The sequence below is a fragment of the Haliotis asinina genome, chromosome 13 (genome assembly GCF_037392515.1).
Source record: "Haliotis asinina isolate JCU_RB_2024 chromosome 13, JCU_Hal_asi_v2, whole genome shotgun sequence".
NCBI lineage: Eukaryota > Metazoa > Mollusca > Gastropoda > Lepetellida > Haliotidae > Haliotis > Haliotis asinina.
The window spans coordinates 42429327-42490274 of NC_090292.1; the positions used below are offsets into that span (position 1 = coordinate 42429327).

The window sequence follows — 60948 nt, forward strand, 5'->3', positions numbered from 1 at the left end:
CAGTTATTACCTTAAAGTTCGAACACATCGCCACTAACGAGGAATGCTCTAGAACAGAAGTGTTTATGTTTTTCAAAGGGAGGTAAATCTAAAGAACTGCCTTAGAGGTGTGCCGTTTAAATAATTCTCTGTAGGAAATGCGACCCATAATAACTAACACTAAAACCTTAGATATTGTGACCCAAATACAACTACCGCAATCATAATTAGTAACAATTCAAATCACGGAGAACACACTCTCGTAACAATATGTGTCAGTAAAACTTGATAGATATGTGTGGCAGAGCCCAAAGTGGTGCCTTTTGCTACTTACACGCTTTTGTGATTTATCATTTTCGCAGTTTACCCAGAAAGGATTCTGACTTAATCTCAAAATGGAGGGAAGGGCTTCGTTTCTGGAGCACAACTCGAAAACTTTCAGCAAAACTTGGCAGATATGTTAGGCTGACCACAAAGTGGTGCCTTTTGCTATTTACAAAGTTTTGGTATTTCTACTTTTCCCGGTTTCCATGGAAACAATTCGGACTTAGTCTCAAAAGGGAGGGATTGGCTTCGTTTCCGGAGCGCAAAACCATTTGATATCTTTAAACAGATCTTGGCAAATATATGAGACAGATCTTGAAGTCCTGCCTTTTGCTGTTTACAGATATATGGCATTTACATTTTTCATGATTTCCATGGAAACGATTCAAAGTTAGTCTAAAAAAATATCAAGTAACCTTCAGATGATTTCAAATATGTGTGAGTGTGGGAGCCGGGGGGATATGTCATTTTCTGATGACTCCTGTTTTTTGTGGTTTTCTTTTGTTTTGTTTTGTTTTTTTGTTTTGTTCTGTAAAGTCGGTATATGGTTCATGGTAAATAAGTTGGTTAGTTTCAAATTTCTTAGGTTTTGTTAATGTGAGTTGTAGCCATGGCCCTCACCAACTGCAGAAACAAGGCGGAAGGAGATGTATCATTTAGCTCAATGCTGGAAGCAGAAACGAAAAGTTTTATCCTTATTCCTATAGGTGGTACAAGACAGTACGTCTTATTATACAGGTCCCAATAAAGATAATTAAAGATGCTGTTATACCCAGGTTTGGAATGATTATAATAGAATTGAAACTAAACAATGTCACAAAGTACTGTCCTGTGAACCACCCTGACCTCGACTATAATAATCAGACTGTGGAATTGAAATTGCTTGTCATTAAGGATGTTCGCTGGTAATATAAATAATATTTAACTTTTTTTCTAACTGGTATATTTTTATGTATCACATTTGTCTTTGCGAAAACAGCTCAGAAAAGCAGGGTTCACTGTGGATTTTCTTGAGATATGGACTCTCAAAGATTCCTTGGTCAGTCAAGATTTTTAACATGGGAGTCAATAGGAAACAGAAACATTTGCTTTGCGGCAGTCGTAAAATAAGCGTTAGATAAGTGATTATTATATTTCGAGGGGTATTGAGCGTCCATAGTTACATAGAAATACTCAGTCGGGATAACAGTTTCGTGAAAATTATTTATTATAGTTGTCGTTAATATGACCCGAATATGACAGTTTGAGCTGCGCAGAAGTTCAAAACGTGACCAGCGAACATCCTTAAAGAACTTGGATGTTAGTTGAGGCAAACGACCTCTCAGTCCAAAGTCATAAAGATCTCTTAAAATGCCTTATTTTTATGTAGTTATCAATGGTATTTCTTTTTTTTTTTTTGCGGAAAACACACTGACTGTCATTTATTAGGCTTTTGGTTTCTAAGTACCAAACTGGTCGAATATTTATCATTTGTTCCATAGCTATACAAACACTGATAGTGAAATTGGTCAATAATATGACGGATCCGGATCACTTTCAGGTTTAGGTTTTGGGACTATTGTACTGTAACACCACGACCAAGACCAATTTCAAGTATCATGGAAAATGCTTAAAAAGCGTCTCTGTACAGGATTCTGATAAGTGATTATGTGGACGCTAGATTCCATACGTTGGATGTAGGCGTACAATAATTTATTCCGCATTTATAGTTTGCTAAGATTGATAGCTAAAGTACTTCATGGCCAGTCTGTCTTTAAAAATTCCATCTTGATGATCTAGGAAAATCAGATGTTACAGGTGTTACTATTGCAGGAACATGGTCACCTGGACAGAGATCTTTGTGAAATGACCATTCAAATTCATTTAGTAAGTTAGAGTCTTAATTCACAAACAAAGAGCTAAATATATCCTTGTTTGCGCTACTTTCAAGGTAGCTACCCCAAAGTGGGTTGCGGCCATTCAAATCACCCATAAAGACACATGGCTTGTCGACTGAGGTGATTTGCCTAAGATAAAGATACATTCTAAACACGGGTTTGCTCTGGAAATACTTGAAGCAGTGGATAGTGGACAGTTCAGGTGCCACAGTCTGAGGGGGGTCAGTTTTGACCCATGTCAAGCTGGTTTGCCATCTTGCAGTTGTTTCAGATAGTAATCTAGATACACAAGCACAGCCATGATGGCATTCCGACGTTGGGCCAAAGTTAGAAGGCTGCCTGGGATGTTTCCTGCACGTTCACATTTTTTGGATTTTTTCATCTTCAAAACTAATGTTTTGGATAAATTCTATTTTGTTTATTTCCATTAGTTGTTTGAGAAAGACGAGAGCCTTTCTGAACAGTGAGTGAGTGACTTAATATTTATCGTCACATGTGCACTATTGCAGCCATATCGTGACGAGAACAAGTAATAATGACATTGTAAAATGAATGAATGTAAGTAACTAAAAAAAAACTGTTGACGAAGAACAGCAATACCACTAGTATATAACACAGATATCCATTTAAGACTGGTAATTAAATCTAAAACAGTTTAAATATAGAGGACAATACAATATAAAAATGGGCTACAGATTATCAACAACTGAAAGTAGATCATTACACAAGGGATCATGGGGACTTACGTTTCCAACTAGCATGGACCCTAGCTGGAGTTACACCATCCCGGGGCGGTGGGGTAGCCTAGTGGTTAAACCGTTCGCTTGTCACGCCGAGAACCCTGGTTCGATTCCCCACATGGGTACAATGTGTGAGGCCCATTTTCTGGTGTACCCCGCCGTGATATCGCTGGAATATTGCTAAAAGCGGCGTAAAACCAAACTCACTCACTCACTACACCATCCCCTCAGTCGTTAGCAATTTAGGCATATATAGCCATATATTTAAAAGGACACATATACTACGATTAAAATAGCGGAGAATTGGAATTTACTTGAATATTTGTGGACTTACGTACCCTCTCAGGAGGACAATAATTTTACGGTACTTTAACCCCTCTCTAGAATACAGCCACTAACAATCTCAGTTATCAATTTAAACCTCCAATCATAAAATATTTATCTATTTATTTCTGTTATCAAATCTAATTCTTTTTAAAATGCAAAAATTAAACGAGAACTTATGTTACTAAAAGGATCCTACATAGTTCGTGCTTTGAAACATTTATCTCTTGTGATGGAATACGCGACACAGTCAAGCATGACATGTTAAGTCATGACAGTCTGAGGGGGGTCAGTTTTGACCCATGTCAAGCTGGTTTGCCATCTTGCAGTTGTTTCAGATAGTAATCTAGATACACAAGCACAGCCATGATGGCATTCCGACGTTGGGCCAAAGTTAGAAGGCTGCCTGGGATGTTTCCTGCACGTTCACATTTTTTGGATTTTTTCATCTTCAGAACTAATGTTTTGGATAAATTCTATTTTGTTTATTTCCATTAGTTGTTTGAGAAAGACGAGAGCCTTTCTGAACAGTGAGTGAGTGACTTAATATTTATCGTCACATGTGCACTATTGCAGCCATAAAAACATGGTTTTTTTTATAAAAACATGACATGCTTGACTGTGATTCTTTCATCACAAGGGATGCAGAACGGAGGATCCTCACCTTTCAATAAGTATTCATGAGTATATCTGGTATGATGCCGATGATGACCTCTTCAAATCTGGACTGACAACCCACGTAGGTATAACCAATATAAGGTTTTATTGCACGTAAGATCGGCCATAATGTTCCCAGAAATGCCCACATGGCGGCGTAACCAACAAAAGACGATGTCGTATTGGCCAGTAGCAAGATCATTATGCAATTCAATGATTTCAATTAAACGTGGATTTTTGCACGAAATATTTTTAATAGCCTTCAAAAATTATATACTGTTCATGTTTAGGGTGTCTTTGAATATATTTAAGAGCCATTAATATGGCGCTTGCTTCAGCTGTAAAAATAGAACTGATATCCGGTAATCGAGAAGATATTGGTCTGGATCCAATATCAGTTCCACAAGCTACTACGCCACCGTCCTCGGACCCATCTGTAAGTAAGGATTTATAATTGCTATATTTATGTTTTAATTGATTATATTTTTGCTTACATTGTAATTAATTAGTTTCTGATTTTTTAAAATAAAGTTAATGTTAGGTCGACCTGTAGTCTAACCAATTGCCAAGGAGGAGAAGAAAGAAGTCGGGAAGGAGCTATATTATCCAGCTCAATGCCGACAGCCAGCAGAAATAAGTGGTTTTATTCTTAAATCAAGAGGCGGAACAGGAGAAAATTTCTTATTGTATAAAACCTCATTGAAGACGCAGGGTTTGACTCAATCGAAGGTAGTCTTGTTATATGCTGTAAAGCTAATTGTATATGGCGCTGTTCAGGTTCATCAGCCTCGACGTACAGGCTGTCAACAGGTGAGGTTCGAAAGGAGCTAAGACAAAGTCCTAGACCTTGATGATGGACAGAATCTAATAGTTTTAAGTTGCTTTTGCAGGCTCCACCATATACAACTGACCCATAATCAAGCTTCGAACGGACAAGTGATCGATACAAGAGTAGGAGGGTAGTTTGATCACCTCTCACTTTGAATTGGACACGACTTTCAATAAATCAAGTGCCTTCAGGCATTTAGTTTTTAGGGTTTTGATGTGCGGAAGAAATGTTAAATGATAGTCGAAAATCAGACCTAAGAACTTGGCTTCCTTGACAACTGTGATGAGAGTACCATTTATAAACACCCTTTATGGGGTTTATATTTACGGCACAAATGTACGCAGTTAGCCGTTTGCAAGACACAATTTATTTTATTTAAACACAACTGCAGTTGGCGTTCAATAGTGTGCATATTCTTACCGCGACCAGAAAGGTCATCCACAAAAAGTGATCCATCGATTGAATCATTTTAAATGTTTGACAAACTGTTGATTTTGACACTAAATAAGGTGACAGACAAAATACTGCCTTGTGGAACACCCTGATCCTTATTGTAGTGATCAGACAGGGTAGAACTCCCGCGGACTTGAAATTGTCTGTCATTTGAAAAAATGGCAATAAATTGAGGCAAACTGCCTCGCAAACCGAAATCATCTAAATCTCTTAAAATGCCATATTTCCGAAATTGGTCGATAATGTGAAGGCTCGGCATATGCACGTCCAGGTTTAGGTATTGGGACTACTATAGCATTTCGCCTTGACGGAGGAAATGTACCCGATGTCCAGATTTCATCAAAAATATTTAAAAGGGTCTCTAAACAGGATTCTGGTGAGTGCTTTAGGAGTTGATAATGGATGTTATCAGCTCCTGTACCAGTATCCTGAGCTTGATCAGCATCAGTGTGAAGTTCGTGGATAGAGAATGTTTCATTGTAATCTTCCCCATTATCGGAATTGAAATTTATATTTGTCTTCTCTTGCTGTGTTTGATATTTTTGAAATTGTGGTGAATAATTAGATGAGGAGGAATGTTTTGTTAGCGTCTCACCAAGTTTACTTGCAATATCTGATTTAGTAGTCAATAACTGGTCTCCCTCTTTCAGATTGTGAATGCTAGTCTCCTCAAACATTCTATGTAAATTCAGTACGGCGAAACATTTAGTTGTTAAATTAACATTTGTTGTTGAATTTCAGTGTAATGGCTGAAGAGATGGTGTAAATCCATCTAGGGTCCATGCAGGTACTGAAAGTCCCCATGGTCTGTAGTATGGTGATCTTCCTTCAGTTGTTGGTGACATATAGCCCGCATTTGATATTGTACTGTCCAAATAGTGATATTAGTTTTAACTTCCCACACTAGTCCTGATTTTCTGGTTGTTTTACTGTCCTTTGATGACAGGTTCTTATAATGTATACATATTTCATTTCAACATCAAACATGCTAGTGTCACGATATGGCTGAAATATTGCCGATGTGACGTTAAACATTAACTCACTCACACTCACTCACAAAACAATTGTTGTCCTCTATCACAATTCATTTAATCGCGTAAATTTGCTTTCCAGGTTTTCCACTCGAAAACTTTTCACCAGGAACTGACCGTCTGACCATAAACCTATCCAGGTTTGGTGTTGAACTCCAGCATTGCAAGAGTTTGGTGTATCAGGTGAAGGGCTGCATGGATCATGGTCTGGCACTTCAAGACAAAGATGGAAAAGGCCTTACTGGATACCTTATCGGAGGATGGTACAATACTCACTCGACGTTCCTCCAAAATAAAAAGTACACACCGAACATCCTTAGCTGTAGCCAATACAGGTATATATGCAAAAGCATCCGCTCACTTTGATTACACATTCAGTGTGCTTGTGAATGTAGCTGTGTTCAGTTAACATACTCAAGGTAAAAGGTTAAACAATATTTGTAATCGGAATGTGATAAAAGCAGTCTGTAGTCCTTGGAGGCAATAATCATGGGTTGTAAACAAAGGCACAGCATGAACACATGAAGTTTTCTTTTTGAGAAAACACATTTACTAACGATAAGAACGTTACAGTACAGAGCAGAACAAAGTGTATAAGAAATCTGAAAACTAAATCATTGTGATACAGGACAAATTTTATGGATAGCAACTTCTTGGGTGTATTTTCACGACGTTTAGGGGCTTATCCCAGCCCCCTCATGAGGTTGAGCTGAACTGAACAGATCATGTTGTCATAGCATTGTGACGTCATAAGGATTGTGAGGTCATGGGCAGAGTTAACAGTTAGCCTTACTGTTCTGTTCAGCTCAACCTGATGAACTCAAGAAGTTGCTATCCATAAAATTTGTACTGTATTGCTACGCTAACTTCTAAAAGCCTTTGAAGAATTAAATCATTGTGATTAAATTTGAAAAAATACCAAGTGAAAAAAGTTTGCGGTGTCAGCTTTCGTACACTACAAACCAAAGGTTAATAGCGAATTAGTGAGGGTGGTGTTACGTTGCTTTTAGCCCTACTCCAGCAATATCACGGCGGTGGACATCAACAATGGGCTTCACACGTCTTCTGCGTCTTCTGTGTGACGATCGCACGCTTCAACAACTCGGCTGCCCCACCACCAATCACCTCTGTGCTTCACTAGCTCACACCTCTTTGACATTGACATTCCAGAAAATCTAATAGCAATTTTTGCTACAGTTTCCCTTTGACTGTTCACAGGATTGTCACTTCTGTAAACCTCCCAAACATTCTCAGTGGGGATTTAGGACATGAATCTTGCTTGGCCATTCAAGATATTCATAATAATCTCCTGCAAATTACGTGCAAGGCGTGGACGGGTATTATCGTCTTGGTAGATGAAGTGTCTTTCTGTGATCTTCAACCCACCATTAATTAGCCATTTGGTGACTCTTTCCCAAGAAACACTTGCTGCCACTGTCGGTGTAACTGTTTGCCAACAGGTAACGGAGTACCTTGGTGGAGTACACAGTGTTTAATCTATCCTTCAACCTCACAAGCAGACCTTTGCCTGCTAAGCAACTTGCCAGTAAGGCTTTAAGAAAGATTAACGTCAGCGACAACTTGAGTGTTACGCATACCAACACAGAGCTATCGTGTTGCCTTGGGGACACGAGTTTGGTCCACTGAGGCAATACTGACATCAAAGTGGATATGAATGTTACGGTGAGGCTACACGTTGCATATGCACGTGCGAGATCGTGAATCGTGTGCACACTTCGTAGTGCTGGTATATTATCACAGGCTCGTTTTGCAATGCACCAATATTTTACTCAAAATGCATGTGTTGTTCAACTTCTTACCAGCAGGAGCCGTGAAGGTCCGGGGTAGAGCAGGCCTTGAGGAACTCATGCTTGCCATAAAAGGCGACTGTGCTTCTCGTAAGAGGCGGCTAACGGGATCGGGTGGTCAGGCTCGCTGACTTGGTTGACACATGTCATCGGTTTCCAGTAGCGCAGATCGATGCTCATGTTGTTGATCACTGGATTGTCTGGTCCATACTCGATTATTTACAGACCGCCGCCATATGGCTGGAATATTGCTGAGTTTGGTGTAAAAGTAAACTCACTCACTCACTCATTCTTACTAGCAGTATACATGCATTGTTCCCATTATAATAACATGGATACCTAACCCTGATGCCTTCAAGAATATCCAACATTATACACAAACTGAAAACTGCAAAAGTTAGACTTCGTTTATGTTCCCTCTTTGCAACAGGTGGTTTTGGGTACGTTGGGGCTATGGCCGTGTTGCGGTTGGAAAGGGAAACACACTTGGCTGGGATATCCTCTTTGACGAACAAGATGGGACAGGCAATGTCTCAATTCAAAATGTGGGACAAACAAGTTATAACAACAATCCTTACAGAATCAGGCTAGGTAACGTAGAAACCCCACAGCTCCACATACATGTGAAATATTTACCACTATATTTTGTATATTACCTTCATGTCATAGGTCATTGACGCTTTACCAAGTTTCCGTGTCATCCCTCCCAGGAGAATGGCAACTGGAAAATATATTACCCGCTGTCTTGGTAACCGTCAAATTCTCCTGAGAAGCTGTATCGGTAACAATCGTATGTCGTCATAATATGACGTATGCGGTTCCCAGAGGTCGACAACCGTTGGATTAGCTGTTTTTAGTTCTCTAAGTAGGCATTAATTTAACAGACTTTCCTAAATAGTTAAACTATTTTATACACTGAATCGTTTCCACGGCCAACTTGAACATAATTAACCATTTTCATTCAGTTTTAAGCTTGTCAGTATATTTTTAAAAAGCCAGTCAAGAGGCAGACGCCAATGTGTTCACTTGTCCTACAGTCGGAAGCGATCTTCCAAATAAGATAAAATGACATTAATAATATTGTAATCTTAATTTTGTAATTTTCAACATGATAGTGTGCCAAATAGCCACCGGCCAGTTATCCCGAGGCTAGTAAAAATACAGTCGAGTCGGTAAATCTTCTCAATTACGGGGCGACTGGACAGTGAATAGTCATGGAGTCATTTTGTAGATACATCTCTCTCTCACACACACACTCAACTTTATAGTTTGACGTATCACTAAGGTCATTCTTCACTGACATTTTCGTCATTAATTTATACAGATCAGGCGTTTTGAATATACCCATACAATTTCACAGAATAACAGATCCTGACTATTTTATTCTCTGAGGTTTTAAGCTGGTATAGAAAGGAGATACGATAGTCATGACATGTGATACTGGGGACGAGACTTAGGTTGTCTTTCGCTTCTTAAGTTCTGCTTTGGACACAATATTGACCACGCGTTGTTGCTCTCTCCTCTCACTGTGGTCCCACTTCGCCATCAATGGCTTTACCTAAGAATGAATATTTATAAACCTTTTTGTCTCTGTTAATTAAAGGTGAGCAGGAGAGGGGAAGGTTTAAGCCAGAAGTGGGTTTTGTCAAGTGGAAGGATGGTTTAATCATTCAGAAGAAGGTCCACCTCATTCAGTGCGGCGTCGCATGCTTTCAACACGTTGACTGCGGGATGTTCAGCCACCATAAAGGTCAAGTTCTGTGCGAACTTTTCAACAGGACGTCCTCGACATTTACAGTGACGTCACGGAATGGGTGGAAGTCGTGGAGGTTGCTCTATTGTTAAACAGTGGCAAACTTATATTGGCAGGGTTTAAATTTACCCCGCTTTTAGCATTATTCCAGCAATGTGACCCATGTTTTTAGACAGGATAGCAATAATTGTACACAGCTTCAACCCTTGTGAGGATACAGGCACTAACAATTGCCGTCGTTACTTTAACCTATACTGGACAAAATAAGTTGGGGATATTGGTATTTTTATCATTGATATCATATCACAGTGTCAATATGTAAATATATCACTCTAAATGTTAAAAAAACATTACTAACTATTTTGTCCAGTATATCCGTTATGAAACATTTATGTATTATCAAATTATATATCTACAATTATCCAACTATTTGGGTTAAAATATCAGATAATAAAATGTGAATTAAGAGCATTCACCGTTTTCACATTCAATCCCCTTTGATGAGACCCATGACGGTCCGATGTAGAATAGGCCTTAGCAACCCATGCTTTGCCATAAAAAGCGATGATGCTTGTCGTAAGAGGTGACTAACGGAATCAGGTGGTCAGGCTCGCTGACTTGGTTGATACATGTCATCGGTTCCCAGTGTCGCACACAAACGCCACATTAATGTTCAATGTATAGAATATGATTAAAAGAATTAAGCGCAAATGATCAAAATCTGGTGTTTGCATCTCAAAGATGTTTTAATTGATAGCATTGAAATTATGAAAATTTGCAAACCACTGCTCATCATCGAATTATAACACTCAGTTCCAGCTATACCAAACCTATGAAGAAATGAAAGAACTGAGGGTTATTATTTGTTGAGGAGGAGTGGTATGCAAATGTTTGCAAAACATGCTGATCTGGTGATTACTTATGACCTCATCTCACCAATTAACGTTTTCATTGACATCTTTATCATTATTGTGATCTGTATCGTTGTTGTGATCTTTATCATTGTTGTGATCTTTATCATTATTGTGATCTGTATCATTGTTGTGATCTTTATCATTGTTGTGATCTTTATCATTGTTGTGATCTTTATCATTGTTGTGATCTGTATCGTTGTTGTGATCTTTATCATTGTTACGGGATATTTATATAGCGCACATATCCATGCATCTAGTGCTTGCTCAAGACGCTGGTATATGGCTCCCTCGATCATTGGACGTCAGTTTCAACGTCACATCGTATTATCAGTCTCAACTCCCTGGGGGGTATACAACTCTTGCTGTCACAGATGGTCTCGATCCCGGTACCACCAAGCTCAGTGGATTACTAGCCTGGCGCCTTAGACAGATCGCCCACCGCGCCCCTAGATGCCACGTCATACCCTATCCAGCTCGGTCTGTACCCGCAACTAAGCGTATGCACGTGTTCATGTGGTCACCATCTGGTCATCTACCAACGGATTCGTGGGTTCTTTTGAGTGCACATCGCTGTGTACTGTACGCTAGCGGTTATGACAACACTGAAAGAGTCTGCACACAGTGTTGACTCACCGGTCACAAGTGGGCTCGATCCCGTCACCTCAATCCCGCTGGATCACTAGCCTTGCGCTTTAACCAACTCGCCCACCGTGACCCTTATTTTACAATATACAGATAATTAGTACAATTTCTTTTTTTTTTTTTTTTTGTGGCTTGTATATATAGTTAATGTATGGGCTTATTTCATGACGTGCAATGTGGAATAGCTTTGCACATGATTCGTTTCATGAAATATCAGGAAACTTTCTGTCGTGTGGAGGAATCTTTCTTTGAAATACTTTTTTTTCATTCTTTGCTCACGCATGAAAATTCCCATTATAATCCCAATGAAAAAGTTGCTTTAGAATTTGATTGTGTGCAGTGGTCTAGGACATATTTTCTGTGTTTATATATACCTCTTAGCAGTACATGTAGTCCTGTCATAACAATTCTGATACTGAAAGCAGCAATTGCGTAGCCTAGTGGTTAAAATGTTCGCCCGTCACGCCGATGAACCGGGTTTGAATCCCCACATGGGTACAATGTGCGAAACCCATTTCTTGGGTCCCGCTGAATGCAGCGTATAACTAACCTAAACTCACTTATTCACCCAATCAAAGAAGTCATACGTCATTCTTCATCTACCCAACTTCTAGAACGCCAGACAAACAAGTATTACGTCATCCTTCATCTATCCAACTTCTAGAATGCCAACCAAAGAAGTCATACGTCATCCTTCTAGAACGCCATTCAAAGAAGTCATATCTCATCCTTCATCTACCAAACTTCTAGAATGGCAATCAAGGAAGTCATACGTCATCCTTCTAAAACGCCATTCAAAGAAGTCATATCTCATCCTTCATCTACCCAACTTCTAGAATGCCAATCAAAGAAGTCATACGTCATCCTTCATCTACCCAACTTATAGAATGCCAATCAAGGAAGCCATGCGTCATCCTTCTAGAACGCCAATCAAAGAAGTCATATCTCATCCTTCATCTACCCAACTTTTAGAATGCCAATGAAAGAAGTCATACGTCATCCTTCTAGAACGCCAATCAAAGAAGTCATACGTCATCCTTCATCTACCCAACTTCTAGAATGCCAATGAAAGAAGTCATACGTCATCCTTCTAGAACGCCAATCAAAGAAGTCATACGTCATCCTTCATCTACCCAACTTCTAGAATGCCAGTCAAGGAAGTCATACGTAATCCTTCTAGAACGCCAATCAAAGAAGTCATACGTCATCCTTCATCTACCCAACTTCTAGAATGCCCATCATGGAAGCCATACGCCATCCTTCTAGAACGCCAATCAAAGAAGTCATATATCATCCTTCATCTACCCAAGTTTTAGAATACCAATCAAGGAAGTCATACGTCATCCTTCTAGAACGCCAATCAAAGAAGTCATACGTCATCCTTCGTCTACCCAACTTCTAGAATGCCAATCAAGGAAGTTATACGTCATTCTTCTAGAATGCCAATCAAAGAAGTCATACGTTGTCCTTCATCTACCCAAATTATAGAACGCCAATCAAAGAAGTCATACGTCATCCTTCTAGAACGCCAATCAAAGATGTCATATCTCATCCTTCATCTACCCAACTTTTAGAATGCCAATCAAAGAAGTCATACGTCATCCTTCATCTACCCAACCTCTAGAGCGCCAATGAAAGAAGTCATACGTCATCCTTCTAGAACGCCAATCAAAGACGTCGTATGTCATCCTTCATCTACCCAACTTTTAGAACGCCAATCAAAGAAGTCATATGTCATCCTTCATCTACCCAACTTCTAGAATGCCAATGAAAGAAGTCATACGTCATCCTTCTAGAACGCCAATCAAAGAAGTCATATGTCATCCTTCATCTACCCAACTTCTAGAATGCCAATCAAGGAAGTCACACGTCATCCTTCATCTACCCAAATTCTAGAACGCCAAGCAAGGAAGTCATACGTCATCCTTCATCTACCCAACTTCTAGAATGCCAATGAAAGAAGTCATACGTCATCCTTCTAGAACGCCAATCAACGAAGTCATATGTCATCCTTCATCTACCAAACTTTTAGAATGCCAATCAAGGAAGTCATACGTCATCCTTCATCTACCCAACTTCTAGAATGCCAATCAAGGAAGTCATACGTCATCCTTCTAGAACGCCAATCAAAGAAGTCATATGTCATCCTTCATGTACCCAACTTCTAGAATGCCAGTCAAAGAAGAAATATTACTATGTTTGCTGTCTATATGGGTAACCCCGGCATGTGCACAGACACATATTTTATTGAACTGAATTATATTGGTTTTGAAACTAATAAAATCTTGATTTGACTATAGAACTTGTTGCTTTATATTAAACCGTTAGAAGCCGAGTTGCTGTGCCGGAACTATACAAAACTAGGTCGTTAGCGACGGGCTTTACGACCTCCCGCAATATGATTGGTAATAATGCAAACTACAATTTTACGTGGGTGAAAGAACTGGCGTGTGTTTTGTACACAAAAGTGTTAGCCAATCAGATTGCCGGAGGTCGTAAAGCCCGTCGGTGTTGACCTAGTTTTGTATACTTCCGGCACAGCAACTCGGTCTTTGGCAATGTAATAAAAAAAACAATAAGACCATCCGCTCGAAAGGCCTGTGTATATGCCTCCCACACATGGGAAATATGAACAGAAGCTTTTGATACCCGTGAAACTTTTAAAATACGATTTATTCCATGACGAATGCGTAATTGTCCGGTTTTCGATCGCCATGATTTGGTGATACACCTTTACAGGTTTTATAGTAAGGGGGTTGGATAGTAAACTGGGACTTAGTTTACCGATTTTCGGACCCACGGTGGGCGCCTGTGCAACAAACGACTTCTTTCAGATCTGGTACTCGTTGACAAGACTTTTTGTTCTCTCACGTAGATGGGAAAGTCATCTTCATATAAAGATCTCGGTGATAGTAAATGAATCTTGAATCTTATCCGCTCTTGGATAGCTGACCAGTGTAGTTGCTGAAGTACGAGCGTTATGTGGTCTTCCGGTATAGCTCTGGTGATGGTTTTGGCTGCACGGTTCTGGACTATCTGGAGACTTTAAACGTTGCTGGGTCTGTTGATGAAGCGCCGTAGAAGTAACTGTAGAGACAGTTATCGCCGAAACAGAAAAGTAAGCCACACTGCCACTTGGTGTTGTAACAGCCATTCAGGGTGATTGAGAAATGGTCAGGAGAGCCGTAGGTAGTAGCTGAGACGGTGAAGTATGCAGCACCAGGAGAAGAATCAGCATGTCTCCTCACTAAACGTCAGGTCGGAGGAAAGAATATTTGTAGGAGATTTTTATTGAGGCATGAGTCCGACGGGGGGTCCAATAATACCTCTTCCGGTGATGGTGAAAAACGCCGAGCTGACTAGTAAGAACGGTGCCTCTTGGATTGTTTCGATGATGTGTCACTCGTCTACTACCAACTCTCTGATAAGCGGTAAACACATCATCATCAAAGTTAGCGCAGCAAAAGCAGCGACCAGATTATGGGGATCCACAACACGAAACCCCCCCTTCCTAGTGACACGATCATACTTTCCCATAATATGACACGTCGATTAACAGAACCTAACACACGTCCAAAACACGGCCTTCAGCATGTTTACATGCAATGGTCGAAGTAAGAGAGAGAAGAAGCGTAAGATAATATAATGAACCGCAAAAGAAACGTCACCCTACCAAAAATTTTGCCACATGTGTTTTAGCTTGATTTTAATCTCTTTTTTTCACTTGTTATAAGTTAGCTAGACCTGGTTGGTAGCCGATGTTCAAGGAAAATTGGTTTCAGATTCAGTATTTGATTAAAAAAAAGAGAAAAAAAAACAGCAACAAAAAAAAACATGTCAAATCGCAGTTACTGAAGTAATGATGGGGTGAAGTTTTGTGCGTATTTCATGATAATAACAATGAACCTGCATCCCGAGGTATCATCCCTGTAAGAGCCGCCGAACATGCACCGAATCATTCACTGTTCAACAGTTGTTACATGCCATGATTATCAAGGAACAGGGGGTCCTAGCTTTTGGAAAACTGAATGCTCGACAGACTGCAAGACATGTTGCACATTAATTTTCTGTTGATGTTCGAATAATACACCGCCTGCAGCAAGTCCAAGTCACTGGAAGCACAACCGACCATCTCTGCAGTGGAAGACTCTGACAACGTTGAGGCAAAATCTGCAGATTGTCCATCATCACCTGCAAAATCGTTTCAACTACCGCTGAACTCTCTAAGGCATATCGCCAAGGCTGGGCCTCCATGAACCGTCTCATCCATTCCATGTACTGTTTTCAACGCTCAAGGAGGCCATTCACGTTATTGACTTTCTGATCGCACTATTGTGCTGTCATCATTTTGACTTCTTATTGCCTGAAAATTCGTCTTTAAGAATTGATGATCACACATACCAGTTTTGAAATATTTCCTACAATTATGTTATTTTCACGTGTTTGAAACTGATTACCAATTTCAAAAAGGGGTGACGGTTTGGGAGGATATTATTTTATTGTTTTGGGTTTTTGGGGTTTTTTTTGCTGTTCAGTATTTAAGTTCAAGATTTAATAATTTTTATACAAATAATAACAGACTCAGCTATTAAAACAAACCTTCTTTGTCGGTCCTAACTACTGGGTGGATGCAGTGTTTACTAAACTGAACCACAAAAGAAACTGTGCACATTTAAAAATAATATTACGAAGAATGAGCAAGATAGGTTGAAACCCAAATAGTGTTAAACACATAGCCCAAACGCAAACTCTGCTCACGTAAAACGTCGAACCAGGAATAGGCACGCGTCTTGCTGGAATTGAGAAACACTGGAAATCACGTGACCCCACTGCAGGCGGAACAGCACATGCCACATGGGTATAAAAATCCGATCCGATCTAAGCACCGATCTTAGACATTCACAGTGGGAAAAGAACACCTTGGAAATGGCAAGACTAACAGCAGAACAACGCAAGTGATCAATCGGAATGATTCAGATCGGGACAACGCCTGCCCACGTTGCAAGAACCTTTGGTTATTCCCGTGTTGCCATTGGTGACTTGGTGCAAAGATACAGGCAGACTGGAGGGACACTGGACAGGCCCAGAACAGAAAGACCACGGGTCACCACGCCACAGGAGGACCGTCACCTGCGTACGTTGCACCTCCGCAACCGCTTCCTAACGGTGACGTCATCGGCGGCGCATGCTTAAGGTCGGCGTTTCAGCACAACTACGGTGACCAGGAGACTTCGGGCAGCGGGTATCACGGTTTATCGACCTTTCACTGGACAGATGTTGACCCCCGAACATCGCCGCAAGTGACTACGATGGGCGACGTTGGCAACGTCGGGATTGGCAACTCGTGATTTTTTGTGATCAAAGCAGGTTCTGTTTGTTTACTGTTGATGGCAGACAACGTGTTTACCGTCGCAGAGGTGAACGTACAACTGCTTGCTGCGCAGAAGTCGTTCCGTACGGTATAGGGGGGAGTCATGGTGTGGGGTGCAATTTGTGGTGACCAGACAACGCCACTAGTCGTCATTAATGATAATCTCAATGCACAACGTTACCGGGATGACATCCTTCGTCCTGTGGTACTACCCTACATTCAGCAACAGCCCCGGGGTGTTCTGTACCAGCACAACGCCAGGCCTCACACAGCTCGTATTGTTGTGAACGTCGTTGCCGCAAACAACGTTTCTTTTGCCGGTAAGTTACTTGGTGATACATGGATTGTCTAATCCAGACTTGCTAAAGTGACCGCCAAAGTCTTTAGGAGAGATTTATGATTTAGTACTAAGCGAGCAACAGTCCTGTTAACAAGGCAACCTTGTGGCCGGTAAAGTAAGCTTCAAGTTCAGTCATTAAGGATTCAAGACAAACAATCCACAAGGCATCGAACAGGACCATCCCTGTTACCATTGGACTGCAATAGGTAACGCCATCTTGTATGTTCCAGTTGACTGTTCCGCAGCTGTGAATAACATCTTGACATCATCATCCTTGCATAGAAAAATCCTGAGGATTAGGCATTCATCAATAGGAAAAGTCATCTTGTATGTTCCAGCCACACCGTTCCACGGCTGTGAATAACATCACATCTTGAATAGAAACATCCTGAGATTGGTTATTCATCAGTCAACACAACAAAGGGTCAAAATAAAAAGCTATTTATTCTAAAATATTTCACAAACATCGGACATGTACAAATGATTCTATTTCTGTGGTGTGTGAAGTCACTAGGCTAACAATTCTAACAAGTGTATATAGGCAAAAACAAATGTTTGTAGAACTACAATGCACTGCATGCAGGAACGGATCCAGGATTTTGGAGAAGGGGGTTGCACGAAATCATGAAGTCTAAAGGTTAGGGGAAATGCTCCTCTGGGATTTTTTTTTAGGGGGATAAGGGTGTATGCACATCACCCCTCTGGATCTGTCCCTGGCATAGAATAGTTCAGACAGCAACACCAAATATTCTCAACAAAACAATATCCCAATTCCTTGAAATCACGGATCTGAAAAAGAAATGACCAACTCACCACACAATAATTTACTGCCAATCCTCATGACAAGATTTAATAAGAATTTCATTAACAAGACCTTGGAACATCAATTTCTTTAACTGAGCCCCCTTGAGAAAGTTCATGATAATATTTTTAAAATAGTTTATTGAAAAAAATCAGCATTACCACTTAACAAAAGAAAATGAACACCTGTTTGACAAACCTGCCACTGAAACAGGTTAAAGCAATTTGAGCAGTTTTATGAACAGAGAAAGATGGTATTGCAGGAACACTCACAGACCTGATTCTGTCAGCATCCTGTTATGGATGGAGAGACTGAACGGAGTTTCTGTCAACCAGCTGATGATACTTACTTCATGTTATTTCCAGCCAAACATTCTCCAGTCTCTCGATCAGCTTCCAGACAGTACAATGGACAATTTGGTTAATGCTTCTCAATATGACACCAAAATGCAGCTATTTTTTTAAACATATAACATTTTATCTGTGCAGGTTCTCATTTCGATGAGTTTCTCATAGCTTCAAGTTTCTCACTGCTGCAATGAGTAAATACTTGAAATTTCATGGTGTTGACACTAAGCTGACAATGCCAAAATACTCAAAGTAATTAGAAAATGCTTGTTCCGAGTAAATACTTGCAACAATTTGAAGTTTTTCAAGCAACAGAGTACCCAATGCAATGAAAACCTTCACTTAAAAAAATGCTTCAAAAGAGGGAGCATTAGGCTTTCATAACCAAAAGGATAAGAACTGGAGCAAATATTTGGACACATGTCCCTTCACAAATTGAGAGCAATCAAATTGAGTATCAGTCATCAGTTTGGTCCATACAAGGATTGTTTTGAATGTTGGCCTTCTGTAACCAGATCCATTTTAGTACTGAATGTCACTTCTAAGTTTTTGTTTGTGATGCCCTGTCATCAACAATGTCATGTAGAAGCTTGTATCATGAAGAGGAATACTGTTTAAGGATAGACAAGCTCTTTATTGAAATAGGTGCAACATATCCGTGCAGATCATAATACCATTAGCAAAGGTCACATCAATTGCAATAAAGATATCAATCCATAGATAGTGTTTCCCTTTAGAATGGCAGGTTTCTCATACAAGCAGATCCTTTGTGGTTTTGAATAGGCTGTATCTTGGCCCTAACTGTCTGTCATCTGTGCTTCATAAAATAGACTGTAAAAGAAACATTGTTGATTGTCCAGTATGGTTTGTCAACTGCTTCTCAAGCAAGAAATGTTCATATTCATGACAGGTATCTCCTTATCATTAAGTGAAGTAAATTATCACAAAGTGTTGAATTGTGACGAAGCTGAACATGTCCGACTTGGTGTATTGCAGTCTGCCTTGGTATCCGTTGTATCCCATTACAAGTATGCTGTACAGTTTGGTACAGCGTATGGCTTAAGTACGTCCCGACTTCACACACCAGAGACAATATAACAAGTATACTTGAGTAGTAACGACATACATGTACATAGCTCGTGTACATCTTCAACAGAATGCCTTCCCCAAGATGACCTTACTCATCTAACAATCATCATTGTCAGCACTTGCCCAGTGAGACATTCATGCTAAAATCAGCTAATGAACGAATACTCATGGAAGGTCAGGTCAGGTTTCATAGTACAATGAAAATAAAATCTAAATATTTGGGTCAAAAAGAAAAACACTTATTCCAGGATTTGTGGTGTAGGAACTAAGTGATTAGGCAGGGATGCATCCAGCATTTCATAAAACTGGGCCAAATGGCCCCCTGGTTTCAGCAAAACACCTAGCCCCCGTATCCCCTAAAGACCGTGTTCTAGGACCTCACTATGTATGCACTGAAGGGAAAGCCTGTCACATACTGCTCACGAATTCCAGACAGAAAAAAGATCATCTCACTTTGATTGAGTTTAGTTTTTTCACACTTTTACAATATTCTAAAAACATCACACAAGGGGATACCTAGAATGAGCTTCACACATTGTACCCACATGGGATAATCAAACACAGGTCTTCAAAATGACAAAGTGAACATTTTCACCAGTAGGCTACCCTACCTCTCCAGACCATAGATACATGGGGATATCATTGTGATTGAAATAGTAATTTCCTAGAGACTGTTCACACTGTTATTTTTAGCTTAAAGCATATTTTGAAATAAGTTGAACTAAATGCTCTAATTAGATCTTACTTGCAAGAAATTTGACACACAAGTTTTTAACTGTACAAAGATGCATCCCCTTTATGATGAAATCTTTTGAAAAATACATTTCACAACTTGCCAAAGAAGCATTCTTCGGCCAAAAGGCCATATGTTATTGAAGACATGAAGATAAATATCCTTTGTATAAAATACACAGGAAGCAATAAAATTGTAAAACTCTTTATCTTCAGAGATAGATTTACCAGAGTAACCTGCCCATACATTGGCATCGTTATGAAAAAAAAAAACCCAAACCACTATCCCACAAAAACGGTTATCTGTCACTTATTCTAAAACGTTTGCAAAATATTACTTCCAAAATACCTAAAACAGAACTCACAACTGTCCATTGAATGAATAAATGCACATACAATTAGGATGCATATTTCATATGCCACTGAAACTTTCTCTGTGAACATTACAAGATACGATCGTCAGTCCGTTTCCATGACGATGCTGTAAAAAATAGTTTCCAGCTATGTAGAACACTCTGGTGTTGTGCGACTGTACAATATGTGTTATGGTGGATATTCTACAGTCTCTATAATGGGAAAATTACAACATAGGTAAAATAGCAGAAAAAACGAAAATCAGCAACTATACACAAATTCATATGAACATGATATTAAATTCATGTTTCTTTCATGACAGCGACACGGAACTGTAAAATACATAACAATAAAATTGCGTATATGGGTAAGATATTCACACAAACTTACGTTGATCCTCGTCAGTTTTCTCAAAAGGTTAAAGTACTCATGATTTCCTTGCATAGAATCTAAATATGAAAAGGAAATAATAACATGGGGGGTGGGGGGAGAGAGAAAAAACAAACAAAAATAAACACACAGAAAATCTAGACCTATTCTTCTCATCTTTCATCTATAGAAAATTATTATTGCACCAAATATGCTTAACTTCATGTTTAAACTGATGTTTACTGTAACGGTCAAATTCATTGAGCACAACCAAAATCACTTTCAAATATTCACACACACTTCTTTGACTAAAACCTAATAAGCATTTACTCCAATGAAGTCCATGGACAAAAAAATGAAAATAATAAATTTTTCTTCCAATGACATATACAATTACTGGTTCTTATAAATGGCTGATAGAAATTGCACTTGTTCCTAGTGAAAGGAAAGCCGAACGAGGTATATATTTTTTTTAAAAAAATGACATAAATTTACAAACTACATGGCTTTGTATCATAAGACATGGAAACATTTTTGTGTCATCAAGGACTAGAGAATTTGAGTTAACACAAGGAGATCTATTGCTGTGCTGCCTATAGACATGTCACTGAGAATAACCAAGAGCACAAGAGTGAGTTTAGTTTCATGTCGCCTTTAGCAATATTCCAGAAGGGGGACACAAGAAATGGGCTTCACATTTTTGTTTCATTTGGAATTGAACCTGGATATTTTGACAAGTGACTAGGTTACTCCACCACATTTTTGAGTCAGGTAAATCTGGGATGCCAATTTAAATTTACAGGACGTTGCTGGCTTCCTTAGTGTCCTTCTCAACGCTAATCTGGGTTTTGATTCCATTATCTGGGATCTGGTGCAGGTAGGGGAACTCTACTCAAGCATTCACTTCCCAGAAAAAAAAAGAAGTAACGAACGTTTGTGTTAAATCAATCAGGAAGATTAATTATCAGCACACTAGATTCACAAATTTATTACAGGATACTTGAAGATTACTTTTTGCAAGTTGTTAAATAGTTGATTTAAAACTACAAATACTTTTCTTGCAAATTAGCCAAATTTCTCACATGAAGCATCTCAGAAGTGATACTTATTTTAAAAAATAATCTTTTAACCCCAACCAATCAAGCAGGTAAAGGGAAGTAACTCTGATGAGAGTTATCTCCCTTACCTGTGTTGTCACTCTGTGAACTGGGCTATTCCTTGTCAATGAGAAAACCATAAGACAATTGTTTTCCATGTGAGCATGTAGTGAGTTTGGAGAAAACCTCCCCTAGGACTGACCAAGAGAGACAAACAGGACAGTTTATCAACAAGCTGAGCAACAAAACAAAGAGACTACTCTCTCACAACCCTTAGCTCCTGCAACGTTTCATTCTGAACAAAGCAGATACTTAACGATATTGAGGATAGTTTCATGAACCTTAAAGTTAAGCCTTCACAACAATATAAAGACCCCAAAATATTCATGATCCATAATTTGATTAGGATTAACTTAAAATGAAGAACTGATCCCAGAAATCCCAGGGCTCTTCAACTATTGAGTGGCTGGTCCCCTTACAAAAGTCAAAAGGAAACTACTTGAGCATAACAAAAATTATTCCTTTTCTCATGAAATTTCTCTAATTAAAGAAACCTAAACAAACAGTATTAAAAAAGTCACAACTTGATAACCTCTTTGCCCTAATTATACGTCTTTTAAAAATGTCTTAATTTCACTTCTTTTAAGAAATGTCCATCACTGTAAAAACCAGACTCTTTGTTAAAAACAAGGGAAGAAATGGTACTAAACAGAGTTATCTGCCCTTATTCATGAAACAAAACGTTTCGTCAATAAAATGACAGCAACTTTGACTGAAGCAACATTGACATAAAAGCATACTTAACTGTGTCCTTTTAAGTTTTCTATTTCAAAGGCATATTGGAAAAGTTCAGTCTTCAATGGCAGCCAAAATGTACCAATGCATATTTGATTCTGATTTGACAAAGAACTACAAAGGTTTCCAATGCTGGACATTCAGGAGTTCAATTTTTTTTTTTTCAAAAGCCACTTGCCAAATGGCAAGTGACTTTAAGAACATAACTTGCCCTGACTAATTCTCCACAAGCCCTGATTTTTTGACATAATCATGATGATGTAATAGGTATGGAACAAATAAATCAACATAGTTGATGTTGATGTTTACTGGACTGTTTATCAAAAAGTGATAAACAGCAATTTTGCAAAATTTAATGGCTACATGCAGAACAGATATGAATAGAAATTCCAGTTTATTTTGAAGTTTGAAACCATAATTGGAAAAATTTTCTAGTTACCCTTGGACAAGTAGGATACCATTATTTTATTGCCCGAAATGAAAACTGACTTGTCCTGGGCATCGGGTGATGGGATTTTTGAACCCCTGACATTAAGAAGATAGTGTTTCCCTATCAAATCTGGTAGTAAGCACTCAACAAAAGCTGGAATTTAACTAAAGCCAGCAGTCTTCACACACAAATCCATATAATCATCAACAAATAAAGAGCTAAAATATTATAAAACAGAAGAAGCTATAAAATGTTGAAATGCTAAAACTATATACAATTCTGGCAAAACTAACAGGAACATGAAAATTACGCAATGCAAGATGTGGTGTATGCTTCAAATTTGTACAAGTATGAACAAATGTCACTATGTGAAAGGTTTCATGAGAAATATTTCATTTGCTGAGAATAAATAATTTCATCACATCCATGAAAACGATAAGTGGTTTGAAACCAAATTCATACAAAATGCACTGTCCACTCACTGACAAAGCACTAAAGTTGCTTGTTTACATGAAACACACTGAAACACAGCTGTTTGGGTTTTATACGACAAAACCTTTAATGATTGAGTACTAACATTTGCGCTGCCCATAAAAGATTAGAAGGTAAGTTATGAATTCTAAACATATCATATTCTTCACCAAGTAGATGATAACAGGTCAAGATGTGTTGTCTAAAAAAAAAAATTAATTTTAGAAATAGACATTTCAGTGTCAAAATGGGTTAAAAATATATGTCAAAGAAACTTCCTCCAAGACAAGAGTTATACGGAATATTCAAGACTTTATAAAATTGTTCTGTCTAGGTAAAAATAGTTTTCATACAAATACTCTAAAGCTATTCTTAACATTGCCTGTTTCCGATAAGAGACGTACACAAAAAGTGATTTTCTGCACTCTAAACGTCAAAAGATATTGACTAGAATACGTTCACATAGTATGTAAGGCACAGACTATCTTATCTTGTAGTAAGCTGTTACTAGTAACCGACCAAAAGTGACCAACCAAAATTTGCATCCATGAGCAATGCATGACGATTTTTGCAAAAATTCAACAAAAAAGTCTTTAAACAGAACTTGTTTAAAATTCAAAATATGGTCAGTCCCTTTGCTTCAGGTATTCGCAGACTTCTGTGCGGACTTCAAATACATGTAGAATCTCAACTGTTAACAATTGTCAACTTTTTGTCAGTTTACTGTCAACAACATAACATTAATGCAGCTTTCATTGGCAAAACAAGTGACGGTAGAACATACCTTTCATGTCTTTGTCCTAAATCTATAGAAATATTCTTGTATAATTCACAAAAACCCTATCCAAGTTCAGGGCTGGAATAAGCTCTGACAAGGTCTAATCAAATCATTTCAAAGTTGATTCCTTTCTCGAATCATCCAAAATTGTTTCAGAAATATGAAGTTTATGACAACAGACACTTTCCCATGTGTACAAATAAACTGTAGCTTTGGCAGCTTTTCCAATTATTTCTCAGCCTTATGTTAAAGAAATGAACTCGAAAACTGACTCAGTGAAGTTGGACGGCACAGAGAAATTGATCTATATTTTTGGATCTAAGTAAGTGCGCACTGTTGGCTCACAGTGGTTTTGTACAAGAAATATAATATATATTAATATCTCACAAATAACTACAATAAAATCACTGATGAGAAACAGGTTGAAGGGAAAATCTTAACAATAAACATTTACAAACAAATACAGGTTTCTTTTTGTCCTTTTTTTCTTGAAAGTCAAGTTTGACTGGATTATACTTGGAGAGGGCTTCATCAACACAGGATGGCATTCTTCACGAGAGTTATCTCCCCTTGAACATATAATTATATCATCTATGATAGGTGAATACAATAAAACTGGTCCTTTTGTAAATTCTCAGGTTTGGCCCAAGTTCGGTTTATCCTAGAGTTTTCAATTAAAAAAATCGCTACATATGTCACATCTGAATTCATGAGAGTAAAATTTGATTTCATTCTTTAAATTAAACTTAGCTACATCATAACATTTAAATTTGTTCAATGTTTTTCAAAACTAGTACAATTCTAACCAGAGGTTATAGTCCATTTGACTTACATGTGGACCAATGAATTGCAATCGAACTCAAAATATATAACACATAAAATGCTCAGTGAAACGCTGATCATAATCAAAACATCATACCACATTTTTGCAGAATTTAAGCCCTAACGATTAATAAGTTGTTTAACATAAAAGTTGTTCAACAAACTGTCATTAAAATATTGACACAGCTCACCCTTTGTTACGAGGGGGGAGTGCAGAGAAAGGGATGGCCAGGTGTGTGAGAAAGGATGGCGACAGCACAGCACAGCACAGGTTTATGAATAGATAACGTTCAGCACTTATGCACATGCTGCTCGTTCTGGCTGTCCCTTTCTCTGCACTCATGCTTTCTAACAAACAATGAACTACGTCAGTATTTTAATGATACTTTGTTAAACACCTTCTTAATTCTTGGATGTAAAATCTGCAAAAACCTCACACAGCTGATCTGATGTTTTGATTCTAGAGTTTCATTGACCATTTTATGTTTATTAGTCGACATGTTTTACAAATTTTGGTCTTCTTGCCATTTTCTGTTCATGTAATTGCATTGTGTGATTGATACCTGTATTTACCCTGAAATAAAAGTTTAAATTAATTTAAAGTTGAATAAAAGAGACCTTACACTGGTTAGAATGCAATTCATCGGTCCACTTTTGAACCAAGCAGACTATGAGGAAATATGATTACAAATGAACGGGTCCCAGCATTCTCATCCCTAACTCAATGTCGCTAAAAATCAGATCTCACTTCTCATGACTGATAAACAAGGATCAAAGGTCATCATGCCAATGGAGGTCATGTCGCAACGACCTTTCACTCAACCTCACTGACCCATGATTTGATCAAAGAGAAATCATTTGCCAACCAGAAACAAGATTCTCAAGCTTGGTGGCACAGGATTCAAACAGTCCACATTCCTCAAAGATTACACTTTGAAAACCATTCTTGACTCAAAAACAAAACAAATCAAAACAAAACAATGTTAAGATAGAAGGCAGTACTTCCCACTTTCATATGTCAGTTCCCACTAGAGAAAGACAGAATCAATAATTAAGTCTGTACCAACACTCTTCGCTAAAACTTTTCAACAATGTTATGAGATCTGAAAATACATTTAAACTACCCCTTTCTCAACAACGCAAAAGGTCACTGATTTGTCAGTTAAAGTGCAATGGTCATGTGACAAAAACAATGGGACGACTTCTGATATTTGTTTAGCAGTGAGAACTAAGATCTTACTTCAGTAAGATTGTCCTATAACATATGTTCTGACTTCAGATAAAGCTGAGATTGTTTGTGAATATGGGACCATTTATTGACTAGGTTTAACCACACAATACTATAGGTAAAACTTAGAGACAAAAATGCCGAACACTGTAAATTCTCTCGACAGAATGACATCCCGATTGATTGTAGCCAAACATCCTACAACTGTATAAGTGCCATTTTTTTTAAAGGGAGAGAACTCCTGTGTTCACTGGCAGTTTATGGTGGCAACAAAGTGTGTAACCGAAACCGCTCACGTATGTAAGGTCTTACATCTTCATTCTGAAACAAAAGAAAAAACAGAAGTGAGTGAGTGAGTGAGTGAGTGAGTGAGTGAGTGAGTGAGTGAGTGAGTGAGTGAACCTTTACACCACTTTCAGGAATATTTCAGATATTCACTGCGGGATACAATTTTGGAGCACTTCTTTGCATTAACAATATGTATCACAAGGTTGGTTTTGTCTGACACACATTACACACTCGATCAATGTTATGACTGAATTTATCTTAAATTCATGTTTTTAATATACTGGTTGTCCATTGAAAATAAAATTTTCAAATGCTATTTATGTATTTTGAAAAAATGAGAAAAAAAAATCATGCGAAATTTTTTGTGCATAAACAAATATGACTGGAAACTTTGACAAACTATGCTAACCAATTATTTTCAATGACTTAAATCATGAGATTTTAACTAATTTCCGACACTAAATACAACAGAGAGAAATGAAATGGTCTGAACTTACAAGGGCAACTAAACTCTCAAGAAAAGGGATCAGTTTTAGTAGTTCGTCATCACGCTGGTCCACAAACCAGCTTTCAATGGGAATACCATTGTCCAGCTGAAAAGGAAAAAGAGATGATTCAAACCTATGTCAAGCCAAATGAATGTAAAGTGTTATGGCATATTGATAAACACTGTTTCTAGCATAGGGGCCTGCAAGCATAATTTTGTTGTTTGTTTGTTGTTTAATGCTGCACTATTCCAACCATATGATCATCTGCAAATGATCTTGAGCACTGATCTGTGCAATTAGGATACAATGTCACAGAACATAAACAAACATCAATTGTCCATCAACCCATGGGCCCCCTTGTTGAAAACTTAAATGTTAATTTTGACTTGTTTCAAGCATGGGCATAGGATCATACACTTCAGCCAACCTATGTGAATCAAATCATTCAAATCTTGCATCTCACTGTTTTTCCTGTACATATTGTCTTCGTAAAATCGTGGTGAAACTCCCCTTCTTATCATTCACAGGGACTACATTTGAACGTTTTGTCAAAATTTATTAATTGGAATGCAAGGCAAATCTTTTCATAACCATCCCTAGATTGTGCACACAACACAAGGATAACAAATTTTGAGTCGTCTCCCTTCCATGCGTTGATGGATCAAGCAGGTGGTTGATGCAGATATTAGACGGGGAGTCTCTTCGTTTGTAAACAACAAGCATTGATATGAAAAGAACTGTTTGTATTATTTTTTCAGATGATTTCCGTAAGTACCACGAGAATGGGATACGCCAGTATGTATTTAATTGTAGCAGTGTTACCCGAGCCTAGAGGCTAGGGATGATATTGCTACAGAGAAGCATACATCAGGCAGATTTACACGACAGAGAAGTTTATAATGTATCTATATTCTGGCATGTTAAATGAACAAACTATCATTTTATCCCATTTTGAAGATTGATAACCTTGCTAACGACCAAGCAAAATGGCGTCACTTAGGTAATAACGTTCATGTTTAATGGAGTATTACCTGTGCAAGTTTCATTTTGAAAATTGGACATGTTCTAACATAACACAGATGAAAGTAAATTGTATGAAAAAATATTCTAGAAATTTGATTGGCAAAGAACCACAAAACATTAATTCACATGACTGTGGGTTTCTCCGGGGTGGAAATATATTATACCAGAATATGACATCTAATTTTTAATGGATTGATCAAATCTGAATGTCGCCAAAGCCAGTAATCACACAAGGGGTTTCTTAGATTTGAAGATCATACAAATGATAAGTGTGCAGTCTAAGCCTGTTGAACAGGCCTTTTTTTAAAAAAAGTTAATGTGTCAAAACTGCCTTGAAATTTGAAAATAATTGAATAATACCATTTTTAGAGAACTTTATTAACATATTACTCGGAATACATTTTTTCTACAAAATGATACCAAATTTAGCAAATTCTTGTCAATCTGACACTTTGTATCCAACCTCCTAAATGAGTTTCTCACCTGGTACCCAAAGGCTTGTGGGGAGTTGTCAATGATGATCGTCTTGGACAAGTCGCGTCCAAGAATCGTTAGGTCTTTGATGTAGTAGCCATTGATACACACACAGTGTTCTCGGAACAACCGATGCCTGTAACAAACAGAAAAGCAAGTTAAATCAGGGAGTAAGTGTTTGTGTTAATGCAAAAACTTTTGGATTTTCATGCAAATAAATCTACATTTCATGCAAGATATTGTCTACAAGCATGTTCTCCACACAAAGCATTCTGGGTAGCTATATTTCTAAATTACTTGACCAAAATCAGAAAGAGCACAAATTATACCGAGCTGTCAGCTGTCATAACTGCAACATTTAGACACTCTTGGAATGACAGGAATGAAATTCTACATTTCATATATAATACCAGGGAGAATGAAGGTTTTGAAATCACGGTCCAGGATCGAAATCAGCCAATTGAATTGCTGTGCTTTTGATAACTCCAGGTAACCATCAGTCTACCACAACAAGACACAAACAGGACTAAACTGCAACATTATTTATTATGGCTAAAGAAGTCAAAGGGTTACCTCCTCTTAACTGAATCCTATCATTGCCAGCCACAATACAACATTTTTCATTTCCTCAATGTTTATTTTTAAACCTTTTTCTTTGAAATCTTAATCTTGAATTCAAAAAATAAAGTAAAAGTAATTTGTAAAAGGCACAAATCCTTTTTCAGAGGAATTTCAAAACCGGCCAGATATTTTTTAGCGGGTATTGCTGTGAACAAGAGTGAGCGAGTTTAGTTTTATGCCGCATTCAGCAATATTCCAGCTATATGGCGTCTGTCTGTAAATAATCAAGTTTGGACCAGACAATCTAGTCATCAACAGCATGAACACTGATCTGCACAAGTGGGGACTGATGACACGTGTCAACCAAGTCAGCGACCACCCGATCCCGTTAGTCGCCTCTTACGACAAGCATAGTCGCCATCTACGGCAAGCATGTGTTGCTGAAGGCCTATTCTAACCCGGGACCCTCACAGGTTGCAGTCAACAAGACGGAGTCCTGGTGATACTATGGCTGCAGTAGCAAATACAGTTGTGATTGGTCAGTTGATGTAAACGTAATGGACACAGAGAAGACGCTTGTGATTGAAGGATGCTTTAACCACTTGGCAACCCTACTGGCTCCCATCACCGCTAAGACCCACATGGGTCTGTTGAAGTCTTCTATGGTTAACCTTCAACACACATTTACCTGATAAGCTTTTTATCAGGGTCGAGTAGATTCATGAGTTTATCGGCATACACCTTCTTTGATGCAGTGAACAAAATGACTTCAAATAGGTGCGACACTCGCTCAAGGAACTCACGGAAAAACGGTCTGGTTCTCACATACACCTGAAGAAAAAATGATTGTATTTAGCATAAAATATGAAGGAAACAAATCATAAAGGTCTGTGTCTTGTGAATAATTATAGGCCTTAAAATCCATCATCATCATTTTCGGTTTTCTTCAAAGGTTGAAATCTGGAGTATAAGTCAGTCTGAGTGGAACATATCTACCTAAAGTGTGATATCTTGAATCCTGATTTATGGGTTTTTTTTAAACATTTTTACCTGATATGTGGTATTTTGGATCATACTTACTTAAAATATGATGTCTTGAAACATACTTACCTGACATGTGATATCTTGAAACGTATTAACCTGACATGTGATATCTTGAAACATATTTACCTGATATGTGATATCTTGAAACAACACCGGGAAGGAGAAAGCGGCATCCTCCAGCTCCGTCAGACTACAATGAACCAGTGTCTCGTCCTGAAACAGATGCCAATGGTTAACTGGTATTTTCTGCATTAGGTAAGGAGCGTGATTTTACATTACTTCTGGATTACTGCAGTACTATGTGAGAGATGAAACCCAGACCTTTACCATTCCAAGTGTACACTAACCACCGGGCCACCCAACCACCCCCTCAGCATTGATCAGCAATGTCACGGACACCAGACATGGCATTCACAAGCTGTAACATCAGATTTAAGTCGACTGGGTAAACCTAAACAGGCTTGAAATATGAAATACACTATTGTACTGACTGATTTCAGTTTTCTTCAGTGGATATTCAATAATATCAAAGTGTACTACCAAATACTGTTACAAATACTGAGGTGTTACTCACCAGATCTAACACTAAAGAAAACTCAGGTGAGCTTCTGGTTTTGAGAGGTAACGCTGGAGATCGCACCCGCATCTCGTCAGTTAATGGTGGCAAACTGCGGATGATCATATATCTGGAAGACAAAGAAAGGTCAGGAGTCAAGGTTGAAAAATTTAGGTTTTAAAATCATGATCCAAGATCCAAAGTTGCCAAATGAACTGTTCTATCTTTGATAACTCCGGTTGAAAATTAACCTTCACCAACAACACACAAGTAGAGGCATGCGTATTCATTTAGCGAGCATGTGTGAGCACATGCATGCATGCACACGTTTGTTGAACGGTTACTGTCTTCGCCTGTGCTTTCCTCAGGACAACCCAGGGAGAACTCATAGCAGACATTTTATTGTTACTTTCGTGACATGGAGCTTGGAGACAGGTTCTTATAATAAAAGTATCAAATAGAAATATTCCACTTTTTTCATAACATGCTTATTGGAAGATGGGCTAATGCCAATGTATGTCTGAATTGTGGCATTTTAAATGTTTATTATAACTGGTGTTTCATTATGGCACTTAGTCATATTCCTGGCTGCATGAATACGTCTTTCCAGAGGTGCCACTATTAATTGAAATATCAAGCAGCAACACTGGACGCTAAGTTAAATCGCTTGGCGTGACTGCTCTCAAATGGTGTATTCGCAGATACGCAAGACTTCTTTTTACTCAGCAGCGGATATTTGTGAATACTCGCAAGTATTTGTTCTGTTGAACACGCCTCAGGACTTAACCTACAACATTATTTTATTATGTCAAAAGAAGTCAAAGGGTTACTTCCCTTTAACGAAATCCCATCTTTACCAGCCACAACTACAGCATTCTACTTTTCTTCAAGAAGTGAGTCAGTTTAGTGTTATGCCCCACTCAGCAATATCCCAACTATATGGCGGCGACCTGTAAATAATCGAGTGGACTATTGCTGAGTGTGGCATAAAACTACTCTCTCATGCACTGAGACAGAGGAACAAACTCGGACAGAGGGACAAACTCACGGATCGTATGGTTCCTGTTCCCACTCATAGTTCTCCTCAGTCTGGTTCTCCTCGGGGTTGGGGGCAGGGGCGGTGGTGTAAGTGTTGCACTCTGGGGGGACAGCAGGGTTGTAGGTGACCAAGCTGCCGTTGTTGTTCTCCTCCATCACCTTCTCAGCGGTGTACGCCTCCTTACACTCCACACCATTGTCGAGGTCCGGGTCTTCGTTCTCCTTACCTGCGCAACAAGTTGCAGTTTCATCTCATACTTACGTCTTATGCCCTAGATGAAGCAAGTCTCGATTCCCATCTGACTCCTTTTTAATTTAAATGTTTTCACTTGGTCCATGTTTGTCATACCCTAGAAAACCTGCATATGTGACGCACACATTAACTACACATTGCTGATTAAATACCTGATCTGATTTACCTTGGGTTTTTTGTTATTATTAAACATTGAGAGTTGATGTCTTGATGAAAGTTCTAAACCGTAGCTGACTCCCAAAAACACGTCCATGACTCCCTCTCATGACTCAGCTCTCATGACTCCTACATTGATATGCCTTGGGCAAACACTTGTTTCTTGACTTCTGTGTATTCAGAGACTAAGCATTAGTATATCTCATACTTGGTACATCTATTAGCCTGGCTTGCTTCTTTGGAGCATATTTCTGCTTAATGGCTTTACAGATGGTGATATGTGTGAGGGTGCAGGACAACACTTACTAGATGCAGCGCTATCCGACTCGGCTTCCGTGGATGTCAGGTCAAGGATGAGGGACCTTGCAATCTCCTCCAGTTCCTGCTTGGGTGATGTTAGGTCCGTCTCTGTCAGCATCAGCATCAGCATTAACACCAACACCAACACCAACACCAACACCAACACCAACAGCATCATGTTACATGACCTATAACTTAAGGACCCACAAGAAACCTGGATTCACGCAATGTATTTTTTGCTATTTCAAAGTACCTGCCCTTGATTTGCATTACTACTCTACTGACCAATCAAATGTTGACAAGAGAAAGCAGGTTATAGGTAAGGTAGAGACATGAAAACATCAAAACAAATCCCATCAGTTTGCAGGCAATCGTGTTCATGATACGGAGTGACCGTGTGATTTTGGTTCTACACCAGTGTTAGCAATATTTCTGAAATATCATGGTGGGGGGACATCAGGAGAGGGGTTCCAACTTTGCTTCCATGTGGGAAATCGAACCCAGGTCCTCTGTGTGACAAGCGAACGCTTTAAACATAAGACTTAACCACCGACCCTTTGAGATACTAACCTTCCTGACTGTAGTTAGGATACAGAGGGGAGAAGATTGTTCCAAGGAGAGTTGTTCGAGGAGGACTGCCCGTTTCAGGTTTGGCCTTGATGTGAGTCTTGTCCTGGTCTCGAACAACAGCTGTAACAACACAAACAACAGTCACAACAGATCAAATGTTTGTAACTCAGTGTTCACCGCAGATTTTGTAAGAGTGCACGCAGAAATACAATTATAAATATGTAACAATCCTGAATCATTTCAAAAGTTCTTGTTTGTATTTTTCATATGTTGCTGTTTAAGGTACTTTTTTAAATAAGGCAGATCAGAATCTATGCACCACTTCTTACACAACATATGCATAAAAAAAACCCCGAACACATTATATTTTCTGCAAGTTTTCATACATTTTTTTTGCCAGAGAAATGCAGGTTTCTGCGTTAGAGTGAACACTGGTTTCCAGGTCACAGTTTGAGCCATATCGGAGACCACAGGGCTCCAATGCTTACCACATGCAAACCAAAATGCGCAAGTGAGTACGGTTTTATGCCGCTTCTAGCAATGTTCCAGCAAAATCACAACAGGGGACACCAGACATGGGCTTTGCAAATTGTAGTTATGTGGGGAATGAAACGCGGGTTATTGGCATGATCATCGAACACTTTAACCTCTAGGCTACCCCACTGCCCCTCCCATACATCAGCCATATAAGAATATACAAGATCATTGTTTAATAAAACATAATGTGCATCTTCAAACAGACATCAAGAGGGAAAAGTGATTATCAACAATTTTGGAATTGGCTGTTACCTGAAAATGTCTCAATGTCAGGAACAAGATTTTTTAAAATATACTTAAGTCTTATCAGGCTGAACCCCGTTTATCTGACAATCTGCTTTATTTATTTTTATATTTTGTTGGTAACAAATTGAATAAATGTAAGTGAGTCTCATTTATTTAGTCCGGCATCCTTGTTGATCCAACTATTTGCAGTGCAATGGATGATGTCGAATTAACAAGACTAGACTGTACATTTACATGTACAAACTTTGTAAGATATGTTACTTATTGACTTTAAGGAAATAGGTTCTATGAGCTAGTACTGCTTCCGACCACATCAGCAGAAATGTGTTCAAGTCTTTGAAGTATGTCCAAGTAGTTTCATGTACCAGGTATTTTCAAGGCAAAAGCTATATTCAAAGACTTTTCCAAAATCTCAAATTTCAAGGGAAGCTGTATCTTTTGTACATCAATCATTACCTTTCTTCCTCAAGCCTGACTTTGTGCGATGTGGTGTCGAGGTGATGAGTGCGTCTACGCCATTTGTGTTTGTTTCACTGATGCCGTTCTCAACCTTCGTCTTCTTCACTGGAGTATCACGACTTCCCTGGAAATATTAGAAGAAAAATTGGACCACAGTTTATTATTGTTTAGATTCTTATCCCAACCCCTTCATTGCCAAACAGGACATGAAGATCGTGTTAGAATGGATTTTCTGCCACCCATGCTTGAGAATGATCTTCAACAAAACAATGCTTGAGAAATGATCTCCAGCAACCCAGGCTTGAGAAATGATCTTCAGCAACCTATCCTTGAGAAATGATCGTCAACAACCTATGCTTAAAAACTGATCTTCAGCAACCTATATTTGAGAAATGATCTTCAGCAACCCATGGTTGAAATATTGATCTTCAGCAACCCATGCTTGAAAACTGATCTTAAGCAACCTATGCTTGAGAACTTAGAGATTACTTGCAGAATATGCTGACCTGGCTAACAAACTTGAATGAAGATTCTTTAACAGATTTCCTAGCCTGCTGCTCATGACGTCGATCATTGTAATGTCTGCATAAAATTTACAAACTGACGTGATTGACTAGGATATTGTTGAGTGTGGCAATAAACAACCCAAAACAAATATAACACATAGCCGAAACTTCTTGCTGTTTGGTTTCCATTTTTGATATAAGAGATGATAACCTACTTGCACCAGGTGCAACCATAGATATAAACCTTGCTGCAACAGTCAAATTCCAGTTGAAATGTAATGTGTTAAAACGTCAGAGGTTTCAGTGCCCTCATACATATTAGTGATGCAGAATCCATGAAACCAAAGCAACACAGAGACGTTGCTGCTCCCTATTTAAAAGAGCTGTCAAAGGCAAAGCATGTTTATAAATAACAATGTTTTGGTGCCATAGCTATTCAGAGTTTAAAAGAAAAATGAGCTGAATTGTGCATATAATGTCAGATTTTGATGTTGATTTATTTTACTTTAAAATGACTTGCACCTGGTGCAAGTTTGACTAATAACCAGGTTGCATTTTGTAATATTGGGTTGCACGAGTGCAAGTAACAAAGCACTAAATAGAGTCCTGACAAATGTTTCCAGATCCCAAACCATGTCATGCATGTCCAAGTAGAAGAATGTATCTCTGTAATGAGCATATTTTACAGAAAAAAGTTTCTTCAGTTATAATAATAGAATTTAGTTCAATGGACCACAAATATAATACAGTAATAACAGAATGAACTAGTCTAGACCAAACCAGTCATTGACATTATGAACACTGATTCCATGCTTCAGGATAAAGCAACACACAATCAACCTTGTCTCCAAACAGGATCCATAAAGCCGCCTCTTACGACCATCAAAGTTTACATAAGCATGGGTTCAAAATATTCTTTAAAAGCCATTTGCCTTAGGGGAAGTGACTTCAAGAAAGTAACTTGTCCTTAATACTTTTCCACTTGTCCTATTTTTATGACATAATCATGATGATGTAATTTTGAAAAAATATATCTACATGGTATTTGATGTTGATGTTTACTTGACTACTTGTCCAGAAGTGATAAATAGCAAAGAACAATAACTCACTGTCATTGCGAAAGTTTATAGCTACATTTGGAGCAGATATGAAATGAAATCCAAGTTAGTTTGCAGTGTGAAACCGCAAACGGAAATTATCTAGTAGCCCATGGACAAGTAAGATACCATAATTTGATTGCCTGAAATGAAACTGACTTGTCCCGAGCATCAGGCAATGGGATTTTCAAACCCCTGTATGAGAGGATGTAATAAATGAACACACCACAATTAGACGCCCCCTTACCTCTGCTATACTGTGCTCACACTTCATGTTGCGTTTCCGTGAGATACAGTGTGAAGCCAAGGAGTCGCCTCCCTTCCTGCGGCTTGGCTTCCCACCACTAGGGGGCGTGTCTCCTGTCTTCTGCCGCAGTTGCATCTTTAACAATCACAAACAAATCTGGAAGAAAACAGAACAGGTTCAAGGTCAATGACAGTCTCAATGGAGCATATGAGTTTTTTATCAGACGGAATTAATCAAGTTGTACACAGCATTAAGCAACATTCCAGCAACATTCCAGCAACCTCACACCAGGTCTCCCAAGGAGCAAATGCTAAAACCTCTTGACTACAACACCACCTAATGTGACCTATCAAAATGGTTTCTGAGTTTTATCGAATTGGATAGGTAAAGTTTTACGCCATCTGTAACAATAGTCCAGCAATATCATAAATGGGCACAAAGGCCAGGGGCTTGTATCCATGTGGGGAATCTAACATGGACCATCGCCATAAGGTACAAAAGCTTTAACCACGAGGCTTTATCACTGGCAGGAAAATAAAACAGGCAGGCGAATTAGTTCATTTGCACCTTGCTTTTAACAAAAAATATCCAGTATCATGAGAGAGGACATAACAAATGAACTTTATACATTGTACCCATGACAGATATCAAACTTGACCCTTCAATCTGTACGTTGCGGAGAAGACATAATTCCAAATAAAACGTCATATTTGACCACTTTCTACAAGGCTTTGTGTATTCAAAGTATTTAAACATTATGTTGATTTTAGAGTGCTGACTATTCTGATGATGATACTAGTAAGTTTGCATATACTTCAGTTTTTATATCTCATTTTGACAACACCCAAATTCAAATGGAAACACTCCTAAAATTGATGTATATTGGATCAGAGTCACAGCTCATAATAAACAGAGTTCATGAAGGTTTACGGTTCGAACCATCAAATACACAAGTCAATATCAACAGGCTATTATACGACCAACTGGCGGCAAAGTTTTCAGTTCAATATAGTGACCAATTCAAACTGTTCAGGAAGGATATAAAACTAAAATGACAAATTATTAAAAAAAAGAAGGACTTAATTAGAGTGATTTCTTTACAAAAGTCAGGGGCTGTTCTACTTTTCAACTGTTTCTCAGCTGAAAGAAGAAAAATGCATGGGAAAACAAAAAAGCTGCAAGAAATATTTTCCAATTTTCTTCAGTTTCAAGATGATGTGTAGATTTACTGACATTCAAGCACTTCATCAGGAATGTCAAAGGACTGCACTGACATCTGAAGCACATCAACCGTCAAACCAAGAACTGAACACATTCCATAAGTCTTGTATTCATCAACCACGTATTAGAATCCATTTGAAACCTGGCAACTTATAAAGATTGAGAGTGTTTGGCTTAACACTTCTTTCGACAGACAATCAGTATTACCAGATTCATAAATCATATCTGTGCTTTCATTGGTTGAGAAGGGGTCACATGACTCATAAAACACCTCATTACATTTAACAGGTTGATTGCTCTGCAGGATTTTCCAATTGACTCGAAAGTATTTTCATCAAGATGATTTCCAGAAGCAATTTATTCAACACTTATCAATGAATTTCAAATGTTTCTGTTTTCCTAGTGTGTACGTGGGGGGTGTGCATGTGTGCATGCCTATGTGTGAAAAAAATGTAACCTAACTGTCAGGAGGAGGAGGGTATTCATAGTGATACAAGCAGTGTTCACGGCTATCGTCTGACCCCCTGACAAATCTGGCAGATTCGCCAGTGGTCAGATAGAAATCACCAAACTGCCAGCCCCAGTGTTTGAATGAATATTTCACAATGTCTTTGTGTGAAGTTGTTATTTGCGGCATCTGACACTTGTTTGCTGTTTAGAAATCTTATGTTTGTTATCATATGATGTTAATTATTTCAATGCCAAGTATAAGAAATGTTAAATGTGAAATGTTTAACTTTATTCTGTGGGTCTTGTGAATTCTGAGTGGGTCACACAGACATCTGAAACTTACAGGACCCAATGTCCTGTTACTTTGAAACACCACACTGTACAAGTACAGTCTTTTTTTTCAAAATTAGTCAAAAGGAACAGTGAAAACATTTCACTAGTATAAGTCTGTAACTTGTTCTACAAAAATGATTCCTACATGCATATTTTCTGTCTGATTTCTTCAGTTCCATATTGTAGCAAGGGCTAGCCTCAGTGTATTTCGTTACACTCCAACCTTTGAGCGACCAATGACCGTCCAATCAAACGCAAGACGGTTAAATAGATTTAACCAATCAGACAATGGCTACTATTTAGGGATCGGAGGGACTTTCAAAATATTCAGGTCACTGACATAGATCTCTCCACTAACAAAAATCCGCATATAACACAGTTACAACCTGCAGTATATACGCTTTGGGGTTTCTACTGACATGGTTACCATTAAATAATATTTCCGCAAGATAACATCCTTGAATATTGCCAAAAACACTATTTTCAGAGACTGTTTACTCACCGTTGACATGGTTGTACATACACCATGTGCATCACCCAGAAGCGAGCATACGCTATATAGCTTTCAGAATCGTTCGGATAAAACGTTCAAAAGGTATGTCCAAAAGTGCATTTTCTTGATTTGGTAAGCTGTGTTCTGATTGGTCAATCTCAAAGGTTACCTGACGCGACCTCCCATAAGGTTTTATTAGACTACTAGTTTTGTAGTGAAGTGCAACAAAAAGTACTGAGGATAAGTTTACTTAAGACTAGTAGCAAGTGATGAACTGAGAATGCGTTCAGAATATCAGCTCTAAAATAGTAACCGTCAGTATGGACTGCTATCACTGCATTCATACTAGGTGACCTTACTTTACAAGGTCATGATCCCGCTGGACCACGTCTCCTTGTGACAAGGCAGGCAAAAGACCAACAGACCATCTGTCTCTATCACAAGCTAGAGGTTCTGATGGACCACACCTTGCCATGGCAGCAGCGGCAATATATGTCAAAGGCAGGTAAAAGACCAACAGACCAGAAGATCGACACCAGTCTCTAACACAAGCTAGAGGTTCTGATGGGCCATGGCTTGCTATGGCAGCAGCAGCAATATGTGAAGAGATGGTAACAGATCAACAGACCAGCAGACTGACAGCAGTCTCCATCAAAAGCTCCAGGTTTTGATTGGCCTCAGCTGTGTTGCAGCTGCAGCAGCAGTGTAGGTCAAGTCAGGTATCAGACCAAAAGACCAACAGACCAGCAGACCAACACAAGCTCCATCACCCACTCCAGATTCCAATTCACCGGAGCTGGCTGTGACAGCAGCAGTCAGTGGGCAGCAGGAGCAGAAATGTATGTCAAGGCAGACAGGTAGCAAGTGCACCTAGCGGCCTTGCTCGGAGTCAGACAGCACCACTGTAGAGTATCACTTACACCAGCCAGACACAAGTGAAGTGAACCTGGGGATTCTGTGAGCAGAAATACTCTTCCTTAAACCTCTCCATGCACACTGTTACTGCCTTCCAGTAGGCTTTAGACTTGCACCAGTCTCTAACGTAATCATCACATTTTATATGATAACTTCTAAAATTAATTTGCATAACAGGCAGAAGTTCTCAGAGCACTGTCTCCTTATCTGCCATTTTAGAAGGATTAGAGTGGGCTTAGCACAGCTTTGAATAGATTAACAACTAGTCTCTGAAATGAACATATCTTACAGAAAGAACAGTCCGTAATAAAACAAATAAAATATAATGAAAAGGAGCCCTGAGCCTTCCTTCATTTTAAGAAACTTTGGAAATCTAGTTTAGTCACATATTACAGACTTTCAATAGCTTTCTTGGACATCTTTGCCTCAGGGTGTGTACTAAGCCTTGAAGCAGTCCTTTAGCATGTATGATTTCCAGGACATGTAACATGCTGATCAACTGAAAATGCCTGAAAATTAATGTGTCTTCATTCAATTTAATAGCAAATAAAACAAAACAAAACAAAACAAAACAAAAAATTATGATCATTCATAATTCAACCAATTTGCTAAGACACCTGTGAGCAGACTCACCACACATAATACAGTAAACATTACTCTTCAACCACTAGAAAATGGGTACCCTATGGGACAAATCCTGGGACTAAAACCTCACAGACAGGGTTAACTGGGGTAATTATTCGGCGCTTCAGGGCAGTACCTCATTGGAAATAAGCATTATACAAATAAATGACATCATTACATTATTGTATGTCTTCCAGACATCAAAAAAAGTGCTGATCTTTGATGCATCGAAGTTATCTCTCGAAATGTGCTGGTGTACTCTTGAATGAAACACCCAGAAATAGTGTCTGCCAAGATGCGAGGGCGGATACATGTCAGCCGTGATTGACATAAAACCAGTCATCAATTAAATACTAGTTCACACTGTCAAACTCTGTGATAATCACCAGATTGATAATTGCAGAACAAACAGCCCCACCGTCTGTAACCAAACAGAGGATTGAAACCATTTTAGGACGTTTTTAATACAAATTCGGAAAATTTAGATTTATCCTTTTCTTCACATAAAGCAATCGAGATGAATCATGGAACACCATTTCAGCATGACAACAGCTACACTGGAGACAGTTTGGTCTGGCCAATGCCTGTTGTACATATACTGTCTACAAATTAACATTGCACAATGACTCATCGAGGCATATTATCGATGGATAGTCTCCTGAAGAGCTCCATGACATCACTGCCAATCAATAAAAAAAATCAATCTGACCATGTGAGCCAAGACTCTCATCAGCAGACTGAGCTTTGCTAGAATTCAAACTCTTCTGATCAACTGGACAAGGCGATAATGACCGCAGAAACCGCAAATTTAAATTACGACACATTAAGATTTCAGTACAATCTGCTAATGGGAATTTTTTCAGCACATTACTGCAGATCTCATGCACTGGGATTCTTGTACTGAGCGCCTGAATTGAAGCGCTTACGAGCACAGAACAGTGTGGGAGGGTGATGAGAGCTTAGGTCAAGGACACTCTATGCCGTATCTTGCCCAGATAGTGGCTTGTCTTCCATGGTAATTGCCTGTTCTTTGGTTAGGGGTTTGAAACTTCAAAACGCCAGTGAAAGGAAAATTTCAAGTACTTCACACAAATGCACGTTTGAGAATTTTAAGTAGCATACTGGGTTTTTCAACAAGTTTTGTAAAGCATATTTTCTGCCTCCATGGTTCGACGATTTCTAAATCAATTACCATTAAGGCACTAATGTCGCAATGTAAACGATTTCCATTCATATTCTACGACATTCAAACACCTGTTTTCAAAAATTGCAGATCTTTCTTAATATGTAGGAGGAAAACTAGACTGGAAATTTTCTATACAGTATTTCAGAGAAGACTACAAAGAAATATTGTATTTTTTGAGTAACTTGAAAGAAAATTACGACTTTTATCTCTGAAGAAACATCCTAACACTAATGTCCTCCACATCCGAAGCCAAATTTCAGTTTTTCAATATAGGAGTACTGGAAAACGTTACGGGTACATTTAGAGTACTGAATGGAAATCAACAAAGTTTTAGTAATATTGTGTTTCATTTCACACATGCACCACCACATTGCTATTCTTGTGTTAACAGTTTAATGAACAATACAACCAACACTTTTCCAGATAAATATGTCTGTAAATGATCTTAAAACAGTACACCATTGCTGAATTATTTCCAACCATTTTTGTGCACATTGTTTATCTGCAGACACACTGATATAGCCCTTAACTGAAGCCCTGTTCAACGCCAGGATATGGCAAAGACCCATGGGTTGCATGATTAATTTTGATCGCTATTCCTAAATGTGAATTATTAAATTATTTTAGTAAACAAAGAAAATGGACATCATAATCAGCTATCCATGTAACGTCTACACACGCGAGACGGGTTCCCTCTTATGCATACAAGAGACTACCTGGGAGGGGGTCATCAACCTTCCAAAATCTTTTCAGGGACAACACATTTCTAACGAGAAACAATAAAGTATCTACAAGTGTTCTTAAAAATAACTTATCAAATTTAAGCACAGTTATTGAAAGCAATACCATTACCAGAGCAACATTTCAAAAAACAATGTGCAAATGGAAGGGGGAGGAGGAGGAGAGAGAGAGAGGAGGGGGAGGTGGAAGTGAAGATGAAAGAAAGAAGAAAAAGAGAAGGGTAGGTGACAGGGAAGAGAGAGAACAGTTAAGTTGGTTGTGGGGCTTGGGGGATGCAGAAAGAAAGGGAGAGAGAGAGAGAAAGGGAGGGAGAGAAGGGAGAGAGAGAGAAGGGGGAGGAGAGGGAGAGGAAGGTGGGGGTGCAGAGAGAAAGACATTAGAGAAGAAAGTCATCAGTTTACAAAAACTGACAGGCCAAGGTTCAGATGTCATAGGCCCCATCAGGTGCTGAATGCTGTGAAACCTATGCCCCAGGCAAACATTTACAGTCATTGTTAACAAGTGTGACGACCTCTGACCCCACTATGTCAACAGTGCTTGAAAACAAACAGCAACTATGTCAAGGTAACATTGTATACTGGGAACAGATGGCCACTCACCTGGCTTTAGTACATGGAGACCTGCATATATCCTACAGATTACTTCATGTAACTGTAAATTCCTCTCATCAGGTGGGAAATTTATGGACGTACATATTTCTTTAATGTTAGGAGAATTCTTTTTAGGTATGCCAGGACACATCGATACTTTTTTTTTCTAACTATACATACAAAACAGTACCGATATTTAGTTTTGAACGTGTTGGTTTAAATATGTTTATGTTTTGTTCATATTTTGTAACATGTCTTGTTAATGTTATGGGAGGTATAAATGATTATTCTTCATGTACAAAGGATTAATAATGTGGATCTTTTTATGGACAGTTATTTCTTGTATACTTGTTAGTCAGCAATAAGTAAGAATACACCCCCAAATGTGTTCCTCAAATACAGAAGTTGAAATCCATTATATTTTCATCTTGATATCACTTATATATGCCATTCACAAACTTTACAAAACAGGTAGTACTTCAGCTCCGTGTGCCTTCCATTAAATAATCAATCTGGGGTTTACCTTACACACTAAACATGGGGCTCCCCGCTTACAAATTTCAAGGATCCTTCAATATGAAGGTGGGGTAGCCTAGTGGTTAAAGCGTTCACTTGTCACACTGAAGACCTGGGTTTGATTCCCCACATGGGTACAACGTATGAAATCCATTCTGGTGTTTCCTGCCACTATATTGGTGGAATATTGATTAAAGTGATGTAAAACAATACTCCCGCACAAACACAATATGACAGTACTGTAATGCTGATTAATGCAACAAGTAAAACCCTGGTCAGAACATCTCTTCTTCAGTCATCTTGCAATTTCCGAACAGCAATATTTAACTTGCACCCGTTGTGGGACACAAAAACCCTAAATGAACCAAATCCTAATTTTCTTCCGGTTCTGAATAATCAACCCCATATGGCTCTTTTACAAATTTGTTTCCTTATTTTTTGACAAGAGACTAAGCTTTAATTTATTTTGTTCATTTCAAATTTGGATTTGTCCAATTTCAGTAAATCACTAAGTCCCATACATGTGCCATATATTGCAAGTCCCAGTCATACAGGATTTTCCACACGTCCTCTTCTAGTAAATTACTCCTAAACCCAACTAACGTAATTTTTTCCTGTCATATTTGAAATTCTCTACACCCTTACCTGGTAAATACTTTTAATTCCATTCTACAAAATGCTCCAAAACTAATCCCCTTTTCTTGTGCTTTTTGTCTCTTAAAATTCATCTGGATTTTCAAAACAGGCATCAAGTAAGTCTAATTGCAGGTCTGGCCCCTGTTAAGTTTTTGTCTGTTTTGAAAAACTGTGGGTACCTGCCACAATGTCATACACAATGACTGACACCATGAAAGGCTTTAGACATGATGACAAAATGCTATTACTACTAGACAGTAAACACAATGCTACATGTCATGACTGACAAATAAAACAAGTGATGCTTTATATGTATGGTCAGATGTGACGATACAGAAAATTCACAATAAGATACGTATCACAATATCTTGGATTCGATTCGATTCACTCCACGATAGGCTATCTTTGGGTACTTTCATTAAAACATGTATTTTGATATCAAGTAACAGTGTAAATGTTGACATAACCATCAACTTCCATTGAAAAGTAACAATTTTAAGGTCGATATGCATCACAATATGAAAAGAAGTATTGATATATTTACATATAAAGTTTCACGATTACCCATACAATACATCATTAGCTCTAATGGTTAGAAGGATGACAAATGTCTACAAATTCAGTTTCCATTTCCACAGACAATGCTAGACGCTGCAAGAAATCATAATACAGTAAACACAATGCCAGACACAACAGACTGACAATGCTGGATAGTGGACAGTGCAAGATGTAATGGACACAAGACAGCAAACTCAAGTCAGATAGAGTGACAGACAAATGACACAAGACAAAATGCTACCCAGCAGACTTTACAATAAACGCAACACCAGACATGATGATAGACAATGCTTGAGAAAACCAGACAAGCTATATTATGCTATACATAAGGGAAATGTACCAAATGATGCTTTGCAACGATGATCAGAACGGAAGGAAGATAGTCGTCTGCAACACAAGCAAATTTTGTTTTTATTTCCTCAGCAATATATATAGAACAACTTGAATGAAAGGCAGTGATTCATCGGCTTGTGTTGATGCGACAGACATCTTGCTCTACACGAATAATGCATCTCACTAGAATCAAACGCCAACAATATTTATTTGGTTCCAGACACAGCTTCATGTAAAATGAAAACTGATCACATTGATATTATAACACATAACTTTCAATTTCATGACAAAACCTATGGCTTCTTACTATATCTAATTCAGTAACAGGAATTTGCAGTCCAGACTACAGTTTTGTTCAATTATTATTTAAATAGCTGGAAATAACGGAGACCCTAGTGTCTGGGGTTTCAGCTCCAGATGACGATCTTGCGTCTAATGTCTGATCGACAAAGAACCTAGACTTCTATGATTAATTTTAAACACTGCATTAAGCCTAATCTGGAGGTGAGGCGAGGTGAGGTGAGGTGAGGTGAGGTGAGGTGAGGTGAGGTGAGGTGAGATTCACACTGCACTGTTGATCATAGATTATTGCACTTGAATGGTAAGTGGGTGATGAACAATTTACAAGTGACTATGAATAGGTCTTAGGTTTTATCTGATGGTGAGTGAGCATATTTGTATGCTGCTTTTAACCATATTCCTGCATAATCACGGCGTGGGACACCAGAAATGGGCATCATACATTGTACCCATATGGGGAATCGAACAAGGATCTTCAGCTTGACGAGCAAACACTTTATCCACTAGACTACCGTACCACTCCATGGCCATTGTATAGCAACATTCATTCATCTGCTTCTACCTGCCTCAACAGTTTCATAGTCCTATCCTACTTCAACACCTTTACACAGTATATGAATACTAGCGGTTAATTTAAATTGTCAAACCCAACTGATCCCATGATATTTCATCTTGGTACAATCACTTGCCATAAAGCGTGTTACCAAACCTGTCCTCATAATAAAAAATCACACCTCCTATTGGGCCTGAATTCTGATCTAACCTTGACCTTGAATCCCAACTATAAAAACATAATAATTATTATAATCTATGCACATGGAAAATGTGTAATATTTCCTGAAATTACAAATTCCTCTAGGCATCAGCTTTCTTCAAATACAATCAACACGGCAAATTGAAAATAATAAAAAAGAGTTACCAAGCTTATGCTCAAGACAACAGCAACTTCAAGATATGAATTCTGTCAATTTGTGACATCACATTACAGACTAAAACAAGAAATTGATTCAAGAAAAGAAGTCAAGCGTTCTGTACAGTTAAATTTCATCAGCTCCTGTGACTTTTCAGCTCACCTGTAAAAGGAAACTTGTTGGCGAGTGTGTCCTTCAGCTCCTTATGTTCTTCGTATCACATAACATAATGTTTGGTATGAAATCAATCCTTCAGAATCAGTGTTAGGGGATTTGAAAGATCATTGTCAGACAAAAAAAAAAATGCAGTTATGAGATTAAACTATCTGCAATCTGGGTAAGATACTGAGTAAAGTCACATGATACAGAGAGGGTGTAATACAATACAGTGAGGGTGTGATACAATGTATAGCATGATAATATGGGTATAGTTTGTTTCACATCATGACGCAAGTAAAATTAATCAACCGAACTGTTAGCTGTGAGATTCCATAAGTCACCTCATGCAGCAAGCAGTCGTTGGAGTCGTGTTCAAATCAACGTTAAATATCATATGGCTGGTTTCTCTGATCCAGCAATAATTGTGCATGTTATCGATGAATCATCGGACTACAGTAAGGGATTTTTTATGATTCATAATCATGAAGCCCACCACAAAACATCTACAGGTAATAATGGGATTAAATCATGAGCAAAAATAACTGGCACCATATTAAATCAGGATGAAAAAGGTCAAGGACACTCCCTGTTGAGGCATGAACTCAAGAATGTTGTTTACACTGCAGTTTTATGTGGCAGGATTTAACAACAAACCAATACAAAAAAATTCACTATTTTAATTTCATGTTTCACTTTCATATTGATTAGTCTGCATGAATAATCGCTGAAACAAACTAGATTAATCGATAGATCAATTATTCGATCAATCGCTCCAACATTTTTGTAATAATGGTCTCTGCACTACACAACAATAAACAAAGCAATAAACATAAACATCAGAACAAGGACACCTTAATTTTCCTTTCAGTGTAAAATTCACTCCCCATTGTTTCAGGATTCCTGACTATGCTTAAGTGTATCATTACCGACAGAAATCCTGATAGCAACAGATTTCACAGATAACCCTACAGGTTTATAGTCTACAGAACCACTTTCATACTGATTCTACTAATCTGGACTGATTTGGTTATTTAAGAAATGTGTAACCTTTTAACTCTTACACAGTAGAATCCACTGACATTCCCAGATTTCGAGGCAATAGGTCATTCGTCCGAAACTTTACTTTACTGTAGTCTATTTCTGTAGCTTAAAAAATCAGGAGTGAGTCAGTGAGTGAGTGAGGGAGTGCAGGGCTCCAGATAATCTCTGGGGGTGTTGGTGTAAGGAGAGGTGTACTGAGAGTTTTGAAGGAGTACATATTTTTGTGTGAGCGAGCCGGTGATGTGGTTTGTTATAAAGGATATTAACAACTTTTCAACTATTAAGCTTTATATATGTTACTTGTACAAAAGCAATAATGTGCATACATGATGCGCTTAAAATTTAATATTGTGCTGTACATCACTGATTCTTAGGAATACATTACACTTGTATATACCTATATCTGTTCGCGACTACGCTTGTCGTAAGAGGCGACGAACGGGATCGGGTGGTCAGGCTCGCTGACTTGCTTGACACATGTCATTGGTTCCCAATTGCGCAGATCGATGCTCATGTTGTTGGTCACTGGATTGTCTGGTCCAGACTCGATTATTCACAGACCGCCGCCATATAGCTGGAATATTGCTGAGTGCGGTGTAACACTAAACTCACTCACTCACTCACTATATCTGTTCCCCTAGAGTAAGTGAATGAAATCTGGTCTTTATCTTCTACCAATGGTAGATCTCAGTTAACACGTTTACCATGTTGACCAAACATTTTATGCTTGTGAAGATTAAGTTTACATCAAACGCTAGTTATGTCTGTTTCAACCAAACTGTTCCTCATCCAACTTCTTTCTCAAAATATTTTTCTTCAGTATATTGCTGTAGCATGTATCTTACAACACTGTTTTATTCTTGTCTGCAAAATAACAACCTGTACATGCAAATGTCAAAAATGATAACAGATTTACCTTGAGTCCTGTATATAAGGGCCTGTGTTACTCAAACTCATAACTTTCAGGGGTCCTGGACGACAAAACTGGGGGCCCAGAGAGTGAGTTCAGTTTTACGCTTCACTCTGCAATATTCCAGCTATATGGAGGCGGTCCATAAATGATAGAGTCTGGACCAGACAATCCAGTGATCAACAACATGAGCATCGATCTGCGCAGTTGCGAGCCGATGACATATCAACCAAGTCAGCCACTCTGACCACCCGATCCTGTTAGTTGCTTCTTACAACAAGCATCGTCGCCTTTTATGGCAAGTATGAGTTGCTGAAGGCCAATTCTACCCCGGACCTTCACGGGTAGGGGTCCCAGATACTGAATAATTATCATTAATACTGTTACTGTATTGTGTATCATAATCATGACATTGATTGCTGCAGTATTGCAAATAACCCAGCTAGTGGCTGACTCAGTGATAACTTACTGTTACTTGACTGGAATTTTATCAAAAGTGCTTTGACTTTTTCTGAGTCAACTTGGACACACAAATCAATATCTTTATGTTTGTTGTCAATTTTTGTGTGTATAGGAATTCGTGTCCCATAAATCCCTGAGATTGTAACCAATCTTTTCCAGGGCTTCAGATAACTTTTTGGGTATGGGTGTACTTACACCCCATATTGCAAGTGGATGTGTACTGGGAATTTTGAAGGAGAACTGACATATTTTTGTGTCAGCAAACCAGTGAAGTGGTTTGTTATATATAACATTAAACAACTTTTCAGCTATTAAATTTATACATGTTAGACGTACAAAGGTATTTATGTGCGTACATGATATGCTTGAAATCTCACATTATGTTGTACATCATGAGCTTTAGGCAAACCTCATCCCTTCCCTGTAGCCCTGTTTTCAATGATAGCTTATTTAACCAATTCCCAACACCAGTAACAAGTCAAAATTTTATCAACCTTCTGAATCTCAAAAATCAAGGACGAAACAAATGCCTGACCTTCATTCTTAATTTCGAACAGTGTTGCTTTGTACATACACATTATCGGTATCCACACACATCTCCCAATCGATCAAGCATATATGCATCAGTGTGAGCTTAGCCTATGTTGGTTGATCAATGTAACAACGGTTCACCAAAACACTCATACAATTTTCATCATCTTTATTGGTATTATCACAACCAACCACCATATCCTGATCGCTGATCAACAAATAAAATTCAATTGTTTCAATATCATGCACGACTGATTTTTTTTATTTGATTTTCTCCCAGAATGCAGCGTGGGTACCAAGACACTGATATCTCGAGGATGGAAAAATTGATCGACGTTGAATGCTGCCCAAGAATGCCAGACTGGTTTTCAAATCGAGGTAATCAACAGAATTTGATGAGCCTTGGTTCTAGTTTTCACTGAGATTATATTCTAGGTGTTGGTAAGGGGTTAAAAAACTCACTGCCTGATGCCCAGGACAGGTCAGTTTTCATTTTGGGCAGTCAAATAATGGTATCTTACTTGTCTGTGAGCTACTAGATTATTTCCACTCATGGTTTCCAGTGTTCACGATGGTGTTTTAAAGTAACAGGACATTCGGGCCTGTAAGTTTCAGATGTCTGTCTGACCCATTGAAAATTCATAGAACCCACAGAAATAAGTTAAATAAACATTTTAGATTTGACATTTCTTATAAGTGGCACTGAAATAATTAACATTATATGATAACAAACATAAGATTTCTAAACAGCAAACAAGTGTCACTTGATGCAAACAACGTGAAAATCTATTGTGAAATAGACAGTCAGTCAGACACTGGGGCTGGCGGGTTGCTGATTTCTATCTGACCACTGGTTAATCCTGCTATTTGTCAGAGGGTCAGACGCTATTCGTGAACACTGGGTTTCAAACTGCACAGAAATTTGGACTTTAATTCATATCAGCTCAAACTGTGGCTATTAAATTTCGCATTGATAATAAAGTACAGCTGTCTTTCTTTGCTATTAATCACTTTTCGATAAACAGACCACTCAACATTAACTTCATGTACCATGCTGATATTTCCTTTCATAATTTCATCATCACCATCATCATCATCATCATCATCATCATGTCATAACAATCAGGCCATGTGGCAAGTGACTTTTAAAAATAATTTTGAACCCCTGGTGATAGTACTTGGTGCAGTGTCTTTTCCCTGAGAATGAGTCAGAACTTTTGGCCCATCAGAAAGACATACCATATAAGGTCATGTTGAGTCAGATTACCAAATACAAAGCCATGCGTATCAATGATAATTTTTTATAAATCGATAATAACTCCCATAACTTTAACCCAGTTATCTTAGTGCCAAAGTGGTCATAATTCTCATACTTTAACCCTGTTCTCTGACATTCTCAATGCTAAGGTGGTCATAACTCCCATATTTTAACCCTGGTCAATGATAGTGTTAGGGTTAAGGTAAAATGCAAGTTGCACTAGATTAAGCCAGCTTGCAACCAGGTAGGATGAATTCATCAAAGCTGAAACAGATTTATTACTGATTCCGATGCTGAGGTTTATCTCCAGTAAGAAACATGGGTGTCTCGGGGTCACACAGTCATTAGTTTCAAGGATCTTTGCAGGCATGGTAAGGGCCCTGTGAAGTAAAAACATACAGAACAGTATAGAGAGGGAGAGAGAGAGAAGAGAGAAGAGAAGAGTGAAAGGAGAGGAAAGAGGTATAAGAGGAAGAAAGCAGAGAGAGAGGAAGAGAAAGAGAGGAAGAGAGAGAGGGACCCTCAATCCTGTCAGTTGCCTCTTATGACAAGCATGGGTATACTGAAAACCAATAATCTTATTCTGTATTATTTGCACTCTTTACCTGTAATCTCAAGAACCAATAATTTAGAGTGAAGATTCGGGTTAGAATAGGTCTTCAGCAAACCCATATTTGCCATAAAAGGGGCCCTTGTTTGTTGTGAGAGGCTTCTAACTGAATCGCGTGGACATGTTGATCACTGGATTGTTTGGTCCAGACTCAATTATTTAGACCCCGCCATATGGGTGGAATATTGCTGAGTGAAGCGTAAAACTTATCTCACTCACTCACTCAACCAAGAGCAAATACAAACCGTGAAATCTGATCAAACTTGACTTACATGTCATTGCAATATCAATACATCTATGGTCAGGATGTTGATCACTGGATTGTCTGGTCCAGGTTCAATTATTTACAGATCACAGCATAACAGCTGAAATATTGCTGAGTGCAACATTGAACAAAAAACGAAATACTAGAATTAAAAGACAATGATGTTTAAACATTGCAAACTTCACAGCAATGTATCAGACATCACAGATAAGTAACTTGAGAGGCTCAATGTTTTTACTTGTTCCTGATACAGACATTCTTTCTACCCACACCTCAAAGAATATCTTTAACAATAATCTGAACAAATGTGTAAATTTTCTGAGTAGCAATGTGATCATTAAATCTGAATAGCATCTAAAACCACAGTCACTCGACAGCCAACACTTAAGAGATCTATCTCAATGATTGCGTGGAGATCAAGTCTCCCATGAATACCACCAAACTCAATAAACATGTCAAAATGAAATATACACCTTCTCCCTTATCACTTAATCACAATATGTCATCTGTGAATGGTAATGAGAGGAGTCAGACTGTTTGGGACAGTGTTCGGTAATCAATAATATGAATGATATCAGCAATGGAACCACTTGAGATTGGAGACTCTGTTAAGGGACATGCATGTACGGCAGGGTTTGCAGGGTTTGAAAGCTCGGTTCCCAATCCATACGGCCTCCAAGCTTGTTTCTGATCAATACATTATGGAACCAGGCGGCCTGGTTTCTAAATATAGACTCTCCACAGACCCACTCAGAGCAGGTGTCAGTGGCATGGATGAAGAATCAGAACACTGAAAAAACGGCTTTCGACATTTCCAATATCCAACGGAATCTTTTTAAGTTTATTTTCATTGAGACACTGACAGAATACATTAGTTCATTTCACCAATGATTCAATTGTGATTCAGCATTTGTGAATATCTTTCAAGCATTATTTTGTGTTTCACAGCTTGTCTTCGAAACTTTTGAGGCTAGAAGGGGAAGCTGACTGCAAGTATCATTTCCAAGTCGAACTGTATTGACTATTCTTGGAGTTTCTAAACCAAGCGGAATTTTACGGACTTAGGATTTTGAGTAATGCTGCCTGCAGCTGAAACAGCTAGTCTGAAGCCTGTGTCTAGTGACATTGATTCTGGTACAATGTGATGACATCATTATTTTCACAATACATTTGTAAATTAACTCTGTAAAGTTAAAACAGCAGAAGTAGTGACTGACATTTTTCATTTATCATCAAACTGGGCAAACACTGCCCAGTACTCAGGGAAAGTTATAGCTTCCCCTCTAACATACATGCCTAATTTAACTAAACTTGAAACATGACACTATTTGGGTTTTGACATTTCCATTGAGTAGGCCAATGCAAGGCAAAAAACATGGGTAATACTAGCAAATTTCCTTTGTATATTCATGTCCCATTTATCCGGACCTCTTGAGTGCACTACCCTGTTTGAATTTGTACAATTCTTTCCTGCAAACTGTATCAATGAGTAGATAATTAGTCATTGATTTAGCTAAACTTGCTCAAAAGTCAATGCTCTCTCCCAAACTTGAACCAAACATATGCAGTAGTTCCCCAGTTGGCATTAAAAGTTTCCTTCTGGTACCAACCAATTAACTGTTTCATTCCAAACAGAACCATTAACAAAATAAACGAGAAGATATGACATCAATTTAGGTTTTCATTGAATTCAACGTAAAAATACCAAATAGATAAATTTTTCACAAAAAATATTTTTAACAAAGTAATATCCCCACCCCAAATATTCTGTCTATCAAAGCCACGTATCACAGAATCATAGAAATACACAGCACATTACTGACCGAGTTAAAATTTAACGTCACATTGGCAATATTTCAGCCATATCATGACGAACATCACATTAGATTCTGACAATATATAATATATAATGTTTTATAGTTGGTGTTAGAATGAAAGTTTTTAGTACTGTGATATTCACTGTATCACAACCCTCATATCTGGACTCGTAACGTATCACAGTTTCAATTACTTTGGTAATATATTGTGATGATGAAACCTTTAGTATCGTGATGCATATCGTAGACTGTATGCAAATACGATCACTAGCATGGTATGGATTAAAAACACAATCAGTGTTGAGCAGAGTAGCGAATACACTGCTGTTGGGTAACAGGTCGCGAACAATCACTATTAAAACCAGACTAGTTACTTCTCCAACCTTTTCATCAACATTATTTAACATCACCTAGAGGACATGCTCAGTGGAACTCAATCTGGCAGCTTGCCAACACACACAAAAGAATGTTTTTCTCATTTCCATGTCAACAGGCCTTGTTTACAATGGCTACCATAACCATCTCTCATAGCTGGCTCATTCACAATCCTGTACAACTGAACCTGTTTGTGAAATACTTGTGACAACTGAAATTTGCAACAACCAATCAAATATGGCCAGTAACCTCTTGACCAAACAGATTTAAAACCTGTTGATAGGCATTACAGAACAACTTTTTCACTTCCAAAAAGACAACTCCAGAATATTTTGTATTTAGTTGTAATAAACTAGGATAAATATCGAATTATTGTGATACATATAAAATTTGTAATGTAAACTTGGTGAAGTCAGGAGAGTCAAACATTCACAAGGCACATTAACATTAAAGTACAGACATCTTGTTAAAGTGAGTGAGTTAAAATTTAACGCAACACACCAATATTTCAGCCATAGCATGACAAGCTCCATTATCTGAACAAGACTCGTTGAACATGGCCATACTGCTGAAATATTGCCGAAAGTATGTAAAACCCTACTCCACCAAGCAGCAAGTACAGACAGACAGTATGTCCAAGGTCGCTGTGTTAGTGTTTTAACTTTGCCAGTGATAAGGACTGAAAGTATAAAACAAGGAAAAGAAAAGTCAGGTTACAGACACAGCCTCTCAGATCTAAATAGGCCATGGTGTATTCAATAGTTTTCTCCTGGATTCAACACATTTACAGGACGAGCAGCAGAGCTCATATCATTCAGTGAATACTAGTGCTGTGAACTGCTTGAATTCAGAATTGGCTCATTAGTGGTGATCACTACCCATGAGCAATCATAAAAACAAAAACTTGGTTAGCGTTATTTTCTGATTTTCCTATTCAGGTTGCTATATTTGGGAGGGGGTATTGCAGAGAATTTTCATACTGCGATATATTGTGATTCAAAATCACATATTGTGATCACATATTGTGTTGCAATATATTGCAAGAATAATGCAACAAACTGAACAAGGTCACCCAAGAACCCTTGACTTAAACAGTTGTAAGGGGAGGGGTACATCTGAGGTGAAGCAGAAGCGAGTTCCACAGCACAGGGTTTAGAGGATCTGGCACCAAAACATCTTCAACATGTATGTAATGATTATATATATTAAATTTGGTCACTCATATCTGCCATGACAGATTAAAAGATAACCTGGGCAAAACATGTCAAAGCATTCATTTTGTTATTGTTTTCCTCATTATAATGGGCAAGTGATTGAGTTTAGTTTTATGCCACACTTAGCAATATTCAGATATATGGGGATGGTTAGAAAACAACCCAGTGATCAACAGCATGAGCATCAATCTATGCAACTGAGTTTTGATGACATGTCATCTACACCAGCAAGTGACCCCAGATTCCGTTAGTCACTGAATACAATGAATAATACAAACATTGCTAAGCTTCTAGTGTTGAGAACTGGTCGAAACCTCACAACTGATGATTGAACAACCATCGAAAAGAAGTTGATTAGCATCATTTTTCAGATTTTCCTTTCCAGGTTGCTACTGCAGATATCTGTCAACATTATGCAAGTTGCTACATTAAAGCGATGACTAATATATGTGATGAACATAAACGCCTGGGAATCATTAACAAATATTCAGTCATGACTTTTATATTAGTACAGTGAGTTATCTAAAAAATAAACATGTCTTCAGGCCCTGACAACGTCGAGTGTTTGCGAGGCTGAAACAGCAGTTCCAAAATTGTTTGTGTTTGATTATGAGAAAATGTGATCAATTGCTTGGTCGTTTAGTCACTGCAACCAATCTTTGATCATTTCAATTAATCCAAACAGTGTCAACACCACTATAAGTTTTAGTCAGTTAAAGCTTTTTCCCTCTAACTATTTCTGAAAATATCTGCTCACAATCATGTTCTACATGAACAACTTTGTTAGTTTCCATAACAATGTGTTAAATGATCGTATGTCTGATATCATTATTAAAATATTGATAATTAACATGAAAATGAAACCCTTTCATCAAGTTGCAAGCCAACTGACACATCACTGATCCAATTCTGACAACACATCACAAAAGTTGATGCCATGTGGATATTGACTGTAAATAACACGACATCAGCAAAAGTGATAAAAGCATATGTGACCTTGTACTTTTTGTGAGTGAGAACTGTTTTACGCAATTTCAAGCAATATTCCAGCAATATCATGACGGGACACTAGAAATGGGATTCACATATATCCATGTAGGGATTCAAACCTGGGTCCTTGTTGTGCCAAGTGAACGCTTTAGTCACTGGGCTATCCCACCACCCTAAGGGACACCAAAAATGGGCTTCATGCATCGCACCCACGTAGAGAATCAAACCTGGGTCGTCACGTCGCTGTGGCAAACAAGTGCTTTGGCCACTTGGCTACCTGCCCCAATCTTTCAGTTTTGATATTCTAAGTCGTCATATGTAGCACATGTTAAAAACACGACCCCTGATTGTGAGCAGGCCTACATTATGCGAAGAGCTGTGGATTTCATAGCTCATTCTAGGCATTTTAAAAATATATATAGTTAATTTGTTTCATAGAATTGTAACTTTGGGAAGAAACGACCAATAGTAAACAATGCTCCAACAGGTCATTTTGTCTGAGTTAGTCACACAATGTGGATAAATACATACTTTTTTCAGTCATAAAGAATCAAAAGAATCCAATTCTAGTGACAAATCAAGTCAGATTTACAGGGCACAGTCGGAACTCATCCCAATCCTATTTACACCAATGTGCAATCTGCACCTTCAACTGTTAGCATGATGCCCAAAGCTAAATTCTGTTGAGCACATTCTGTTCAGTCAAGTAAGCTCAGCTGGTATTGTGGTAATTAAAAATCAAACTACCAGTATTATTTGTACAAGAACAATGTTAAGACCAGTTTTGGCATGGATTGTCCACGGTACAGGCTTATCTTCCTGTTCGTCAGCAAAACCATTTCCTTGTTGGCAAAGAACTTGAGGTGGGTAGATAAGTCAAAAATTGTTATGGTGTACATCTGTTGTATATGCTTCCCCCAATTAATTTAATCACCATGGAACCAACTCAAATTTGTGCGAACACATAACAGCAGACTGTCTCGCGTACATGTTATGTCCTCTACTGTATATATTGCCTCATGTTGCATCTAATCAAAACCAGCTAAAACATAATGGAAAATATTGCATTAAAAAAACACTCATCCTATACGGACAGTACAACTTCATAGCAATCAAAGTCATTTTCATTACACAAGCGATTATCATAAACATATTCCATATGTATATGTCATCAACCTTTTACATATTTAACATTTTAAATACTTAATTGATATGCAGCAGCTACTTTTCAATGCATAACTGGTACGCAACAATTATTTTTCAATGTGTATTCAATGCATAACTGGTACAGAACAATTATTTTTCAGTGCGTAACTGGAAATCTTTTATACGCATTTTACACAGATACACAGCTTATTTAGCCCTCTAGGTAATCCTTACTGGTAGACAATATACATTATGACTGTGACATTTAATATTGGCTTTCCTAAATTTAGCAGTAAAGGCAAGGGTTCCTTGTCACAGCAAATACAATTAAATGCAAATGAATAAAATCTGGTGACTTATTTCCTAATTTGCACGAATGCAGCAAATCACAAAGATCAATGACACTATGTTTTTGACACATTCTGATTATTCAGATGAACTTACTGAAAAAAATAAAAACATCATTGTCTTTTCATGTTGAACTTTTAACCAGTGGTGAATTTTAAACATAACATTCAACTGCCAAGATTGTTAAACATTTATTATCGTGTTTGGTCTTCGTATTTGCAGGCCGATTTGGGTCTAGCTACACAATTCAAAATTCGGCTCCCAAAATTTTCACTCCATCCCGCCCATATTGACCTGTATGGGCCAGTTCAGCTGGCCAATGTGTGCTCTACGGGATTGGAATATGCAGCAACGGTTCTCTCTTTGACAAAATCAATTCCTTTAGTCACTGGCAATAGGTCGTGCGTGGCTGATCAATACAGCATGATTCATTCATCTGGGAACAACTCGCTTTCAATCAAGCATCACCGAGTCTACGATAGATTCGATCGAATCAATGTGAAGAGATAATCCATAAAGTACGGCGTTTAAAAGAAACTTAAACTGCAGCTAGACAGCGGCAATGGTCGCCTACCCCTAAGTCTACCAAATTTCAAACGAATTTGTTCACAGGTAGAAACCAGGATAGTGGCATAGTGTCAGACGACAATCTAGGTCATTGTATGACGTCACGCCTTCATGTTATCCAACCATTCGAATCAGGTGCTGATATTGTAAACATTGACGATTTCGGGTGGGGCTGTGCGTGTTTTCGATATTTACTTAACAACTTTGCAGTACTGCAATAACTCTGTACATATATGTTGCGAAAAGGTAATGTGAAAACGTAGACAAATCATAACTTTTTCAATGGCTTGGCCCACAGCCAACAGAAACAACTGCCTTACTTCACTCAAAACCGCAGCCATAAACCGCGATCATCGGGAGTTTCCCGCGATGACAGTAATGTGGCCAGATCCTAGGATGTTAGTACACTCCAGTCCAAAAGAAATCATGATAAATTAAACGCGTTTTATAAAATAAATAACTTACCAACAGTCGAAAGCAATCAGTCCGACTCCATTTCGCGCGTAGGCAGCGGGTCCCGGATGAATTAATCTTTTACGCATGCGCTAATTGACAAGTGTCTTTCTTATGTGCTATTCCCCTCAAACAGACTTTTGTCAGAACTATATACAACAAAGCGGTGTTCTACTGAATAATCCTATTGGACATTATCGTCTGTCAGTCCACACATAAAAAACTTTTCTGCCGTTAATAGTATTCTATCTAAAACATCAGAAGAAAATAAAAACGCACAGCCATAAATTACGGATAGACCCTGACCAACGTGTGCCAAATAAATTAATGAAATTTCCCGACATTTCATATTCATTGTCAGTCGATCACATTCACGGATATTTGTCGATTGGTGACAATGACGCGACAGCTTGTAATAAAATGGACAAAAGAAATGTTCATAACATTTTTTAACATTTCTCTGGTGAATGATCTACGAGGCATATTTTTTTATCTGCAGAACCATTCATTTAATTAAAACATCCGACGTTCCGCATCAAACACCCCACCTACGCATATTTATTGAACGGTAGATCTGATAGGCAGTGAGTGATTATAAATCAAGACGAGAAGATATTTTTTTTCCTCTTCTCTAATTAGGACACAAACACAACCTTCTACCCCTTTCCACACCACGATCACATTTATCAAATAATGAATCCTTTAGCTATTGACTAAATAAGGAACTGACATGTAGAATATAGAAATCCCACACTTTGTGAGCATAACTTGAAACAACATGACGGACGTCAGTAACGACAAGTTTGGTGCCACTGACATGAAGGATAATTCGTTTTGATACGACTTTCAGTAGCTACACAATAACCAATATTTTCACAACCTGTTGTTTTCATTGACAATGATCCATCCTAATTTGAAACTTTACGTAGCAGATTAATGTAGTGTTCACATTTTTCCATGTTGAAATTTCGCTTTCAGTGAAACAATACTAAACATTATTAAGGCTTACATACGGTAAGAACAGACTGGACCAGATGCGCTGTTATCGCTGAATGAATGCTCTTTGTTTGTTTCACCGATATCTGTGAGAAAGTGACATCTGTCAATCTTACGATTAGCAGGTCGGGTGTTTAGTTTTACGCCGCACTCAGCAATATCTCAGCTGTATGGCGGCGGTCAGTAAATAATCGAGTCTGGATCAGACAATCAAGTGATCAACAGAATGAGCATTAATTTAAGACACTGAGATACAATGACGGGCGTCAACCAAATCGGCAAGCCTGATCACTCGATCCCGTTAGTCGCCTCTTACGACAAGCATGGGTTACTGAAGATCAGTTCTAACCCGGATCTTCACGGGGTAAACCTACGATTAATGCGCTAACATGCGAAATATTGGTACGGCAAACAGTATATGTGCACACAAGGGTTATGGTGGTGGTGGTGGTGATGATGATGATGATGATGATGATGATGATGATGATGATGATGATGATGATGATGTTGTTGTTGTTGTTGTTGTTATTGTTTGCTGATAAAAGAAATATTGAATCCCGCAAACAGGACTGGCTAAGCTCATCACCAACTTAAAGCCCACGCTCCCTTTCAGATGCAGCCAGCCCGTGAAGATCCGGGTTAGAATCTTTCAGCAACCCATGTTTGTAAGAAGATCCTAACGGGATCGGGTGGTCAGCCTCACTGACTTGATCGACGCATAATTATCACCGTATCCCTTTTGCGTTGACTGATGCTCATGTTGTTGATCACCGGGCTGTTTGACCCAGATTCGAATATTTACAGGCCGCCATCGTATAGGTGGAATACTGGTGAGTGCGGAGTTAAACAGCCCAAATCCTGTCACAGCCAGGCTGGGTTACAGTTAAAATACTACGTCCGCTTTTCACAAGCAGCCAGATAGGGAAATAGCCTTCGTTACTTTCAATCAGTCTTTCATATATGAAGAATACAAGAAACAGACCCTTTTAATTATATGGATATTTGTACAAATACTTAGTCATATGGTACAAAGAAGGTTTTGAAGTAGAAGACCATGAAAACACTTTTTCGTAACCTGTGCGTCCATGCTTTTGACCTTCGTTGTTGCTGAAGCTAGAGATTTCGGTTAATCTGAGCGCCTTTAGCTTTAACGTTAATTTTTATTTATTATTTATTATGCTATTTAAGGGTATTTTCTACTATTTGTTTGCCTTCGCTGTTGACTCTCTTGAATTTAGTAGACCTGAGACCCGAGGCGCGGATGTAAACAGATATAATATCGTCATCTCATTTCTATGATACTCACTTGGGTTCTCAAAGATAGATCATTAATAGACATGATCTGTTGTATGGAAACATGTATTACAAAACTTGCGATTTTGAAACCCAGTATAACCATATTTTACTATTTCACCCTTGAATGTTTGACTGAGGCTTCAGCATCATTTATATTATGAATAATAAGAAGAAAAGACATCTCGCCACGAATTGTCACAAAACTGCTATGCGGCGATAAACAAGAGTCACTCAGTTTTCAGACAATACATCGGAAAACACTCACCACTGGCTTTGAAGACAGAGTGACGCCTAATACAACAATAAGTAAGGGGAACATAAGTGAAAATTAAATAAAAAATACAGTGTTGGCGTTCACCCAGAAACTTGGCCACCAGTAACCCTTACTTGTCGTAAGATGCGACTACGGGATCGTGTGGTCAGATTCGCTGACACATGTCATCGGTTACCATTTGTGCAGATCAGTGCTCATGCTGTTGATCACTGGATCGTCTGGACCAGACT

The 60948-nt window shown here is 38.4% G+C and overlaps 1 protein-coding gene across 1 annotated transcript; it reads right to left on the bottom strand.

The window, feature by feature from the left end:
• Window positions 1-17467: 17467 nt before the first annotated feature.
• Window positions 17468-58235, bottom strand: LOC137259984 (CTD small phosphatase-like protein 3). The gene is made up of 12 exons (XM_067797649.1): window positions 58165-58235; window positions 36200-36355; window positions 34347-34473; window positions 33108-33227; window positions 32544-32645; window positions 31839-32055; window positions 30809-30920; window positions 30361-30447; window positions 29879-30021; window positions 28639-28765; window positions 27142-27237; window positions 17468-26677 (listed from the first exon to the last, which is right to left on the bottom strand). The coding sequence occupies exons 2-12, from the start codon at window positions 36332-36334 to the stop codon at window positions 26615-26617; spliced, it is 1329 nt and encodes a 442-aa protein (XP_067653750.1). The 5' UTR covers window positions 36335-36355; window positions 58165-58235; the 3' UTR covers window positions 17468-26614.
• Between the last annotated feature and the right edge of the window lie 2713 nt (window positions 58236-60948).

Bases quoted from the DNA above. Each gene is read 5' to 3' on its own strand.
- LOC137259984 (XM_067797649.1), bottom strand. From the start codon at position 36,334: ATGCAACTGCGGCAGAAGACAGGAGACACGCCCCCTAGTGGTGGGAAG. The intron at 32,646-33,107 runs GTTAGTATCTCA...TGATGCTGACAG, and splicing joins TCCTAACTACAGTCAGGAAG to AGACGGACCTAACATCACCC. The intron at 26,678-27,141 runs GTAAGTTCAGAC...CTTTTGTTTCAG, and splicing joins TTGAGAGTTTAGTTGCCCTT to AATGAAGATGTAAGACCTTA.